Here is a 63786-nt window from a genome sequence, read left to right on the forward strand (position 1 = left end):
AGCTTAGGCGTGTTTAACCTGTCCACTGCGATTGGCACGGATTAGACTTTCACTGGTAGCCTGGAAACATACACTCCCAGGTCTTTCTCTGCCTCTGTGGTGGATAGTGCAGTGTTTCCCATGTGGTATTGGTGTGCTGGATATCCCTTCACTGGTAGCCTGGTTACATACACTCCCAGGTCTTTCTCTGCCTCTGTGGTGGATAGTGGAGTGTTTCCCATGTGGTATTGGTGTGCTGGATATCCCTTCACTGGTAGCCTGGTTACATACACTCCCAGGTCTTTCTCTGCCTCTGTGGTGGATAGTGGAGTGTTTCCCATGTGGTATTGGTGTGCTGGATATCCCTTCACTGGTAGCCTGGAAACATACACTCCCAGGTCTTTCTCTGCCTCTGTGGTGGATAGTGCAGTGTTTCCCATGTGGTATTGGTGTGCTGGATATCCCTTCACTGGTAGCCTGGAAACATACACTCCCAGGTCTTTCTCTGCCTCTGTGGTGGATAGTGCAGTGTTTCCCATGTGGTATTGGTGTGCTGGATATCCCTTCACTGGTAGCCTGGAAACATACACTCCCAGGTCTTTCTCTGCCTCTGTGGTGGGTAGTGCAGTGTGTGTTTCCCATGTGGTCTTGGTGTGCTGGATATCCCTTCACTGGTAGCCTGGTCACATACACTCCCAGGTCTTTCTCTGCCTCTGTGGTGGATAGTGGAGTGTGTGTTTCCCATGTGGTATTGGTGTGCTGGATATCCCCTCCCAAGGTGCATGACTTTACATTTTTCTTCATTGAATTGTGGCTGCCACTTTTTGTTCCATTCCTGTAGCTTGGTGATGTTGTAGGAAATCTGCAGTCAAGGGGTCAACTCTATCTTATGTCCTTAGCAGTAGCCTTCAATAAGCTTCTGGTGCTAATGGCGTTGTGTCCCTCCAGGAGGCCGAGAGGGTGTACTTCAACATGTCCAAGAAGTTCAGTCAGGAGCTGAGTGTGTGGGTGAAGGCGGGACTCTTCTTCTTCAGTCACAACATGGCTGGGGAGGGACGTCGCTTCTTTGGGCTGGCGCTGCGCTCTCTCGACAAGAAGGACCGTGAGTCACTCTTCGTCACTCAAAGCTGTCACTTAGTTTATCCAGCCTTCCAGTGCATTTTGTCACCTCAAAGCCCCATGTAGTGCACTCCTTGGGGCCTTGTCAGCAGCCTTCTTTACACCAAGGCTACAGCTCCTAGGAATACTTTGTTGTCTTCTACACTAGACTTTATGTACCATCAAGACACCTCTCCTGAAACTTACCTTTCTTTTGGCCACTCTTCTAAGCTCTGTTTTATAGGAGCAGTGATTAGCAGGCTTTCCCCCCCCCCCCCCCCCTTTGAGCTGCTTCCCTTACCGTAAAAAAACATTAAAACTCCTGACTGAGGCTTTATCTAAGGGCCTCATTTCTCGTGTTGCAGATGTGGAGCTCATCAACCGGTTTGGCCAGCTTGAGTTTCGCTTTGGGGAGACCGAGCGCGGTCGGACCATGTTTGAGTCCCTCCTCAGCACCTACTGGAAGAGGCTGGACATCTGGAGTGTCTACGTGGACCTGCTCACCAAGGCCAAGGACAATGAGGGGGCAAGGTGAGGCTGGTGTGATGTAACCGTGGGCATCATTCTTGCTCTATAGATTCTGCTGAGGCCAAGGCTAAAGGGGCAACGTTTACATGGAGGCTGTTTGTCAAGGGGCTTTGTTATTCCTCAGTCAAAAGTTTTATGGGGACGATCAACAGGAATATAGTGGGGTAATGACATGGTCTTGTTGGGCAACATTTTTGCTTTATAGACTTGAGGGTCAACTTTTACATGGAGGCTGTTTTTCAGGGGGTGATGTTACTCCTCGGTACTGGATTCATCTCCTTTTGGAATTTGAAAATACCTAGTTGATGTGAAAGGTGGAATCAGCTGTTTATTCACTTTTTTTTTACACACACACGCACCCTCCCTCACTCACTCACTCACGCACCCTCCCTGCCTCACTCACTCACACAGAAACGTGTTGGAGCGCATGACGGGCCTGAAGCTGAGGGTCCGGAAGATGCGGTTCGTCTTCAAGAAGCTTATGGACTTTGAGAAGGAGCACGGAACACCCCAGAGCGTGGAGGCGGTCAAGCGGAGGGTGGAGAAGTTTGTGGCGGCTGCGATCCACTGATGGAGAGAAGGAAGGGAAGGGAAAAGATGGGGAAGAAAAATACACCATGAAAATTATTTTATTGGTAGTGAAATAAATAAATGATTGCTTCATATTTTTTGTTTTGAAAATCCTAAAAATAGATTAAGAGGAGGGGGATGTGTGTGTGTGTGTGTGTGTGTGTGTGTGTGTGTGTGTGTGTGTGTGTGTGTGTGTGTACCTCTCTTCCTTCTCCTCCCTTCCTTCTTTCCTTCCTTCCTTTCTCTCCCCTTCTTCCTCCCTTCCCTTTTACATTTCCTTCCTTTCCTTCATTCTCTTCCTCTTTTCCTTTCCTTCCTTCTTTCCTTCATTCTCTTTCTCCTTTCCTTTCCTTCCTTTCCCTCCCTCCCTTTCTTTCATTATACAATTCCTTCCCTTCCTTCAATCTGTCTTCCTTTTTTTCTTCCTTCCTTCCTTCCTTCCTTCCTTTCCTTCATTATATAATTCTTTCTTCCCTTCCTTCAATCTATTTTCCTTTCCTTTCCCTCCCTCCCTTTCTTTCATTATACAATTCCTTCCTTTCCTTCAATCTATCTTCCTTTTTTTCTTCCTTCCTTTCCTTCATTATATAATTCTTTCTTCTCTTCCTTCAACGTATCTTCCTTTTTCCTTCCTTCTTCCTTTCCCTTCCTTTCCTTCTTCCCCTTCTTTTTCTCATTTCTTCCCTTCCATTATACCTTCCTCTTCCCTTCTTCCCCGTGCCCTCCCTTCCTCCTCCTCCTCCTCCTCCTCTTCCCCCCTCTTTATCTTCTTCGCCCTCCCTCTCTCCTATCCTTCCCTCCATCAAAGCAAAAGTATCATTATTGAAGAAGAAGAAGAAGAAGAAGAGAGAGAGAGAGAGATATCCCACAAAGTCAAAATATATTAGTTCCCCATGTTTAAAGAGAGAGAGATTTACATAGATTTACATAGAAAATCAGACCACACAGACCCCATGGTCCAGACTTGGTGGTCTGTCCTTAAACCTAAGTGATTTTACATTAATCAGAAGACTCCAAAACGTTGCATTTCTACTCTAGTTGATATTAAGTTGAAGGAAGTGACGGTCGAGCTTATTTTTGAAGGAGTCAATCGTGTTACACTGGACCACTGATGATGGGAGCTTATTCCATTCTCGCACTACAACGTTGGTGAAGAAAAATTTGGTGCAGTCTAAATTTACTTGTCTACATCTGAGTTTTACGCCATTGTTCCTCGTGCGCAAAGTGTCATCGATCATAAACAATGTTGATCTGTCTACATTCGTGAAACCATTAAGTATTTTAAAACATTCGATCAGTTTTCCTCGGAGGCGACGTTTCTCAAGAGAGAACATGTTAAGGGTAGAAAGCCTTTCTTCGTAGGATTTGTTGCGCAAGGAGGGGATAATTTTCGTTGCCCGACGCTGAACACCTTCTAATTTAGCAATATCCTTTGCATGGTGGGGAGACCAAAACTGTACCGCATATTCCAAGTGGGGTCTGACTAAACTGTTGTAGAGCGAGTATTACATCTTTATTCTTAAATAAAAGTTTCTTTTAATGAAGCCCAACATTCTGTTCGCTTTATTTGCTGCATCGATGCATTGCTGTGAGAATTTGAGGTTTGACGCGATTTTGACCCCCAAGTCCTTGACGCATTGAACGCTTTTGAGTTTAACGCCGCGCATTTCGTAATCAAACTTCTTATTCCTCGTTCCAACTTGAAGGACCTGGCACTTGTCTACGTTAAAGGGCATCTCCCATCTATCCGACCAAGCTGAAATTTTGTGCAAATCCTCTTGGAGGCTTTGCCTGTCTTCGTCAGTGAGAACCGAGTTACCAATCTTTGTGTCGTCTGCAAATTTACTAATGCGGTTATTGAGTCCAACATCCACGTCGTTGATGTAAATAATGAAGAGCACTGGGCCAAGAACCGAACCCTGAGGGACGCCACTAGTGACCGGTGCCCACTCTGAGTTAAATCCGTCAATCACCACTCTTTGTTGTCTGTTGCTCAACCAATTCGCGATCCATTGGTTTACCTGACCGTCAATACCTATTTGCTTTAATTTGTAAAGTAATTTATGATGCGGGACTTTATCAAACGCTTTCTGAAATCAAGATAGACTACGTCCAGTGATTTGGTTACGTCATAAACAGTGAAGAGGTCGTTATAAAAGGTTAATAGATTTGATAGGCAGGATCTTTTGTTTCGGAAGCCATGTTGTGAGTCCCCAATTAATGAGTGGCTTTCAAGGTAACTCACAATTTTGTCTCTAATTATGCCCTCAAGTAGCTTACCTACAACCGAAGTTAGACTAATGGGCCTGTAAATACCTGGTACTTTTTTGTCTCCTTTCTTAAAAATCGGTGTCACGTTAGCCTTTTTCCAATCTGAAGGGACAATGCCTTGTCGCAAGGACATATTGAATACGGTTGTGAGGGAGGAGAGTATTTCGCTCTTTGTTTCTTTCAGCAGAGTTGGATATACTTTATCAGGTCCAGGACTTTTATTTGTTTTAAGTGATTTAAGGGCTTTAAGGACTTCATCGGGTTTTATTTCAAAGTTAGACAATGCATGCTCGGGATATACATTAGTACTGGTGTTGGTGGTGGTGGTGGGAGGACTGTTATTATTAAACACCGAGGAAAAGTAATTATTTAATTGGTTTGCAACGTGTTGGCTGTCAGTCACTAGTGCACCGTCGCTGTTTGTTAAAGGTCCAATTCCACTTCTGATCGCCTTTCTGTTGTTTATGTAACTGAAGAAGGATTTCGGATTATTTTTACAGTTGGCTGCAATATTTTCTTCATATCTACGCTTTGCCTGATGCACTAATCTTTTTACTCGTCGCCTTGCATCATTGTAAAGTCTAATGTTTTCGGGCGTGCTTTGGTCTTTCTTTAACCTGTAAGACAATTTTCTCTCCTTGACTGAGTGTTTAATTTCGCTATTAAACCACGGTGGACTTTTATTAGTGTTAATTCGCTTCTCGCACAAGGGTACAAATGTGTCCTGCTGAGTGAGTAAGTGATTTTTAAAGTTTAGCCAGGCGTCCTCTGCATTGCCGTCATCTGATAGTTGCATATCTATTAGTTTTCGTCGGATTTCTACGAAGTTGGCTCTTTTGAAATTGGGCACCTTAACTTTATTTTCAATCACCGATGTTTGAGCTCTAATGTCAACGCGCACTAGTTTATGATCGCAGGAACCGAGGTGTTCTCCTACCGTGACATTACTGACTAGGTTATCTTGGGTCGCTATAACAAGGTCAAGTATGTTATTTTGTCGAGTTGGTTCAGAAACCATTTGGCTTAGATAATTTTCCTCTAGAAATTCGATCATTCTATGGGACTCACCTTCTGTACCCGACAGTGTCGCCCAGTCGATATGGGTGAGGTTAAAGTCTCCTAGTATCAGTGAGTCGCTGTTATTAAGTGACTGCCTTAAGACGCTGTACATTTCAAGATCGCCATCAAGTGATTGCCCCGGAGGCCTGTAAGTGACAGATATATTTAAATTGATTTTTGCAATGTTTACTCGCACGCACAAATGTTCAACGTTACTGTTTCTTGGTGTTTTGTCAGTAGGTTGCAAGTAGCTTTTGACAAAAAGGGCGACACCACCCCCTCTACGGTTTACACGATCATTGTTGAAGAATATGTAGCCATCTATGTTGTATTCGGAACTTAAATCAATATTAGTGGTGTCAATAAATGTTTCGGTTATAGCAATTACGTCAAAGTTTTCTGTCAAAGCAAGACATCGCAGTTCATCAAACTTGTTTCTTGGGCTACGCGCATTGAAACTAAGGACTCTTAGGTTATCTTGAAGCTTGGTAATAGAGGTACTGGAGGGTTCAATGTTACGAGTCTGTTGCGGTGTATGGTGTCTATTTACACGGGCGGGATGGAAGGACGTGGCTGAGAGTCGTGTTTTGTTGTTCGGGCGTTACGTACGGCGTTGTTGTGGAGCCTTCCAAATCTGGCTGCCCCGATGGGGGACAGGTGTATGCCGTCCCTTTGGAAAAGTCTACTCTGGCCGTAGAAATCGTTCCAGGCGTTAAAGAATTCGACGTCAAGCTCTCCGCAGAGAGTCTGCAGGCGGTTGTTGAGGCTGAAGGCCTTACTGTAGAAGTCGCCCTCATCCCATGTCCGTGGTAGAATTCCTGAAATCATAATATTAGGGGATTTAGACTTATACTGCTGGATGAGCCTACGGTACTTGTCCAGCAGTTCCTCAGACCGGGTCGTGGTGACGTCGTTTGTACCTGTGTGGAGAACAAAGAGTGAGTCATTAGAGGCCACAGCGGAGACCTCGTCCAGGGCAGCTGTGATGTCGTCAACACCAGCTCCAGGATAACAGTAGTTACGCCTACGACGGGGGACTCTGCCACAGAATTCAACCACCTGATGGCGAATCATAGAGTCACCGACCAAGAAGGTGCTCTGTTCCTCGTCCTCCTCCTCCAGTATGGCAAATCTGTTGTAGCAATGAGTAGGATAAATGGCTCTAGGGGCGGGTCTGGCTCCTCCTCTCACGGGGGTGAAGCATTCAGCGTCAGCTCTACCGGTTCCCTGTGACGTGCCTTCTTCGGAAGGTGGCTGGGCATCGAGTGCAGGTGAGGAGGGTGATGAGGCGTCCGTTGCAGCAGGGGCGACGATGTTGGCCTGGATAAACTCCTGCAAGGTATCAACAGTACTTGTTAGTTCGGTGATCTTCTTCTCGCCAGCCGTCAGCCTTTCGTCCTGTTGAAGGAGTCTCGTTTCCATCTGCTGTGTCAACAGGCAGATCTTGCAGACGGTCGATCGTCCTGAGAAGAAATGACCAGAGAAGTTTCCTGTGCAAGTCGAACATTTCTTTAGCGCCATCTTGGTAAGGAGGAGAAAGCAAGTGAGTAGTGTTTATCTATATATTTGCTTTGCTTTTTCTTTTTTCGTAGGGCAGAGGGACGCGTGCGTGAATAAGCGAGAATAAGTGAGAGAGAGAGAGAGAGAGAGAGAGAGAGAGAGAGAGAGAGAGAGAGAGAGAGAGAGAGAGAGAGAGAGAGAGAGAGAGAGAGAGATATGGGGAGGCGTAGGAGGGAGATAGGGATGGAGGGAGGAAGAGGGCGAAGGAAAGGGGGGGAGAGAGAGAGGGTGGGAACGAGATAGGGAGTGAGGAAGGAGAGACAGAGAGGGGCAAGTGGGGGGTAGTAATGAGAGAGAGAGAGAGAGGGGGGGGGGGCAATGGAGAGGGGAGGCGAGAGAAAAGGAGCGAAACGCGAGGGACGAGAAGGAGTGACGCAGGTGATGAAAAATTTAGAGGATTACTGTCTCTGGGGAATAATCTGGTCAAGTCAGGTCAGGTAAGTCTGAACACCTGCGTATGGAGTGGCGTCGGAGTGGAATCTGAAAATATATAAAGAATGTGGCGGAAAGAGTGTAACACTGTGTTTTGTGTATATGTGTATATATGTTTTACAGGGCGCTACGGCGAGAGGGTAGATACAGGCAGAGAGAGGTAGTAAAAATAAGGGCAACACTTAATCCTGTCCAGCGAAGCACGTGGTCGCACAGCAAACAGCACACCTCTGCAGGCAGCTAACTCGGTTGACAATAAGCAGTACGCAGCACGACGCGAAATAGCACACGGCACACAGCACAGCAAGATCTACAGTACAGTTCAGTACAGCACACGAGGGTGGAATCGCAAGCGAGAGAGGTCACGGAAGTGGGAGCGCGTGCGGTTTGACCTCTCGGAGTGAGGGCAGGGCGCTGAGAGAGAGAGAGAGAGAGAGAGAGAGAGAGAGAGAGAGAGAGAGAGAGAGAGAGAGAGAGAGAGAGAGAGAGAGAGAGAGTGGTGAAAGCAAGTCGCGTCAACATGTGAAAAAGCAGAACAGAGGACGAATAGGAGGAGAAATAAGCTGAGACCAAGAGCGGCGGCCGGATAAATTGGAAGTATAGGGCAATATAGGATGAGTAGGTTATAGGTTTGAATGCAGCGGTGGAAGCATTGAGGGGTACGTGATATGGGGTGGAGTACCTTTAGGGAAACATTTAGGAAGGCTACCCTTAGATACAAAGTCAGATTGGAACGAATGGATATGACGCGTGGAGTGTGCATGAGAACAAATGGATTAAGAACTGCATAAGAATGGTTAATTGGTGACAATGGTATATGCGAGTCAGGTGGGTGAGCAGAGAGGAAGGGAGGCGTTTCTTTGAATGGAAGGTGACTGACAGGAATAGTGAGGGTCTAGAATGGAATGTGAGAAAGTGGAAGAGAGAGATATAGACAGTGCAGTGAAAGGTGACGGTCTGAGGAGGTGGAAGCATGCGATCGATGGAGCGAACGAGTACTTTGGAATGGTACAGGGAAAAGGAAGCCCCGCAGTGTGTCAGTTGGTATGATGGAAGCCTGGGTGGTGGTGATCTTCTCTTCCAAGCTCGAGCGCAGTGTATGAATGTGAATGCAAGAAATTACAGGTGGTCTGAGTCCCGCAGCAAAGTGTGACAGATGTGTGACAGGGGTGTGGATGAAACTGTCGTGCATGTGGTGTGTGGGAGGTACCGGAGAGAAAGGACGGAGATGATGACACTGATGGGCTGCAGGGATGTGAATGGGAGGATTGCAAGGACGGAGATGATGGCACTAATGGGCTGCAGGGATGTGAATGGGAGGATTGCAAGGACGGAGATGATGGCACTGATGGGCTGCAGGGATGTGAATGGGAGGATTGCAAGGACGGAGATGATGGCACTGATGGGCTGCAGGGATGTGAATGGGAGGATTGCAAGGACGGAGATGATGGCACTGATGGGCTGCAGGGATGTGAATGGGAGGATTGCAAGGACGGAGATGATGGCACTGATGGGCTGCAGGGATGTGAATGGGAGGATTGCAAGGACGGAGATGATGGCACTGATGGGCTGCAGGGATGTGAATGGGAGGATTGCAAGGACGGAGATGATGGCACTGATGGGCTGCAGGGATGTAAATGGGAGGATTGCAAGGACGGAGATGATGGCACTGATGGGCTGCAGGGATGTGAATGGGAGGATTGCAAGGACGGAGATGATGGCACTGATGGGCTGCAAAGATGTGAATGGGAGGATTGCAAGGACGGAGAGGGAATTAATGGATCAGAGATGAAGCAAATGATAGAATTATAGAAGCCATGAAGAGGTTTCTGGAAAAGATGTGCTGTGCAAGAAATAGGGAATTGGAAGATTTGATGCTTAATAGTTTATTGTTGCAAGTAAAACAACAAAGGAGAAGGGATCAGGAGCGTGCCGTCCCGGGCAGTACAGAGTGTGATTGTACAACTCAGGATACATGTGGAAGTAGCACCAGGAAACTAAAAAGATACAATGGTGGGGACAATTGCAACAATAAACTATCAATCAATCATTTTTACAGGGTCTGGCCTGGCCTGACTCTCCAACCAGATTATCGTACTTAGCCTCTTATGTTTTCCGATTTCCGACCCAAAAACTGTCTCCTCCACTCCAATAACTACATCTATTTAAAGTTACCGATGAAAGGTTTAATTATTAATGTCTATTTGCGATAGTTAAGTGTCTAAAAACGGTAAATACAATGGTGAATACGATAATCTGACAACGCTGGTCACCTGTACAGCAAGAGCAAGAGCAAGAGAGAGGCCAAAACAGACCCCGCCGCGAGTCCATATTTCTACCTTTTACCCGTGTTTTACGCCGCCAAGATGAGCGAGACGAGTGCCGTGTTGGAGAAGCCACTCCGCGCCGTCTGTGGTGAGTGTAGGAAGCATGTGGAGGCTGTGGGAGAGGAGAAAATAGGGGGAAAACAAGTGCCAGGGCTGGGGAGGGAGAGATGGGAGCTGGGGAGAAAATTTTTCGAGGGGGGACAGCGAAGGGGAGAGGGAGGGAAGGAAGATGTATTTTGACTGGGGAGGAAAGGAAGGCAGGGAGGACAGAATGGGGAGGAGGAAGGAGGGAAGGGAAGATGTATTTTGACTGGGGAGGAAAGGAAGGAAGGGAGAGCATGATTCGGGGGAGGAGGAGGGAAGGGAAGATGTATTTTGACTGGGGAGGAAAGGAAGGCAGGGAGAACATGATTGGAGGGAGGGAGGGAAGGAAGATGTATTTTGGCTGGGAAGGAAAGTAAGGAAGGGAGAACATGATTGGGGGGAGGGAGGTAGGTAAGGAAGATGTATTTTGACTGGGGAGGAAAGGAGGGAAGGGAGAGCATGATTGGGGGAAGGAGGAGGAAGGAAGATGTATTTTGACTGGGGAGGAAAGGAGGGAAGGGAGAGCATGATTGGGGGGAGGAGGAGGGAAGGAAGATGTATTTTGACTGGGGAGGAAAGGAAGGCAGGGAGAGCATGATTGGGGGGAGGAGGAGGAAGGAAGATGTATTTTGACTGGGGAGGAAAGGAAAGCAGGGAGAACATGATTGGGGGGAGGGAGGGAGGGAAGGAAGATGTATTTTGGCTGGGGAGGAAAGGAAGGCAGGGAGAACATGATTGGGGGGAAGGAGGGAGGGAAGGAAGATGTATTTTGACTGGGGAGGAAAGGAGGGAAGGGAGAGCATGATTGGGGGGAGGAGGAGGGAGGGAAGGAAGATGTATTTTGACTGGGGAGGAGGGGAGGGAAGGGAGAGCATGATTGGGGGGAGGAGGAGGGAGGGAAGGAAGATGTATTTTGACTGGGGAGGAAAGGAGGGAAGGGAGAGCATGATTGGGGGGAGGAGGAGGGAGGGAAGGAAGATGTATTTTGACTGGGGAGGAAAGGAGGGAAGGGAGAGCATGATTGGGGGGAGGAGGAGGGAGGGAAGGAAGATGTATTTTGACTGGGGAGGAAAGAACATGAGAACATAGGGAGCCTGCAAGAGGCCTTATGGCTTACACAGGGCAGCTCCAGATTCCCTCCCACTGCCACCTGTCGTCCTCGTCCATGTAGCTATCCAGTCTACCCTTAAAACAAGCTATCGTCCCTGCACTAACTATGTGATTGCTGAGTCTATTCCATTCCCCCACCACCCTATTACTAAACCAATGCTTGCCTATATCTCTCCTAAATCTATACTTTTCTCATTTAAATCCATTACTGCTAGTTCTATCCTGCAGGCTAATTCTCAGTACTTTACTTATATCGCCTTTGTTGTAACCCTTGACCCATTTGAATACTTCTATCAGATCTCCCCGCACTCTTCGTCTTTCTAGTGAATGTAAGTTTAGATGTTTCAGCCTATTTTGATATGGGAGGTTTCTCAGCCCCTGAATCATCCTGGTCATCCTCCTCTGAACTGATTCTAGCAAGTTGATGTCCATTCTGTAGTGTGGGCACCAAAACTGGACAGCATAATCTAAGTGTGGCCTAACTAACGCTAAATAGAGTCTGAGGATGACCTGTGCAGTGTGCACTCCCGTTGGTTACCGTCCTGTTAATAAAGCCTAATACCCTGTTAGCCCTATTCCATGCACTAATACATTGCTTCCTTAGTTGTAGGTCAGAGTTCACTAACAGTCCTAAATCCCTTTCACACTCTGCTCTACCTATCGTGTGCAGTCTAAACTATACCCGTGTAATGGGTTGCATGTTCCTACACTCAGTACGCTACACTTGGTGATGTTAAAATTCATCTGCCATCTCTGACCAAGCTGATCACAGTTTGTTGAGATCCTCCTGCACTGGTCTGGCATCCTCTTCTTACCTGGATTTCTTACCTGGATGACCTTTCCCTATGAGCCATGCTGGAGTGAACCGTCAGGCAAAGAACCGAAAGGTCTCACCAACCAATGCACCAGCCTATCCAAGCTCATCAAAACAACAGTACATAATCCAATAAGACATAGGCTGGAAAGTGCATTGGGAATTCATTTCGTATGGTCAGGGATAACTAAGTAAGCATTCACTAGGTAAGCCTTGGTAGGGCAGTCGATCATCAACCAAAAGGCTCCAGACGTTCCCTCCAACGGTTAGCCGCGACCTGCTCTTTATATTCTGTTTTTGGCAGGTATAGGTTTTTGTGGGGGGAGGGGGTCCAAGCCCCTCCCCCCACTGGCCAAGATCAGGGGCTGGACTAACTGCTCACCAAAGGGCTGGGACGGGGCAGCTCAGGGTGGACTGTCATGAGTGGAGGAAAGGATAGGAAAGGAAGGGAAGGGAAGGAAAGGAAAGGAAAGGAAAGGGAAGGAATGGGAATGAAAGGAAAGGGAAAGAAAGGAGAGGATAGGATAGGAAAAGGAAGGGAAGGGAAAGGAAAGGAAATGATAGGGAAGGGAAGGAAAGGAATAGGAAGGGAAGGGAAGGAAAGGAAAGGAATGGGAATGAAAGGAAAGGGAAAGAAAGGAAAGGATAGGATAGGAAAAGGAAGGGAAGGGAAAGGAAAGGAAATGATAGGGAAGGGAAGGAAAGGAATAGGAAGGGAAGGAAAGGAAAGGAATGGGAATGAAAGGAAAGGGAAAGAAAGGAAAGGATAGGATAGGAAAAGGAAGGGAAGGGAAAGGAAAGGAAATGATAGGGAAGGGAAGGAAAGGAATAGGAAGGGAAGGGAAGGGAAGGAAAGGAAAGGAAAGGAAAGGAATGGGAAGGGAAGGAAAGGAAAGGAATGGGAATGAAAGGAAAGGGAAAGAAAGGAAAGGATAGGATAGGAAAAGGAAGGGAAGGGAAGGGAAAGGAAATGATAGGGAAGGGAAGGAAAGGAATAGGAAGGGAAGGATAGTAAAAGGAAGGGAAGGAAAGGAAAGGAAAGGAATGGGAAGGAAAGGAAAGGAAAGGAAAGGAAAGGAAGGAAAGGATAGTAAAAGGAAGGGAAGGAAAGGAATGGAAAGGGAAGGGAAGGAAAGGAAAGGAAAGGAAAGGAAAGGAAGGAAAGGATAGGATAGGAAGGGAAGGAAAGGAGAGGAAAGGAATGGGAAGGGAAGGGAAGGAAAGGAAAGGAAAGGAAAGGAAAGGAATGGGAAGGGAAGGGAAGGGAAGGAAAGGAAAGGAATGGGAATGAAAGGAAAGGGAAAGAAAGGAAAGGATAGGATAGGAAAAGGAAGGGAAGGGAAAGGAAAGGGAAAGAAAGGAAAGGATAGGATAGGAAAAGGAAGGGAAGGGAAGGGAAAGGAAATGATAGGGAAGGGAAGGAAAGGAATAGGAAGGGAAGGAAAGGAATGGGAAGGGAAGGAAAGGAAAGGAAAGGAATGGGAAGGGAAGGAAAGGAAAGGAAAGGAATGGGAATGAAAGGAAAGCGAAAGAAAGGAAAGGATAGGATAGGAAAAGGAAGGGAAGGGAAGGGAAAAGAAAGGAAAGGAAGGAAAGGATAGGATAGGAAAAGGAAGGGAAGGGAAGGGAAAGGAAATGATAGGGAAGGGAAGGAAAGGAATAGGAAGGGAAGGAAAGGAAAGGGAAGGAAAGGAAAGGAAAGGAAAGGAAGGAAAGGATAGTAAAAGGAAGGGAAGGAAAGGAAAGGAAAGGAATGGGAAGGGAAGGGAAGGAAAGGAAGGAAAGGAAAGGATAGGAAGGGAAGGGAAGGGAAGGAAAGGAAAGGAAAGGAATAGGAAGGAAAGGAAAGGAAAGGAAAGGAAGGAAAGGATAGGATAGGAAAAGGAAGGGAAGGGAAAGGAATGGAGAGGAGAGGAAATGATAGAGAAGGAAAGGAAGAGAGAGAGACAGGACGATAAAGGGAGAAACAGATAAAATTAAAGATATGAAGAAAAGAGGAGATAAGACAAAGAGAGAGAGAGAGAGAGAGAGAGAGAGAGAGAGAGAGAGAGAGAGAGAGAGAGAGAGAGAGAGAGAGAGAGAGAGAGAGAGAGAGAGAGAGATAACAAGGAGAGAGATAAAAGAAGGGTGAGGAGAGAAGGAAGAGGAGAGAGGAATAAGGAGAGAGAGAGAGAGAGAGAGAGAGAGAGAGAGAGAGAGAGAGAGAGAGAGAGAGAGAGAGAGAGAGAGAGAGAGAGAGAATGAAAGAGAATAAGAAAGAATAAAAAATAATAATAATGAAAAAATATACTAATAGCTGTCTTTATCCACAGCTCTAAAGAACAGAAGAAAGGAAGGAAGGCCATCTTGGAAGACTCAAGAACCAGTCACCCCAGTCCAAGGAAAGGTCGCAAGAGGTCAAGGAGGTCACAGTACGAAGGAGCAGTCCAGTCCATTGTAAAGTTATTGGAAAAGGAAGGAAAGGGATAGGAAAGGATAGGGAGGGAAAGGATAGGGAAGGGAAGGAAAGGATAGGAAAGGATAGGGAAGGAAAGGATAGGGAAGGGAAGGGAAGGAAAGGATAGGGAAGGGAAGGGAAGGAAAGGATAGGGAAGGGAAGGGAAGGAAAGGATAGGGAAGGGAAGGGAAGGAAAGGATAGGAAAGGATAGGGAAGGAAAGGAAAGGGAAGGGAAGGGAAGGAACAGAGAAGTGTATATATAGTTAAGCTTAAAGTCACATACAGTTAGATACATACAGTTACACTCACATAGATTTACATACAGCTTTGATGGTGCGTTTGACGAAGGCGGTTGACTCAGTGGGTAGCGGATTGGCCCGGCCCATGGTGTTATGGATGCTCTCAACACAAGTACAGTAAACCCTCGATATAACGGACTAATCTATTTATTTATTTATTTTTTATTTTTTTTTATTTTTTTCACATCAGAGGACACGTCTCAAGGGCAATAAAAAGAGTCCCAAAAAAAGCCCACTACTCGCCGCTCCTGTAAAAGATAAGAGTAAAGAGTAGCCAAAAGAGAGGTCAATTTCAGGTGGAGAGGTGTCTTGATACACACTCAATTTGGGGGGAACTTAGTCCGTTAGGGCCGAAAGTCCGTTATAAGCGGCGAAGATTTAAAAAAAACGTAAAATAATAAAACGACGAAAGAGTAAACGTAGGTATATATATATTTTTTATTGTGTATGTTGTGTGCACGTTGTCTGCATGGCCGCACAGCACACTTGGCGATGCACTCCGAGGCACTGAGGTTGCTAGGTTGTGTGTGGGGTCTTGCGTGGGGGTCATATTGTTACGGGTATGGGTATGATTTTACAAGTGCAGCGAGTAGCAGGTTTTTTTTTATTATTGTTTACTTTTTTTGTGCCCTTGAGCTGTCTCCTCTGTTGTATAAAAAAAAAAAAAAAATTGCGCCAATCTCACACTGGCAGACGAAACTTTTTTTTGTAGTTTCTGGTGTGTTATGAAATAATGTGCTAACTGTTTCTGTCACAAAGAATTAAATTGACTTTTCAATGCTTGGTGTACACAGCACCTGTAAAATAACTTGCAGAGAGAAATGTTCAGCTTGCTTACAGTTTCTATATTTCACACCGGGCTCAATTCCTGGGCGGAGTGGAAAAATTTGGGTGGCTTTTCCGATACCCTACGCCCCTGTCCACCCAGCAGTGTACCAGGTATTAATCGGGGGTTGTGTCCCGTCTCCTGGGGTCTGTTCCCTTCTCCTATAATTCCTTCCCCTTCTGTCTCTCTCCGGCATATGACCACAGATGTTGCGCCCACTGAACAAAACCCTTTATATTTCACTCACCACCCACAAAGATCACAAGTGGATAAACTAGAACGAAACCAGGCTAATTGATGTTTTTCCTGCCGTGTATTCCCCCAGTGCGTGATGGACACCAGAGTGACTTATTTCTGCGAGGAGGTATTTCTCGGAACACACACGCCGCCGCCATGTCCCTTCCCGCGCTGTGTATTCCCGCGCCCCACAACGCGTGCCCAATAAATTTACTAACCAAAAATAACTTAACCTAACCTACCTAAGTGAGGGTCTAGCCCCCTCGACACTCTTAAGCTGTGCCTGTACCAACACTCACAAACATTTGGCTATTTTCCATTACATTTACGTCCTGGATTGATGCATAGGACTTTCCTGTGGTATAAATACGTTCTTCATTTAATTATTTGTGACAGAAACAGTTAGCAGACTATTTCATAACACACCGAAAACTATCCCCCCAAAAAAAGGTTTCGTCTGCCAGTGCGAGATTGGCGCGCTTGTAAAATTTTACCCATACCTGTAACAACCCTGCAAGACCCACTGGCAACCTGGCAACCTCAGTACCTCGGAGTCTGTCGCCAAGTGTGGCCGTACAGACAGCGTGCACACAACATACACGAAAAAAAATATATATATACATACCTGCGTTTACTGGGTTTGTTGTTTGATTATTTTACGTTTTTTTAAAATCTTCGCCGGTTATAATGGACTTTCGGCACTAATGGACTAAGTTCCCCCCAAATTAGTTTGTTATATTGAAGGTTTACTGTACTTGTGTTGAGCGAGTCCATGACACAGTGGGCCGGGCCAATCCACGACGCACTGAGTCAATGGAAGCCACGAGGAGGAATATATTTCATGAGGTGGGCTGAGGCAGACTACTGGAACCCAAGGATGGGGCAGCAGATAAAGGGAGGAGGGCAAGGTGGCTACTTACTGGGCGCAGTTCGTTCAAAAAACATTCTTGATCGCATGGATTTCTGACCCTCTGACCTTCTCGGGGCTTCGTGGTGCAGTGGTTAGCACACTCGGCTCACAACCTTTAGAGCCCGGGTTCGATTCCCGGACGGAGTGGAAAAATTTGGGCGGCTTTTCTGATACCCTACGCCCCTGTCCACTCAGGAGTGAATGGGTACCAGGTATTAATCGGGGGCTGTGTCCCGTCTCCTGGGGTCTGTTGCCTTCTCCTATAATTCCTTCCCATTCTGTCTCTCTCCGGCATATGACCACAGATGTTGCGCCGACTAAACCAAACTTTCCAACTTTTTCTGATCTTCTCCTTTATATCCAAAATCCATTATAAGTGGGTCCATTATATCCAGGGTTTACTGTATATGTATATAGTTAAGCTGTTGTAGTTACCAGAAGCGGGTGGTTCAAAACTATTCTTGGTCGGTCCCGGTGGATTTCTGACCCTCTGACCTTGTCTGTTATATCCGAAATCCATTATAAGCGGGTCCGTTATATCCAGGGTTTACTGTATAGTTGAGGTCAGTTCGCCTACAGTTGAGATACAGTTAGTTTTATACAGTTTAGAGCTAGCTTTCTTTCTCTGTTAAGATAATATTGCCTGTGTTATAGAGTTCAGCTTCCTCTCACTGGGTAGACATATACAGTTTGCTAAATACAGTTTAGAGCGAGCTTTCTTTCTCTCTTTCTTTCTCTCTGCTAAAATAATATTCCCTTTGTTATAGAGTATATATAACACAGTCTCATACGGTTAGCTAGGTACATACAGTTAACAGTTTATTTTGTTTGTATCTTCTTATCTTACCTTACCTTACCTTGCCTTACCTCACCTTGCCTTACCTCTCTCTCTCTCTCTCTCTCTCTCTCTCTCTCTCTCTCTCTCTCTTTTATCGGTAAATTTCTTCTGTTCTTTCTTTCATTATTTATTTTCCTTCTCTCTCCTTCCCTTACCTCCTCTCTCTCTTATTCTTCTCATTACGTTCTCTGTCTCTCCCTCTTTACCTTTTCCTCTCTCATAGGAATAGAACACATAAACATTACAAATTAACTTTTTATTAATAGAAAAACACACATACATACATACACTTAGTAACATTGATAAGGCTATGTTGGCTAGGGGGGGAGGGAGGGAGGAGGGGGTCTTTCATGAGGCTGGGGGGGTATGTGTCTGGGGGGGGTTATCAACATACTGTGGGGGTACATCTGTGGGGTCCTGTGAGCTGTGGTGAGGTGAGAGAGAGAGAGAGAGAGAGAGAGAGAGAGAGAGAGAGAGAGAGAGAGAGAGAGAGAGAGAGGGGGGGGGGGCGCCTCTCTATCTCACCTCTCGAGTCTCTCACTCACTCTATGGTCTAATGTATATAGTTATGCATATGTTGTATTATATGTATATAGCTAATGTATGTTGTATGGACTAATAAAAATGAAAAATATATAAAAAGGTGTTTGTCATGTGTGTGTGTGTTCTTCCATTCTTCCTCCTCCTCCTCCTCTTCTTCTTCTTCTGATCTTCCTGTTGCCTTTATCATCATCTTCCTCCTTTTTCTCCTCTTCTTCTTCTTCTTGGTCCCAGCATCAACACACACCTGAGTAGAATAACTGTATTAATGGATTGGAGAGAGAGAGAGAGAGAGAGAGAGAGAGAGAGAGAGAGAGAGAGAGAGAGAGAGAGAGAGAGAGAGAGAGAGAGAGAGAGAGAGAGAGAGACCTATACCAAATGAAGAAGAGGAAGAAGATGCAATAACAGGAGTAGGAGGAGGAGGAGGAGTAACTATGCTAAATAAGAGAAAGAAGGAAGAGAAAATGTGATGATCAGAGAAAGAGAGAATAAAGGAGGAGGGAGAGAAGGAAGGGAGAGAGAGAGATAGAAGAAAGGGAGAGAGAGAGAGGAAGGAGGAAGGAGGTAAGTGGAGGAAAATGGAGAAGAAATTAGAAGTAGAAGGGAGTGAGAAAGAGAGAGAGAGAGAGAGAGAGAGAGAGAGAGAGAGAGAGAGAGAGAGAGAGAGAGAGAGAGAGAGAGAGAGAGAGAGAGAGAGAGAGAGAGAGAGAATGCTGAAGCTATGGAAGGAAGAGAGAGAGAGAGGGAGAGAGAGAATGCTGAAGCTATGGAAGGGAGAGAGAGAGAGAGAGAGAGAGAGTACTTATAATATTACATAGAAAAACAACACACACATACACACACACACACACACACACACACATGGCCTGCCTACCTAGATATTGACAATGTAATATATTCGTACTGAGCGAGTCCACAACACCATGGTCTGCCAGGCCTGCTGAGACCCACCGCTGTTATGCACTACACTACCAAGGTACAGTAGACCCTGGATGTAATGGGCTAATCGGGTGGGAACTTAGTCCGTTATGAGCGGCGGAAATTTAACCTGGTAGCTGCGGGGATCATGTTTCTTAATGGTCCCTCTAAGCGAGAAAAATTTGAAAAAAATCATCACTCACGCAAACCATTTCATAATATATATCAAAGCATTTGTGATCAGTTTATGGATCATTTATTTTTGGGGGGTTTATATCATGGCAAAAATTTGGCCCGTTGCTGGTTCACGGTAAGGCCACAAATTTGGCCCCTCGCTGCTACATGGTAAGGCCACAAATTTGGCCTGTCGCTGCTACACGGTAAGGCCACAAATTTGGCCCCTCGCTGCTACACGGTAAGGCCACAAATTTGGCCTGTCGCTGCTACACGGTAAAGCCACAAATTTGGCCCGTCGCTGCTACCAGGTTAAAGATACAGTCAGTTTACGAGTTTAATTTGTTGAGTAATTTTTTCCAGCATGACAAAACACTCGTAAACCAAAAGGCACTTCCCCTCCATTGAAATTACTGAGAATCCCATTAATGCGTCCCATGTCCCACCAAAATATTACCAAAAATCATTATAGATGTTATTTTATACAAGTTAAAAGTAATTTTACGGACAAATATCAATGACAAATGACATACAACACGAATCACTGAGTTACGGTTGTTAGGGAGACTCCCTCAACCAGTTATTAAGCTGGAGGTGCAGGCTTCGCACCGGAGTTTAGGAGCCACAGTTTCCCTATTCTTGGGGGGCTCCGTGGTGCTCTTGATTTCACCTTCACTCTACGCCTTGGGTTTTTATTTTTTACGTAACGGTTTGTTCGCTACGTAACTCCACATTTTTTCCCTTTTTTCAGCTTTATGGTTCTGTGATTTTGCCGTTCTCTCCCTCCCTCCTTCCTTACTTCCTTCCTTCCCTTGGGGGCTTCGTGGTGCAGTGGTTAGCACACTCGGCTCACAACCGAAAGAGCCCGGGTTCGATTCCCGAGCGGAGTGGAAAAATTTGGGCGGCTTTTCCGATACCCTACGCCCCTGTCCACCCAGCAGTGTACCAGGTATTAATCGGGGGTTGTGTATATAGGTTAAGAGTGAGCGTATTGGGAAATAGTAAAGTAAAAATCGGCAGCTTTCCACTCGCTAGACGTACTGTAGTGTAGCGGGCCGGTGGGGCGGAAAACTTGTACAAGCTCAAACAAAAAATCACCCCTCACGCAAACCATTTCATAATATATATCAACGCATTTGTGATCAGTTTATGCATCATCTATTTTGGGGGGTTTAAATCATGGCACAAATTTCGCCCGTCGCTGCTACAAGGTAAAGCCACAAATTTGGCCCGTCGCTGCTACCAGGTTAATGATTACTATAAATGAGTTTCGTTATTGGAGCCCAGAAGACAGTTTGGGCGTAGGAAGTCGGGAAATATAAGCGACTGAGTATGACAGTCTGGCAACATTGATCCTCCCCTCCCCTTCATGAGGTGTCACCCGGCAAAGGGACATACGCGCTTGACCCTGACGGCCTCCATATAGCCCGTGGCCCCACCTTAAACAGCCCTAAATCAGCCCCAATCACCCACCACTCTCACTCTCTCTGTCACTCAGCCCCGATAGCAACAGTATAGCCCTATTCCTTTTCTAAACAGTCTTTCAGCCCCCCAAAACAGCCCCAAACACTCACTTCTTGAACCTATAAACCCCTGACAGCCCCACCTCTCTCTCTCTCAGCCCTTCCCTTACAGCCCTATCCCTTTCCTTTATGCTCTTTTTCAGCCCCCCAAAACAGCCCCAAACACTCATTTCTTGAACCCACAAGACCCTGACAGCCCCACCCTCTCTCTCTCTCTCTCTCTCTCTCTCTCTCTCTCTCTCTCTCTCTTTCAGCCCTATCCCTTTTCTAAACAGTCTTTCAGCCCCCAAAACAACCCCAAACACTCATTTCTTAAACCCACAACACCCTGACAGCCCCCTCCCTTCCCTCCCCTCTATTCCCAGCCCGTTTCCTTCCCCTTAACCTCTCTCTCTCAGCCCTAAATCAGCCCCAATCACCCACCACTCTCTCTCTCTCTCTCTGCGTGCCAAGACTACTCACTATAGTGTCCGCCGTGTCAGGTCATACTGGGTCACGAGGAAGGTCACCCCATATACCAAGGCAATGTTCCTCAGGCCAGGCTTGTGAAGGGAACTCTTGGTCTTGCCCACTCCAGAGAGAGAGAGAGAGAGATATGGGGTTAATGTAAGGGGAGAGAGAGAGAGAGAGAGAGAGAGAGAGAGATAGATAGAGAGAGAGAGAGAGAGAGAGAGAGAGAGAGAGAGAGAGAGAGAGAGAGAGAGAGAGAGAAAGGAAGGAAGGAAGGAAGGGAAGGGAAGGGAAGGGAAGAGAGAGAGAGAGAGATAGGGGTAAGGAAAGGGGAGGTGTAGAGAGAGAGAGAGAGAGAGAGAGAGAGAGAGAGAGAGAGAGAGAGAGAGAGAGAGAGAGAGAGAGAGAGAGAGAGAAAGGAAGGAAGGAAGGGAAGGGAAGGGAAGGGAAGAGAGAGAGATAGGGGTAAGGAAAGGAGAGAGAGAGAGAGAGAGAGAGAGAGAGAGAGAGAGAGAGAGAGAGAGAGAGAGAGAGAGAGAGAGAGAGAGAGAGAGAGAGAGAGAGAAAGGAAGGAAGGAAGGAAGGAAAGAAGGAAGGAAGGGAAGAGAGAGAGAGAGAGAGAGAGAGAGAGAGAGAGAGAGAGAGAGAGAGAGAGAGAGAGAGAGAGAGAGAGAGAGAGAGAGAGAGAGAGAGAGAGAGAGAGAGAGAGAGAGATACATTAAGGTCTAACACTTGGTACATTTAGCCCGCCAGAAAGGAAGGATGAACATCACATAACCTTACTCACCTACATACATATGACAAAATTAACTCTTACTTAAATGCTCTGGGGGAAAATTCATAAGTGGGCTACAATCAAATGACTGTCCAGGGAGGGGGATTCCAACCTGGCCGGCATATTCATAGGTAGGCATGCTAACCACTACACCACGGAGCCAGAAGAATTAGCCACACTATACCAGGACAAATAATTCTTAATGTGTGCCCTGGTAAGATTCATATGTGCAGCCCTGGTAGTGGTTCTTATTATGTAACATAGTGAGTCAGTATAAGGGTATTGGTGAGTAAGTTTATGGCCCCAAGTGACTCAGTGTTGGTTTAACCCGTCCGCTGTGACTGGCACGGATTTGGCCTTCCCTGGTAGCCTGGTAACATACACTCCCAGGTCTTTATCTGCCTCTGTGGTGGATAGTGGAGTGTTTCCCATGTGGTATTGGTATGCTGGATATCCCTTCACTGGTAACCTGGTAACATACACTCCCAGGTCTTTCTCTGCCTCTGTGGTGGATAGTGGAGTGTTTCCCATGTGGTGGTATTGGTGTGCTGGATATCCCTTCACTGGTAGCCTGGTAACATACACTCCCAGGTCTTTCTCTGCCTTTGTGGTGGATAGTGGAGTGTTTCCCATGTGGTATTGGTGTGCTGGATATCCCTTCACTGGTAGCCTGGTAACATACAGTCCCAGGTCTTTCTCTGGCTCTATGGTGGATAGTGGAGTGTTTCCCATGTGGTATTGATGTGCTGGATATCCCTTCACTGGTAGCCTGGTAACATACACTCCCAGGTCTTTCTCTGCCTCTGTGGTGGATAGTGGAGTGTTTTCCCATGTGGTGGTATTGGTGTGCTGGATATCCCTTCACTGGTAGCCTGGTAACATACACTCCCAGGTCTTTCTCTGCCTCTGTGGTGGATAGTGGAGTGTTTCCCATGTGGTATTGGTGTGCTGGATATCCCCTCCCAAGGTGCAGGACTTTACATTTTTCTTCATTGAATTGTAGCAGTCACTTTTTGCTCCATTTCAGTAGCTTGGTGATGTCTAACTGTAGGAAATCCGCATTCAAGGGGTTAATTAACCTAGTAGCACATTTAGCACGTGCTACAGGCCCCGCGGGAACGTAAAAAATTAGTAACTAAAGTTTTTGCCCTTAGGCACAGAAGGCCAAGACAAAATAATTACTCATTTTCCTAATTTTTTGTAATATTATTATAAATGATATTACAATATATAACCCGGTAGCTGTGGGGATCATGTTTCTTAATGGTCCCTCTAAGCGAGAAAAATGAAAAAAAATCACCCCTCACACAAACCATTTCATAATATATATCAAAGCATTTGTGATCAGATTATGTATCATCTATTTTTGGGGGTTTACATCACGGCACAAATCTGGCCCGTCACTGCTTCCGGGATAAGAAACTATAGAAAACTTCACTAGGGCATAGTATAATAAGCCTGGCATTGTAGTACACCGTATACGGCATATAGTCCAGGGCTTCCTAACTCAACTGGCGGCCCGCGGTCCAGATCCGAACTTGTGGGTGTTGCAGCTGGACCCAAGGCTCCAGCAGACATAAACATGTGTAAATTGAATAGCATGAAGGTCCTGGCGATGGATTCTCTTAACCCTTTGACTACGGATTTCCTACAAGAAGACCTCACCAAGCTACAGGAGTGGAGCAAAAAGTGGCTGCTACAATTCAATGAAGAAAAATGTAGTCCTGCACCATGGGAGGGGATATCCAGCACACCAATACCACATGGGAAACACTCCACTATCCACCACAGAGGCAGAGAAAGACCTGGGAGTATAAGTTTACCAGGCTACCAGTGAAGGGATATCCAGCACACCAATATCATATGGGAAACACTCCACTATCCACCACAGAGGCAGAGAAAGACCTGGGAGTGTATGTTACCAGGCTACCAGTGAAGGGATATCCAGCACACCAATACCATATGGGAAACACTCCACTATCCACCACAGAGGCAGAGAAAGACCTGGGAGTGTATGTTACCAGGCTACCAGTGAAGGGATATCCAGCACACCAATACCACATGGGAAACACTCCACTATCCACCACAGAGGCAGAGAAAGACCTGGGAGTATAAGTTTACCAGGCTACCAGTGAAGAGATATCCAGCACACCAATACCACCATATGGGAAACACTCCACTATCCACCACAGAAGCAGAGAAAGACCTGGGAGTATAAGTTCACCAGGCTACCAGTGAAAGCCAAATCCGTGCCAATTGCAGCGGACGGGTTGAAATGTGTATTTCCTTGACTGTCTGTAGGGTAAGCTAGGGGTGTGTTCTACATAATATACTTAACCTATTGATGCAGATAAAAGTTTAGTAGTATAGATTATATTAAATATCAATAACAGAAAAAAGGTTTAATGGCGGTCGAGGCACAAAGGCACAGCTGAATCTAAGTGTGAGTTTTGGTCTCTCATCAATAGTATCTGTACTCATGAGTAAGCCAGTAGTACGTTGGCAGGGTGTTGAGTATAATAATATATCGTGATGACAAAGGGGTATGAAATAGTTTTTTTTATTTTCAGAAGCGACCGCTCTGCTGGTGTGTATTCAATAGGTGTACGTTAAGTTGCCGGCACATTTACAGACCAACATTCGAGGGGTTATCATAACATTGAGTAAAGACAAATCTGCAGCGAATGTTGGCCTGTCAATATACTGCAAACTTGACGTACCTTATATATTTTGGGAAATATTGGATCAGTGCTGTTGCGGTCTGACCCGGCTGTACTGTTGCTGGACCTCAACAAGACCTTTACGAGATGACATTGTATCGTCTGAGAGTTGATCATTCTTTTGGGTCTTGTTCTCCTAATGTCGAGATCGCGTTGAAGATTTATTGAACTCTAATTGTCACCAACTGCAGTGGTGAACGCTCCTTTCCAAAATTACCTAGACTCAAGAAGTAAGAGTCAGTATGGTTCAAACAAGATTGAACCACCTCTCTCTAATGAGTATTGAGCAGCACGAGTTACTGAGGGAAATTAGCACGTCAAGGATACAACTGAGGAGTTTTCTGTTGCCAAGTCTCATAAGTGCTTCATGTGAGCCACGTTGGTCTGCACTCAGTTCAGCAAATGGTTCCAAGATTCTCCGAGGCAGCACAAATAGTCTACTGGCTAAGCTACTGCCTGCTATGTACTTATTTAAAAAGGAGTAAAAAGTGTACAAAATAAAGCCATCTTTTATCACTTGAGTCCTCCCTTCCCCTTTTCAAAAATACGGCTTTATATGAATTTTATCTCATTCCTCTATCTCATTATGTGGCCATTGACTGTGAGGCAAATGGTATCTCATATTGTCCACCACTTGCATTACAGAGGTGACAGCACAGGACACAGGGAAGGCTTAACCCCTACAACACGAGGACGCGTATACTGTGTCCCTGCGTGCCCCGTACCACATCCCAGGACGCGCATACTGGCTCGCTTTAACCAATACACAAGTTATTTTATCTCTATATTTACGCTTACATCTCAAAATGATCAATTAATTTATGTTTCTTTATGTGCACCATTTAATTCTGCATGTTTTCTTATATAATACATGATGATTGTGTTGAGTTTATGGCTGAAAACTTGTTATATTCAATAGCGACATTTGAAATTTGGCGCGCGTGGCGATCCCGGATATGGCACGGGGCACTGTTTTGGCATGGCCGTAGTGAAGGGGTTAAGAGTGAAGATACAGGCCAATTCTTGGATTAATAAGTTGGACAGCACAAGACAGCTGATAGGTCCAGGCACTCAACAGGAACAAAAAACACCATTACTCTTGCATTAATAAGTTGGACAGCACAAGACAGCTGATAGGTCCGATCACAATCTTATTTCTGCATCCTGTCCTATCGCTCCTGTACATCCTCTGGACCCACCGAAGAGGCGATGCTTCTGGCATTTTGCTTCAGCTCGGTGGGACGACCTGAGGATGTACTTTTCCGATTTCCCGTGGAATGATTATTGCTTCCAGGATAGAGACCCCTCTGTGTGTGCTCAGCGCATCACAGAGGTGATTGTCTCTGGAATGGAGGCATACATTCCTCGTTCTTTCTCTACTCCTCACGCTAAAAAGCCTTGGTTTAATCACGCTTGTTCTCGTGCTGTCAATGATAGAGAGGTAGCTCACAAAAGATACCAGAGCCTTCAAACTAATGCTAATTATGAACTTTACATTTCTGCCCGAAATCGTGCCAAATCTATTCTCCAACTAACCAAAAATTCTTTCATTAATAGAAAATGTCAAAACCTTGCTTTCTCTAACTCTTCCCGTGACTTCTGGCATCTAGCCAAAAACATCTCCTCCAACTTCACTTCTTCATCTTTCCCTCCACTCCTCAGTCCTGACGGCAACACTGCCGTCTCATCTATCTCTAAGGCTGAACTCTTCTCTCAAACTTTTTCTACAAACTCCACTCTGGACGATTCTGGGCATATTCCTCCTACTCATCCCCCCTCTGACTCCTTTATGCCTGTTATAAAGATTCTTCAAAATGATGTTTTCTATGCCCTCTCTGGCCTCAATCCTCAGAAGGCTTATGGACCTGATGGAGTGCCTCCTATTGTCCTTAAAACTGTGCCTCCGTGCTGTCACCCTGCCTGGTCAAACTCTTTCGCCTCTGCCTGTCAACATCTACCTTTCCTTCTTGCTGGAAGTATGCCTTCACACAGCCTGTACCTAAGAAGGGTGACCGCTCCAATCCCTCAGACTACCGTCCTATTGCTTTACTTTCTTGTCTATCTAAAGCTTTTGAATCAATCCTTAACCGTAAGATTCAAAAGCACCTTTCCACTTCTGACCTTCTATCTGATCGCCAGTATGGGTTCCGCAACGGGCGTTCTACTGGTGATCTCCTAGCCTTCTTAACTGACTCTTGGTCATCCTCTCTTAGCCGTTTCGGTGAAACTTTTGCTATTGCGCTGGACATATCAAAAGCTTTTGATAGGGTCTGGCACAAATCTGCTTTCTAAACTACCCTCCTACGGTTTCTATCCTTCTCTGTACCTTTATCTCCAGTTTCCTTTCTGACCGTTCTATTTCTGCCGTGGTAGACGGTCACTGTTCTTCCCTAAATCTATTAACAGTGGTGTCCCACAGGTTCTGTCCTATCTCCCACTCTTTTCTGTTGTTCATTGATGATCTTCTTTCCAAAACGAACTGTCCTATCCATTCCTACGCCGATGATTCCACTCTGCATTATTCAACTTCTTTTAATAGAAGACCCACCCTTCAGGAACTTAACGACTCAAGGCTGGAGGCTGCAGAACGCTTAGCCTCAGACCTTACTAGTATTTCCGATTGGGGCAAGAAGAACCTGGTGTCCTTCAACGCCTCAAAACACAGTTTCTCCACCTATCCACTCGACACAATCTTCCAAACAACTATCCCCTATTCTTTGACAACACCCAGCTATCACCTTCCTCAACACTAAACATCCTCGGTCTATCCTTAACTCAAAATCTCAACTGGAAACTTCATATCTCATCTCTTACTAAATCAGCTTCCTCGAGGCTGGGCGTTCTGTACCGTCTCCGCCAGTTCTTCTCCCCTGCACAGTTGCTGTCCATATACAGGGGCCTAGTCCGCCCTCGTATGGAGTATGCATCTCATGTGTGGGGGGGCTCCACTCACAGCTCTTCTGGACAGAGTGGAGGCAAAGGCTCTTCGTCTCATCAGCTCTCCTCCTCATACTGATAGTCTTCTACCTCTTAAATTCCGCCGCAATGTTGCCTCTCTTTCTATCTTCTATCGATATTTCCACGCTGACTGCTCTTCTGAACTTGCTAACTGCATGCCTCCCCCCCTCCCGCGGCCCCGCTGCACTCGACTTTCTACTCATGCTCATCCCTATACTGTCCAAACCCCTTATGCAAGAGTTAACCAGCATCTTCACTCTTTCATCCCTCACGCTGGTAAACTCTGGAACAATCTTCCTTCATCTGTATTTCCTCCTGCCTACGACTTGAACTCTTTCAAGAGGAGGGTATCAGGACACCTCTCCTCCCGAAACTGACTTATCTTTCGGCCACCTCTTTGGATTCTTTTTAGGAGCAGCGAGTAGCGGGCTTTTTTTTTATTAATGTTTACTTTTTTGTGCCCTTGAGCTGTCTCCTTTGCTGTAAAAAAAAAAAAAAAAAAGGTCCAGGCACTCAACAGGAACAAAAAACACCATTACTCTTGCATTAATAAGTTGGACAGCACAAGACAGCTGATAGGTCCAGGCACTCAACAGGAACAAAAAACACCATTACTCTTGCATTAATAAGTTGGACAGCACAAGACAGCTGATAGGTCCAGGCACTCAACAGGAACAAAAAACACCATTACTCTTGCATTAATAAATTGGACAGCACAAGACAGCTGATAGGTCCAGGCACTCAACAGGAACAAAAAACACCATTACTCTTGCATTAATAAGTTGGATAGCACAAGACAGCTGATAGGTCCAGGCACTCAACAGGAACAAAAAACACCACGACTCTTGCATTAGTTTTTTTAATCAGACACTCTAAAAAGATGATAGTGAAAACACCAGTTAACTCTCACATCATTAAGCTGGACAGCACAGGACATAGGAAAAGCATGAGAGAGTGAAGGTATACCGGATAACTCTTGCAACATTAAGTGGGACAGACTCACCGTGGAGGGTTGGGTCAGATGGGCATCCATTACAGGGGTGGTGAGGGTGCAGGTCTTGGCCCTCAGGAGTAGCTCACAGCAGGAGTTTCAGTACACTCTCTGCTTGGCTGCCACGACCTTCACTGTAGCCAGTCTGAGGGGGTGTTAGTACATCAGTCGGGAACTTGAAATGGCTGAGAGTAAAGCTACAGGTTGTCAAGTCAATCATCCACTCCATCAGGAAGTTATTTACTTAATCTCACAGTTATTCATTCATCAGTCAGTCAATCTTACACACACACACACACACACACACACACACACACACACACACACACACACACACACACATGCGGAGGCAGTGTGGTCTCCCCATAAGAAGAAACACATAAAGAAACTAGAAAGAATACAAAGAATGGCAACAAAAATGGTTCCAGTTATTGACATACGAGGAGAGACTACAGGAAATGGACTTACCAACACTAGAACAAAGAAGAGAGAGGGTAGACCTAATACAAATCTACAAATTACTGAGCAAAATGGAAGTAGACAATGAGGAGTTACCACTAAAAGAAGAAATTACCACCAAGAGGAACACACAAGAGGACACAGTAAAAAATTGAGGAAGGGAAGATGCTTGAGAGACATAAAGAAATATAGCTTCCCACAAAGAAGTATAGAGGTTTGGAACAGACTAGGTGAGGATGTAGTATCAGAAAGGAGTGTGCAAAGCTTCAAGGAAAAGTTGGATAAATGTAGATACGGAGACGGGACCACACCAGCGTAAAGCCCAGGCCCTGTAAAACTACAACTAGGTAAACACAAACACACACACACACACACACACACACACCTGATGTGATAATCTGTTGATGCAGTGGGTTAAAGGAGAAACAAGGCTAAGAGGGGATGACCAGCCATCAAGACTTGACCTAATTTTCACAAAAAATGTTGAGTTAGATGAAGGAGTCAGTCACGAGTGCCCCTTAGGAAAGAATGGCCATCAACTATGACAGATGAAAACTATGGAAGGATTTGAATACCAAGATGAGGCATATAGGGGAAAAATGAAAAACTATGCAAAGGAAGATTATTATGTTGGACTCAAGACAGAGAATTGCAACAAAATGGTCCCAGAACTCTCGAATATGACGTATGAAGACACTGAGGGAGATGGACTTGACGACACTGGAACAAAGAAGAGAGAGAGGAGATCTGATTGCACTGAACAGGTTGGTAAATAAGTTTGATGAGGAAAAAGTTGGAAAGTTTTGTTTGGTGGGCGCAACATCTGTGGTCATATGCTGGAGAGAGACAGAAGGGGAAGGAATTATAGGAGAAGGGAACAGACCCCAGGAGACGGGACACAACCCCCGATTAATACCTGGTACCCATTCACTGCTGGGAGGACAGGGGCGTAGGGTGTCAGAAAAGCCGCCCAAATTTTTCCACTCCGCCCGGGAATCCAACCCGGGCTCTCTCGGTTGTGAGCCGAGTGTGCTAACCACTGCACCACGAAGCCCCCTGTTTGATGAGGTAGATAGAAATGATCTCTTCTTAGCGGCAGTAACGCAGGGGCTGAGAGGACACGGAAAGAAACTTAATAAAGGAACCTGTTTGAGTGACTGGAAAAAATAAAGTTTTTCACATAGAAGTGTTAACACATGGAACAGCTTGCAGGAAGAAGTGCTGGAGTATGTGGAGTTGAAAAGGATACAGAGAATTGCAACTAAAATGGTCCCAGAATAGATTGAGGGAGATGGACTTGACGACATGACACTATAAACCCTTCACAGAGCACCCTGGTGGTGGTGGTGGTGTGATATGGCTTCAATGGTGGTGGTGAATGGTGTTGATGTCCTCGCTGGTGGTGGTGGTGGTGGTGTTGAGCCTTGGGAATGGTGCGTGTGGTCAACTCCACCACCTGGTTGGCGTTCTGGAAGGTGCGCCGATGGACCAACGCGTCGCGACCTGACATCTTCACGCTGAAATAATAATAATAATAATAATAATAATAATAATAATAATAATAATAATAATAATAATAATAATAATAATAATAATAATAATAATAGCAAATATGATAAAGGTAATTTCCTATACCAGTGTAAGCTATGAAGAAATAAAAATTGTAGTAGAAATAATAATAATAATAATAATAATAATAATAATAATAATAATAATAATAATAATAATAATAATAATAATAATAACAACAATAATAATAATAATAATAATAATGTGTATTGTTGAGGAAGGGGTAGCCTATTATTTTTGAGACCCTGACTATTTATTTCTGTGCAAGACATGATGATATTCACTATGGAGGCAATGTTACTTTCTATGTACCATTAAAGCTGGAAAGTTTGGTTTAGTGACATCTGTGGTCATATGCCGGAGAGAGACAGAAGGGGAAAGAATTATAGGAGAAGGGAACAGTTGGAAAGTTTGGTTTAGTGGGCACAACATCTGTGGTCATATGCCAGAGAGAGACAGAAGGGGAAGGAATTATAGGAGAAGGGAACAGTTGGAAGGTTTTGTTTAGTGGGCGCAGCATCTGTGGTCATATGACAGAGAGAGACAGAAGGGGAAGGAATTATAGGAGAAGGGAACAGTTGGAAAGCTTTGTTTAGTGGGCGCAACATCTGTGGTCATATGCCGGAGAGAGACAGAAGGGGAAGGAATTATAGGAGAAGGGAACAGTTGGAAAGTTTCGTTTAGTCGGCGCAACATCTGTGGTCATATGCCAGAGACAGACAGAAGGGGAAGGAATTATAGGAGAAGGGAACAGTTGGAAAGTTTGGTTTAGTGGGCGCAACATCTGTGGTCATGTGCCGGAGACAGAAAGGGAAGGAATTATAGGAGAAGGGAACAGTTGGAAAGTTTTGTTTAGTGGGCGCAACATCTGTGGTCATATGCCAGAGAGAGACAGAAGGGGAAGGAATTATAGGAGAAGGGAACAGTTGGAAAGTTTTGTTTAGTGGGCGCAACATCTGTGGTCATATGCCGGAGAGAGACAGAAGGGGAAGGAATTATAGGAGAAGGGAACAGTTGGAAAGTTTGGTTTAGTGGGCGCAACATCTGTGGTCATATGCCGGAGACAGACAGAAGGGGAAGGAATTATAGGAGAAGGGAACAGTTGGAAAGTTTGGTTTAGTGGGCGCAACATCTGTGGTCATGTGCTGGAGAGAGATAGAAGGGGAAGGAATTATAGGAGAAGGGAACAGTTGGAAAGTTTGGTTTAGTTGGCGCAACATCTGTGGTCATGTGCCGGAGAGAGACAGAAGGGGAAGGAATTATAGGAGAACGGAACAGTTTGAAAATTTGGTTTAGTTGGCGCAACATCTGTGGTCATGTGCTGGAGAGAGATAGAAGGGGAAGGAATTATAGGAGAAGGGAACAGTTGGAAAATTTGGTTTAGTTGGCGCAACATCTGTGGTCATGTGCTGGAGAGAGATAGAAGGGGAAGGAATTATAGGAGAAGGGAACAGACCCCAGGAGATGGGACACAACATCTGTGGTCATATGCCGGAGAGAGACAGAAGGGGAAGGAATTATAGGAGAAGGGAACAGACCCCAGGAGATGGGACACAACATCTGTGGTCATATGCCGGAGAGAGACAGAAGGGGAAGGAATTATAGGAGAAGGGAACAGACCCCAGGAGATGGGACACAACATCTGTGGTCATATGCCGGAGAGAGACAGAAGGGGAAGGAATTATAGGAGAAGGGAACAGTTGGAAAGTTTTGTTTAGTCAGCGCAACATCTGTGGTCATGTGCCACAGAGAGACAGAAGGGGAAGGAATTATAGGAGAAGGGAACAGTTGGAAAGTTTGGTTTAGTGGGCAGCATAACATCTGTGGTCATGTGCTGGAGAGAGACAGAAGGGGAAGGAGTTATAGGAGAAGGGAACAGTTGGAAAGTTTTGTTTAGTTGGCGCAACATCTGTGGTCATATGCCGGAGAGAGACAGAAGGGGAAGGAATTATAGGAGAAGGGAACAGACCCCAGGAGACGGGACACAACATCTGTGGTCATATGCCGGAGAGAGACAGAAGGGAAAGGAATTATAGGAGAAGGGAACAGACCCCAGGAGACGGGACTCAACATCTGTGGTCATATGCCAGAGAGAGACAGGAGGGGAAGGAATTATAGGAGAAGGGAACAGACCCCAGGAGACGGGACACATGATGATTGCGTGGAGTTTATGGCTAAAAACCTATTATATACAATAGTGACATTTGAATAGTCACGGCCGTAGATTTCAGTAAAGCCTTTGATTCAATAAAAAGAGAAGAGCTGCAAGAGGCAATGATGTTTTTTAAAATCCACCCAAAAGTGATTGACTTTGTGGCAAACGTCTATTCAGAAGATAAAACAAAACTAATACTCAACAATGAAGATTATGGGGAAGTAAACCTAACCAGTGGCATTAGACAGAGATCCACTACACTGTTGAAATTAGTAACATAATAAAATTATATGATCACACTAAAATTAAATGATACCAATATAGGATTTAACCCGGTAGCAGCGAGGGGCCAAATTTGTGGCTTTACCGTGTAGCAGTGACGGGACAGATTTGTGGCTTTACCGTGTAGCAGTGACGGGACAAGTTTGTGGCTTTACCGTGTAGTAGCGACGGGCCAAATTTGTGGCTTTACCGTGTAGTAGCGACGGGCCAAATTTGTGGCTTTACCGTGTAGCAGCGACGGGCCAAATTTGTGGCTTTACCGTGATAATAGAGAGGTAGCTCACAAAAGGTACCAGAGCCTTCAAACTAATGCTAATTATGAACTTTACATTTCTGCCCGAAATCGTGCCAAATCTATTCTCCGACTAACCAAAAATTCTTTCATTAATAGAAAATGTCAAAACCTTGCTTTCTCTAACTCTTCCCATGACTTCTGGCATCTAGCCAAAAACATCTCCTCCAACTTCACTTCTTCATCTTTCCCTCCACTCCTCAGTCCTGACGGCAACACTGCCGTCTCATCTATCTCTAAGGCTGAACTCTTCTCTCAAACTTTTTCTAAAAACTCCACTCTGGACGATTCTGGGCATATTCCTCCTACTCATCCCCCCTCTGACTCCTTTATGCCTGTTATAAAGATTCTTCAAAATGATGTTTTCTATGCCCTCTCTGGCCTCAATCCTCAGAAGGCTTATGGACCTGATGGAGTGCCTCCTATTGTCCTTAAAAACTGTGCCTCCGTGCTCTCACCCTGCCTGGTCAAACTCTTTCGCCTCTTTCGGTCAGTTTCGGGAGGAGAGGTGTCCTGATACCCTCCTCTTGAAAGAGTTCAAGTCGTAGGCAGGAGGAAATACAGATGAAGGAAGATTGTTCCAGAGTTTACCAGCATGAGGGATGAAAGAGTGAAGATGCTGGTTAACTCTTGCATAAGGGGTTTGGACAGTATAGGGATGAGCATGAGTAGAAAGTCGAGTGCAGCGGGGCCGCGGGAGGGGGGGAGGCATGCAGTTAGCAAGCTCAGAAGAGCAGTCAGCGTGGAAATATCGATAGAAGATAGAAAGAGAGGCAACATTGCGGCGGAATTTAAGAGGTAGAAGACTATCAGTATGAGGAGGAGAGCTGATGAGACGAAGACCCTTAGCCTCCACTCTGTCCAGAAGAGATGTGTGAGTGGAGCCCCCCCACACGAGATGCATACTCCATACGAGGGTGGACAAGGCCCCTGCATATGGACAGCAACTGTGCAGGGGAGAAGAACTGTCGGAGACGATACAGAACGCCCAGCCTCGAGGAAGCTGATTTAGTAAGAGATGAGATATGAAGTTTCCAGTTGAGATTTTGAGTTAAGGATAGACCGAGGATGTTTAGTGTTGAGGAAGGTGATAGCTGGGTGTTGTCAAAGAATAGGAGATAGTTGTTTGGAAGATTGTGTCGAGTGGATAGGTGGAGAAACTGTGTTTTTGAGGCGTTGAAGGACACCAGGTTCTTCTTGCCCCAATCGGAAATAATAGTAAGGTCTGAGGCTAAGCGTTCTGCAGCCTCCAGCCTTGAGTCGTTAAGTTCCTGAAGGGTGGGTCTTCTATTAAAAGAAGTTGAGTAATGCAGAGTGGAATCATCGGCGTAGGAATGGATAGGACAGTTCGTTTTGGAAAGAAGATCATCAATGAACAACAGAAAAAGAGTGGGAGATAGGACAGAACCCTGTGGGACACCACTGTTAATAGATTTAGGGGAAGAACAGTGACCGTCTACCACGGCAGAAATAGAACGGTCAGAAAGGAAACTGGAGATAAAGGTACAGAGAGAAGGATAGAAACCGTAGGAGGGTAGTTTGGAAAGCAAAGATTTGTGCCAGACCCTATCAAAAACTTTTGATATGTCCAGCGCAATAGCAAAAGTTTCACCGAAACGGCTAAGAGAGGATGACCAAGAGTCAGTTAAGAAGGCTAGGAGATCACCAGTAGAACGCCCCTTGCGGAACCCATACTGGCAATCAGATAGAAGGTCAGAAGTGGAAAGGTGCTTTTTTACCGTGTAGCAGCGACGGGCCAAATTTGTGCCATGATATAAACCCCCCAAATTAAATGATATATAATCTGATCACAAATGCTTTGATATCTATTACGAAATGGTTTGTGTGAGGGGCGATTTTTTCTCATTTTTCTCGCTTAGAGGGGCCATTAAGGAACACGATCCCCGCTGCTACCACCACCGGGTTAATGGACTAAAGTCTCCCCCAATTAGTCTGTTATATCGAGGGTTCACTGTATTTTGGTGCGGACGCTTTGAAAGAGTTGAAATAGGCGGAGCAGAGCATCCATGGCTTGACAGAAGTATATATGGAAAATGCCCAATATGAAATGACCTCAAATCCAGTACAGCAGGCAGTATCCATTATATGTGAGGGTTACGTTCTGCAAAAAGCTCGCATCATGTGAATTCGCATATATGGAAGTTATCATCCCAATAAGGGGTTATGTTCCACGACCCTTTTTGGAACCCTCTTAACTATTTATTCCGGCACCGTTTCACAATAACAAAGCACTTAAGCAACAATAAAGCACATTGATTGCTTCCGGGGAGACACACCCAGAGTCTATGGTTTAGGCTGATAATTAGCTAGTACCTGAGGATTAACTTTAGGATCAGAGGGAGGAAAAGGTTAATTATAGGCGAGGAAAGTGCAGGAAACATTTGCGCCCTCTAGTGTGTCACCAAACCTCACCAGCACCAGCGCCGATACTCCCATAATAGTGACTTTTTCTCGCATAAAACCAATACTTGGCACATTTAGGTTAGTCGCATAGGAGCGGATTTGCACGTATGGAATACCCGGTGTATATTTGGGAGCAGCGAGTAGTGGGCTTTTTTTTATTATTGTTTCCTTTTTTGTGTGCCCTTGAGCTGTCTCCTTTGTTGTAAAATAAATAAATAAATATGTAAAATGTTCAATATTAAATGAAGTCAAATACTACAAGTTGGTGAATGCAAGAAACAATAAGCACTGTACCTTTCCTGGCCTGCTCAGAGCCAAGCGAGGGAAAGTCTTCCTCCTCCTCCCATGGTTTTGTCGTCCAGGCCTGCACGACCTTTCCCGTCCATCGTCACCCCCCCAAGAGCCAACAGGCTTTGTCCGAGGCCTGTAAGAAAGGTGCCGGGTTATGTACTCATAAATCTTTAACCAACAACCACAACATGGAAAAATCTTTCAACAAACTTCCAAACATACAGAGGAGGCGGTGGCTGAGTCAACAGAGTGACGGTGCTGCGTTCAGGAGGACGCGAGTTCAATTCCTGCCCGGTGCCATCAAGCTGGGATTTTTCAGCCGCCGCCGAGTGGCTTAAAACTACCCACATGCTGTCCAGAAGACCACCTATCAACCCGGACTCTAGATTCTAGGATTAACGATGAGCTCCGGGAGAGCAGCATGAGCCAATGCAAGATGGAGCCACTATAAACACTCGCCTGCACCACGACGGGCTGAGCCATACCATCAGGCCTCTCCAAAAAACAAGCCTGCCGGCACCAGCGAAGATGTAAAAAAAAAAATAATAATAAATAAATAAATAAAATTAAATAAATCTAAAAAAAAATCTTTTGAGCTCTAAAAAAAATCTAGACAAATTTCTAAACTATCTTGCTTCTGAACAAACTACTTTTGAACCTTAATAAATAATCTAAACGTGAAAAAAAGCTTCCAAACTTCAACAAGAATTTTGCTTGTAAACAGTGAACAGGCTTTCCTTTCTGATTCTTATGACAAGCCTTTACAAGGGGAGCATCAAAGCTCTTCTGAAGGTAACTCCGATGATTCTTAAACATCTACAAGCACGGTAAAAGTTGGAAAATTTTGTTTAATGGGCAGCGCAACATCTGTGGTCATATGCCGGAGAGAGACAGGAGGGGAAGGAATTCTAGGAGAAGGGAACAGTTGGAAAGTTTTGTTTAGTGGGCAGCGCAACATCTGTGGTCATATGCCGGAGAGAGACAGAAGGGGAAGGAATTCTAGGAGAAGGGAACAGTTGGAAAGTTTTGTTTAGTGGGCAGCGCAACATCTGTGGTCATATGCCGGAGAGAGACAGAAGGGGAAGGAATTCTAGGAGAAGGGAACAGTTGGAAAGTTTTGTTTAGTGGGCAGCGCAACATCTGTGGTCATATGCCGGAGAGAGACAGGAGGGGAAGGAATTATAGGAGAAGGAAACAGTTGGAAAATTTGGTTTAGTGGGCAGCGCAACATCTGTGGTCATATGCCGGAGAGAGACAGAAGGGGAAGGAATTCTAGGAGAAGGGAACAGTTGGAAAGTTTTGTTTAGTGGGCAGCGCAACATCTGTGGTCATATGCCGGAGAGAGACAGAAGGGGAAGGAATTCTAGGAGAAGGGAACAGTTGGAAAGTTTTGTTTAGTGGGCAGCGCAACATCTGTGGTCATATGCCGGATAGAGACAGGAGGGGAAGGAATTATAGGAGAAGGAAACAGTTGGAAAATTTGGTTTAGTGGGCAGCGCAACATCTGTGGTCATATGCCGCCGGAGAGAGACAGAAGGGGAAGGAATTCTAGGAGAAGGGAACAGTTGGAAAGTTTTGTTTAGTGGGTAGCGCAACATCTGTGGTCATATGCCGGAGAGAGACAGAAGGGGAAGGAATTCTAGGAGAAGGGAACAGTTGGAAAGTTTTGTTTAGTGGGCAGCGCAACATCTGTGGTCATATGCCGGAGAGAGACAGAAGGGGAAGGAATTCTAGGAGAAGGGAACAGTTGGAAAGTTTTGTTTAGTGGGCAGTGCAACATCTGTGGTCATATGCCAGAGAGAGACAGAAGGGGAAGGAATTCTAGGAGAAGGGAACAGTTGGAAAGTTTTGTTTAGTGGGCAGCGCAACATCTGTGGTCATATGCCGGAGAGAGACAGAAGGGGAAGGAATTTTAGGAGAAGGGAACAGTTGGAAAGTTTTGTCTAGTGGGCAGCGCAACATCTGTGGTCATATGCCGGAGAGAGACAGGAGGGGAAGGAATTCTAGGAGAAGGGAACAGTTGGAAAGTTTTGTTTAGTGGGCAGCGCAACATCTGTGGTCATATGCCGGAGAGAGACAGAAGGGGAAGGAATTCTAGGAGAAGGGAACAGTTGGAAAGTTTTGTTTAGTGGGCAGCGCAACATCTGTGGTCATATGCCGGAGAGAGACAGAAGGGGAAGGAATTCTAGGAGAAGGGAACAGTTGGAAAGTTTTGTTTAGTGGGCAGCGCAACATCTGTGGTCATATGCCGGAGAGAGAGAAGGGGAAGGAATTCTAGGTGAAGGGAACAGTTGGAAAGTTTTGTTTAGTGGGCAGCGCAACATCTGTGGTCATATGCCGGAGAGAGACAGGAGGGGAAGGAATTATAGGAGAAGGGAACAGTTGGAAGGTTTTTAGTGGGCAGCGCAATATCTGTGGTCATATGCCGGAGAGAGACAGAGGGGGAAGGAATTATAGGAGAAGGGAACAGACCCCAGGAGATGGGACACAACCCCTGATTAATACCTGGTACACTGCTGGGTGGACAGGGGCGTAGGGTATCGGAAAAGCCGCCCAAATTTTTCCACTTCGCCCGGGAATCGAACCTGGGCTCTTTCGGTTGTGAGCCGAGTGTGCTAACCACTCCACCACGAAGCCCCCAAGATTTGTTGGAGCATAGCATCAACCCCATATCTTGAGGGCCCAGGCTCATATCCCAGGCAGGTAGTTGGGAAAAGAACTATCTGGAATAAGGTAATTTCTCATGTGCTTTGAGGAATGTCATTACCTCAAGGCTCAGGCTGGAGAGACCCACAGCTCCTAGTGCTTCCCCATCTGAGGCTCCACAGCTTCCTGAGGTCCAGGTTCTGACACATGAAGTAGGCCGCCGCACACACGACAGGGTGCAGAAGCGTCCTTCAGCGCGGTGTTGTGCAGCTGTGGGCACCAAGCAAGGGTATCACAACACTACTTCACAGCCTAACGTCCCTTTTATCCCTTAACCCGGCACCAGCAGCAGCAGGCATCATGTTTCTTAATGGTCCCTCCAAGCGAGAAAAATGAGAAAAAATCACCCCTCACACAAACCATTGCATAATATATATCAAAGCATTTGTGATCAGGTTATGTATCATCTATTTTGGGGGGTTTATATCATGGCACAAATTTGGCCCGTTGCTGCTACACGGTAAAGCCACAGTGAGTCTCGGAGAGTCATATTATAAGACATTTCATCGCCCAAGAACACATATTTGACAAAGCTTTCGTAGGAGTTGTGGGCATTTCCAGGAGTAGTTCTATGACCCTGGTGGTAGTGTGACCCTTCCTCTGTACTGTGAACCTAGAAACACATATTTGACAAGGCTTTCGTAGAAGTTGTGGGCATTTCCAGGAGTAGTTTTATGACCCTGGTGGTAGTGTGACCCTTCTTCTATACTGTGAACCTAGAAACACATATTTGACAAGGCTTTCGTAGAAGTTGTGGGCATTTCCAGGAGTAGTTTCATGACCCTGGTGGTAGTGTGACTCTTCTTCTGTACTGTGAACCTAGAAACACATATTTGACAAGGCTTTCGTAGAAGTTGTGGGCATTTCCAGGAGTAGTTTTATGACCCTGGTGGTAGCGTGACCCTTCTTCTGTACCTTGAACCTAGAAACACATATTTGACAAAACTTTTGTAGGAGTTGTGGGCATTTCCAGGAGTAGTTTTATGACCCTGGTGGTAATGTGTGACCCTTCCTCTGTACCGTGAACCTAAATAAACACTCATTAGAACCTGACTGACCTCTCTCTTTGACCTTAAGTAGTAGAACACATATTTGACAAGGCTTTCGTATGAGTTGTGGGCATTTCCAGGAGTAGTTTTATGACCTTGGTGGTAGTGTGACCCTTCCTCTGTACCCTGAACCTAAAGAAACACTCATTAGAACCCGACTGACCCCCTCTTTGAGCTTATCCCCTTCAACACGAGTATACTGCATCCTTGCGTGCCCCGTACCATATCCGAGGACTTGCATACTTCGTCCAGGCTCGCTTTAACTAATATACGAGTTATTTTGTATCTATATTTATGCTTACATCTCAAAACTATCAATTAATTTAAGTTTCTTTATGTGCACCATTTAATTCTGCATGTTTTCATATATAATACATGATGATTGTTTTGAGTTTGTGGCTGAAAACTTGTTACATTCAATAGCGACATTTGAAATTTGGCGCACGCGGCGATCCCGGTTACGGCGCGGGGCGCTGTTTTGGCCCGGCCGTAGTGAAGGGGTTAACCCACTGCCCTTTGCAGGCTTTCCTCACAATGCACCCTGGAGCCGACTCCCTCACACACACACACACACACACACACACACACACACACACACACACACACACAAAGTCCCGCCACTCCCAGAGCGATAAATCTCACAGAAGTAACGCCTCCATATTGCCTGAATTTCTTCAGTACCTGTCTTATGTTAGGGGGACCCTATGCCTTGTACTCCTCAACGCAACCTTTTTTGGGTTCCTCAAACCGTTTCTCTGCACTGGGAACTATGGGAGACCTGCACCCCGTCACTAACACCTCACCTTGGAGAAGAGCTGCTTCAGATTCTTGGCAGTTTCCTCAAGGCTGTTCCCCAAGCCCTCCGAGTCACCCAGCAGCGTGTGAGTCTCCAGCGAGTGCTTCCTGGCCGAGGCAGCACGATGGCTGCAGGGAAGGGAACAAATTAAGGACTGGTGTGAGTTGCATTGTGCTTGTTGCTGGTGTTTCCATGTGAGGATGAGGAGCAGTGATCACAGGGATTATATACTTTTTTTTTTTTTACAGCTGAGGAAGCAGCTCAAGGGCAAAAAAAGGAAACCATAATGAAAAAGCCTGCTATTTGCTGCTCCCACAAAAAGGGCTCAGAGGAGTGTCCAAAAGAGAGGTTAATTTAACCCCGTAGCAGCGACGGGCCAAATTTGTGGCTTTACCGTGTAGTAGCAACGGGACAAATTTGTGCCATGATATAAACCCCCAAAAATAGATGATATATCAATTGATCACAAATGCTTTGATATATATCATAATACGGTTTGTGTGAGTGCCATTAAGAAACATGATCCGCAATGCCGCCGGGTTAATCTAACCTAACCTGAGGAAAAGATGATGATGATGATGATGATAAAACTGGAATCAACAGAGTACAGGAAAAAGTTGGAAAGTTTGGTTAAGTCGGCGCAACATCTGTGGTCATATGCCGGAGAGAGACAGAAGGGGAAGGATTTATAGGAGAAGAGAACAGACCCCAGGAGACGGGACACAGCCCCCGATTAATACCTGGTACCCATTCACTGCTGGATGATGGACAGGGGCGTAGGGTATCGGAAAAACCGCCCAAATTTTTACACTCCGCCCGGGAATCGAACCCGGACTCTCTCGGTCGTGAGCCGAGTGTGCTAACCACTGCACCACGAAGCCCCCATTTTCACAGGACTGAGTCGAGGCCACAACTTACGCGCAACAACACAGTGAAACAACTTCATGATTCCGTTCCTTTGGCTGAAGCGCAGCAGACTCAGCTCAGCGGTGACATAGTGGCCGTGGTCAGTGTGGGCATAATAGCTTGTGCTGACTAGGATGAAGCTGGCCTGGTGCAGCGCTGAGGAAAGGAAGAGAAGTAGGAGAGGACTGTATCAATGACTACAAAAACTAACATATCTTTACTACTATCAAAACACGCTCTGCTCATTACTTTTCATTTTCCTTCCATTCCTTTAATCTATATTTTATTTATTTATCTTTATTCACAGAAGCGTAAGCAGCTTAAGGGCAACAAAAAAACAGGAAATAAGAAAGCCTACTAAGCACACACAAATCCAAAGTTTTATCTCACACTTATCAAAAAGCAAATATGGGAGTGACCGTCTCAGAGAACATGTCACCGGACAAACACATCAACAGGATAACGGGACAAACTCTGAATTTGCTGAGGAACACAAGGACGGCATTTGTGTACTTGGATGAGGAGATGATGAAGAAAATAATAGTTACAATGATAAGGCCAAGGTTGGAGTATGCAGCAGTGGTCTGGTCTCCTCACGAAAAGAAGAACATAAGGGAGCTGGAAAGAGTGCAGAGAGTGGCAAATAAGATGGTACCGGAACTTAGAGATTGGACTTATGAGGAGAGACTCAATAGCATGGGGCTCACAACCCTTGAGAGAAGAAGATAAAGAAGAGACCTGATAGCGGTGTACAGGGTGGCGAGCGGGGTGGAGAATCTGAACAGAGTGGACCTGTGTGTGTGGAACGAGAGAGAAACGAGAGGACATGGAAAGAAGTTGAGGGCGACCACGTGTAGGCGAGATGTGAAAAAGTTTAGCTTCCCAAACAGAAGCATTGAGCTGTGGAATGGACTGGAGGAGGAGGTGGTTTGTGCAAGAAACATTCATGATTTTAAGGAAAAATTGGATAAGAGTGGATATGGAGACGGGACAGCGCAAGCGTAACTCTTTTCCCGTATGTCACAACTAGGTAACTAGGTAAATACACACACATACACACATGCACCCACACACACGCACGCACACACCACACACCATTGCACATCCGGGACATGTCCACCAAGTCAGCATTGTCCCTCTTCATCTCCTCGGCCTGGTGCTTTTTCTCCTGGGCCGCCTCGTCCAGGCACCGCAGCGGCACCCCTCGGCAGTCCAGCCTCTCCCTGCTTTCTCCGGTCATCAGCTGGTACTTCTTCCACTGTTCCTCCGGGAGTGCCTGTGGGAGGAGGGGATACAGAGGGTACATTCATCACCCCATACAGGTTATAACTATCTGCATTGGAAAAAATGCCTGGAAAATTGTGCTTAGCCCCTTGACTGTGGATTTCCTACAAGAAGACATAACCAAGCTACAGGAATGGATCAAAAAGTGGTTGTTGCAATTCAATGAAGAAAAATGTAAAGTCTTGCATCTTGGGAAGGGATATCCAGCATATCAATACCAGATGGGAAATGCTCCACTATCCACCACAGAGGCAGAGAAAGACTTGGGACTATATGTTACCAGGCTACCAGTGAAGGGATATCCAACACACCAATACCACATGGGAAACACTCCACTATCCACCACAGAGGCAGAGAAAGACCTGGGACTATATGCTACCACGCTACCAGTGAAAGGATATCCAGCACACCAATACCACATGGGAAACACTCCACTATCCACCACAGAGGCAGAGAAAGACCTGGGACTATACGTTACCAGGTTACCAGTGAAGGGATATCCAGCACACTAATACCACATGGGAAACACTCCACTATTCACCACAGAGGCAGAGAAAGACCTGGGAGTGTATGTTACCAGGCTACCAGTGAAGGGATATCCAGCACACCAATACCACATGGGAAACACTCTATTATCCACCACAGAGACAGAGAAAGACATGAAACTATACGTTACCAGGCTACCAGTGAAGGGATATCCAGCACACCAATACCACATGGGAAACACTTCACTATCCACCACAGAGGAAGAGAAAGACCTGGGACTATATTTTACCAGGCTACCAGTGAAGGGATATCCAGCACACCAATACCACATGGGAAACACTCCACTATCCACCACAGAGGCAGAGAAAGACCTAGGACTATATGTGACCAGGCTACCAGTGAAGGGATATCCAACACACCAATACCACATGGGAAACACTCCACTATCCACCACAGAGGCAGAGAAAGACCTGGGACTATACGTTACCAGGTTACCAGTGAAGGGATATCCAGCACACTAATACCACATGGGAAACACTCCACTATTCACCACAGAGGCAGAGAAAGACCTTGGACTATATATGACCAGGCTACCAGTGAAGGGATATCCAGCAAACCAATACCACATGGGAAACACTCTACTATCCACCACAGAGACAGAGAAAGACATGGGACTATACGTTACCAGGCTACCAATGAAGGGATATCCAGCACACCAATACCACATGGGAAACATTCCACTATCCACCACAGAGGCAGAGAAAGACATGGGACTATATGTTACCAGGCTACCAGTGAAGGGATATCCAGCACACCAATACCACATGGGAAACACTCCACTATCCACCACAGAGGCAGAGAAAGACCTAGGACTATATATGACCAGGCTATCAGTGAAGGGATATCCAACACACCAATACCACATGGGAAACACTCCACTATCCACCACAGAGGCAGAGAAAGACCTAGGACTATATATGACCAGGCTACCAGTGAAGGGATATCCAACACACCAATACCACATGGGAAACACTCCACTATCCACCACAGAGGCAGAGAAAGACCTGGGACTATATGTTACCAGGCTACCAGTGAAGGGATATCCAGCACACCAATACCACATGGGAAACACTCCACTATCCACCACAGAGGCAGATAAAGACCTGGGACTATACGTTACCAGGCTACCAGTGAAGGGATATCCAACACACCAATACCACATGGGAAACACTCCACTATCCACCACAGAGGCAGAGAAAGACCTGGGACTATATGTTACCAGGCTACCAGTGAAAGGATATCCAGCACACCAATACCACATGGGAAATACTCCACTATCTACCACAGAGGCAGAGAAAGACCTGGGACTATAGTTTACCAGGCTACCAGTAAAAGCCAAATCCGTGCCAATCGCAGCGGACGGGTTAAAAACTAAGTAAAAAACTGACTCAGGGCAAAGTTGGAATATGAGAAACTGATTAAAAACATACAATTCATCAAATATCCTAGTTCAGGGCTTTAGTGTTGGAGCTCATTCTCTACGAGTTATGGACCTGGAGTAGTGAGCACATCCCACATGATCTTGAACCCCTGAAGGGCGGGTGTTTTGACCACAAGGGTTCACTCAGAGGGGGGGGGGGGGGAAATTGGGCCACAAATAGCTGTTCTTCAAGCACTCATAACCCTTGAAATAAACATCTTATGGATATACATGTAATACCATGATGTGCAGCATACAATGAACTCAATGGTGAAAGCAGCCTGATGTGTGATGCCTGAGCGGGTCAAGCGGGTCAAGCGGGCCAAGGCTGGGCTGAGCCTGGTGGACGGGACAATGTACTGGATGGGGGACTCACGCAAGCTAAATTATTATATAACACATGAAAGTTTACTTTTTAGGTGTGCATATGTTGTACATATCATGTGCTCTGTCTGGCTGGCTATCTTGGTTAGACACTCTCTCTCTCTCTCTCTCTCTCTCTCTCTCTCTCTCTCTCTCTCTCTCTCTCTCTCTCTCTCTCATATACAGGATATAAAAAATCTATACATTTCAAGACAACCTATTTCCCTCTTGAAAACATGTATGTGTAGAAAAACATCATAATTTTCAATGAGAGTGTAACATATGAAATGCATTCATTTTTTTCTAATGTTTACCAATATTCTGATACAATAATAATGGCAGGTGTTGGTTGGTGCCACTGGGAGTCGGGGGTGCAAGCAAGCATTTTGTGTAGTGTATGTTTTCTGACTTGTGCTGCCCACCTGTGCCTGTGAGTTCCCTGCCTGGCTGGCTGTTTTTTTTTTTTTTTTGGGGGGGGGGATTTTTTTAATGCCAACCCTGAGGATTACTAACAAGTGGAACAGCCTCACTGAACATGTAATAACCAGCACTAGTGTGAATATGTTTAACCCGGTAGCAGCGACAGGCCAAATTTATGGCTTTACTGTGTACCAGCAACGGACCAAATTTTTGCCATGACATAACCCCCCAAAATAGATGAAGCATAAACTGATCACAAATGCGTTGATATATATTATGAAATCGTTTGCGCGAGGTATGATTTTTCTCATTAATTCGCTTAGAGGGGCCTTTAAGAAACATGATCCCCGCTGCTACCGGGTTAAGAAAAGATATGACCAGTTTGAGGCTGAACAGAAACAGAGAAGAGGCACCAGGCCCTTATGACTCTCTTGCCTCTTATACTTTCACTGGGTAAGCATCTTCACTCAGGGTTGGACTGGCCTGTGTGCCCGTGTGCCAATGTACTTATTCGTGTTTCTTATTTATCTGCTCCCACTTCCGCCGAAGCGCTCTGCAGGACCGACATATTTTAATTCATTAAATTTTCAATATTGATCACAACTTATATGCTATGTTAATTGTCAATGGCACATGGGCCCCCCAAGGTACATGTGTAGTGCGGCAACTATACCTGATGAACGAGCCTCCCATAACCCACTTAGCCAGGGGGGTACCTCTTTGGCCGACTCGGTAAGGAGTGGCTATCCTGTCATGCTGGTCGCGGGTTCAATCCCAGGCAGCCGGCGAATACCCTAACCTTGTCTAGATTAATTTCTCGCGTGTTTCGATACACGCAGAGGACGTGTTGGGAAATAGAGAAAATAGAAAAAGAATATCCCGGGGCATGACACATGGGCCCCTGGACTTAACCCATGCCAGTGTGTATTATTTTAATATTTTGATATTTTAGCTTATATGGGCCCGGGCCCCCTCCAGCCACTAGATGGCACGGCCCCCTTCAGCACCCCAGTCCGACTCTGTCTTCGCTAGGTAAGCACGTCAGTGCTGCCACGAACCCGCGCCATGAACCCTTGAAGCTCGATTGCAAGTCTTACGTAACAGTGCCACACCTCGCCTAATCGCCCTTACCGGAGCACCCGGCAGCCCACACAACCCTGATGACAATGAGAGTGTGGTAACTGCCCCAACAATAGCCACTTTTAAAGCGCGTTATGACAGACACCTTGATTTGATTAACTAAGATACTGGCTAACTAGTCCTAAGAGGTGGGGGACATCATAAGAAGTCTTCTTAATTCCCCACTATTTATTCCTAGATAAGCATTCCTAGATAAGACAGGCACGGGGGAAGGAAGGAGGGAGGGAAGAATAAAGGAGGAACCAGTGAGTGCCATGCGGTACCTCACCTGCCACTCCGCCGTCACCAGCTTGGCCATCTCCATCTTTCTCTTGAGCCGCTTCTCCACCTCGGGTTTCTTGGCCATCATAAAGTAGAAGAAGGCGTTGCGTCTCTTCTGCTTGCCCATCGCTGCCCGCCAGGAATACTCAGGAGGAGGAGGAGGAGGGAGAGCACCGCCGTACATCCTGCCTCGATGGTGGTGGACGGAGCACTGACTCGCAACTTCGCTCGCAAGTTCACAACCAGCGTTACCATATTGTCGTACTAGGCATAACTTTTTCTTCTGCTTGAGGCCCAAAACTGTCGAGCCTACACTGATAACGATATACATTCACAATTAGAGTTCAGATGGTTAATTATCGATGCTTATCTGCAATTGTTATGGGTCAGAAACAGGAAAATGCGATGTTCTGAGTACGACAATATGCCAACGCTACTCGCAACGTTGCCAAAGTGTCGTATTCAGCTGCTTATTTTTCCCGATTTCAGGCTAAAAAATGTCCCACCCACAAAACTAACGATAATTAGATTTCCCAACAAAAACTCCTAATGTATTCAGATGCAAACCTTTCCCTGAGTTGTGCTATAGCAGTGTCCGAAAATGGGAGAAAATTAGCTCTTCGATAGTACTCCTATGATTGATGATTGATTGATAGTTTATTGTTGCAAGTAAAACAACAAAGGAGAAGGGAGGAGCATGCCATTTGCTGTTGGAGGGTTAGCCTTAATTATGTTTCTGATGACCACTGACTGCTCAAGGCTTCTGGCTTCCGTACCTTTATTCAGCTTGGGCAAAAAGTTGGTTGAACTTATTTCCATCACGATGGGACTGAAATGCATCTATGCAGCTCTGTACACTTCCAAGAGCATTATCAGTTCTTGTTGTGACCCCTGCATCTTTTCTGGCAAGGGTTTAGTGACACTTAGAACTGAGGTGAGCACTTCCAAACTCATGAGAAAACCTGGGTCACTTATTCCTTTAGATTATGCTTGGCTGCTGATTCTTCACCTAACGTGTTCTGCAGTAATTATTCTTAATCATTATTTCATTATTTACCTACCTGATTAACTGAACTATCCGGGGCATCAGCCGAGTCAGTGGTGACTTTCCTACACCAGATAGAGTACGTACGTGAAGCGTTTTGTGACCAAGGAGGAAATATGTAAAGAATGGAAAGGCACAAATCCCAAGCCTGCGGGAATTCAAGGAATGACACACGCTATAGTAAAAAAGTACTACATAAACAGAAAATGAAATCTATCAATCATAATTTTCAGAAATTTGAAATTTGTGGTCAGAAAATATTATACGGATAACATGAATAGGTTATGTGGGCCTACGTCGTCAATGAATGTTTCTCAAAATAGATCACCTGCTCTTATTCAACTCAGCAGCTCCATTGTTCAGGTGCTGAACATACAATAGTCACTCAGCCACTCTACACTGTCCACTGTCAAGCACAAAACGGTCATTAAAGGTGGTAATATAGCGGCAAAGGTTGACCTTACAGGTCCCATACGCTTCTCGCGTCGCCTGCCACTCTCCCCGTCATAATACAGAAGCACATTACATACTCCCCACTGTCACCAGATAAGTTCACTTGGTGCCTCTACAGTATAATTATATAGTCCTCCAATCACTTTGACTGCACCTTACACCTAAAATCAAGCAAATTTGAGAGGCAAGAAGGAGAGAAGGCACACTTACGACTTTCGTGCTCTCTCAATCTCTCTCTGCCAGAGCCATCCCAATCTCGCATTCCTCTTCTTCCTGTCTCCCGCTACAAACACCCGTCCGCCAGTTGACAGCTTGACATCGCACTCTACACACAATTTTATGAGCCCATCATTTAACGCCTTACTTTTTTTTCACTCAGAGCAAACCTTATATCCTACCATTAACTCAAAACCAAACCAAAGGGGAAATAACTCGGTCACTCGGTGCCACTGAGCTCTCAACTCCACACACACACACACACACACACACACACACACACACACACACACACACACACACACACACACACACATTCGTAATCGTAATACTAATATACATATTCCTATTATTTTCCCGTAACATGTATTTATTCATTATTATTTTTCTTTGCAAAAGGGGGGGGGGGGCATGTCCCTCCCCCTCACTCGGTACGCCACTGCTTAGAAGGCTTACGGTGCGTCCTTTACCTTTACCGAGGTGCCAGTCTTGTGACGTCGGCGATCACGGACCTGCATCTCTCCCTATCATCAGCCATTCTCATAACTTCTGCCACACTGTGTCTTCCATCCATGTCTTGTAGCAGGCTATCCATAAATTTAATTCTTTGACGTCCTCTTGCTCCTCTTCCTTCCACTCTTCCAAGCAAGCAGTCACTTTCTAGTCCTCTCCTTCTTAGCACATGACCCAGAAACTTTAGTTGTCGCCTTCTTATACTTTTCATTAATTGCCTATCTACTGCTGCTCTTCGCAGAACTTCCTGGTTTGTCACACTGTCTGTCGAGGGAATTCTCAACATTCTCCTTAAAAACACATTTCCGCCGCGTCTATCTTTTTCTTTGTATTTGCTATAACTGTCCATGTTTCGCAACCATATAGTAACGTTGACCACACAAAACATTTTAATAATCTCAATCGCATTTCCATATTCATACTCAAATTATTCAGCAGTTTCCTCATATTTCCGAATGCCGTCTTTGCTATACATATTCCCCTGCCTATTTCCTTCTCACTTCCTCCGTCTTCACTAATCATGCTCCCAAGGTAATTAAATTTTTATACTTGCTCAATAAGCCTTTCACCAATCCGTATCCCCACTCGAAATTTGCTTTTTCTTTGTAACCACCATAACCACTGTTTTACTGGCATTGATTTTTAGCCCTTTTCTCTCACAACTCTCCTGTATCCTGTTCACCAGTGCTTGTAGTTTCTCCTCTGAGTCAGCCAAAAGAAGTGTCGTCTTCATACTTTATATTGTTAACATTTCTACCTCCAATTAAAATTCCATCCATATCTTCCAATTCTTCTATCACTCGTTGATCGTATAGAGAAAAGAAGTCTGGCGACAGGACACACCCCTGTCTGACTCCTCTTGTAATCTGTACCCAGTCTGTCTTCTCCTATCTCCTCATCCCTAGTCTGTCAAATTCCCATCTTTGTTTTTTCATCTCTTCCGCTGGTAATCTCTGGAACAGCCTTCCCTCGCCTGTATTTCCTCCTGCCTACAACTTTAGCTCTTTGAAGAGGAGAGTATCGAGACATCTCTCCTTTCGAAGTTGACCTCTCTCCTGGCCTCTCATTATTTTCCCTCTGAATCTCAAGTTGTTGTTGTCCTTATCTTTTTTCTCCGTTCTTGTTTTTTGTTCTTCTTTATCCGTTGTTCTTCGTATCCTTTATTTACCGTTCTTGTTGTTCCTCATCTTCTCCACCATATAGATGGTTCTTGTTCTTGTTTTTTTTTGTTTGTTTTTAGTTTTTTTGCTTTTGTTTCTATTTTTTTTTGTTCTTTGTCTTCCATTTCCTCTTTTTCTTCTTTTTCCTCGTTTATTTTTTTTTCATGTTCGTCTTCTGGTTGTAGCGTTATTGTTGTTGTTATTGTTGTTGTTGTTGTTGTTGTTGTTGTTGTTGTTGTCATTTGAGCAGGTTCTAGCGGGCTTTTTTTTCTTGAGCTTCCTCCCTTGCTAAAAAACAAACTTTGCAGACAATACGGAAAAAACGACGTAGCCGGCACTCACGTGATCAGTAAATTTCTGTGCATAACACTAGCATGTCTGCAATGACACGGGGAGAGAGAGAGAGAGAGAGAGAGAGAGAGAGAGAGAGAGAGAGAGAGAGAGAGAGAGAGAGAGAGAGAGGGGGGGTAGGAATGATACATGAAGCTGCTGCATATATTTATTTTCTTGGGGCGGTTATTGTAGAACACTATAAGGATGCTACTATATCTGTTCCTCGTTTAAGTTATATCAGCTGACTTGGCTTACCAGTGATATGATTTTAAACAAAGAAACATCGTGGGCAAGAGGCAAACTGAAAGGGTTGCAGGTGTAATAATGAATTCGTGCCCGTACAGATACATTGGAGTAGTGATTGCATCGTCCACGGAGTGAGCGAGAAAATCAAGGAACGTTTGACTTAGATGACGGTATACTTGATAGTGACACCGCGGCTTCTCCTCCTGGTGCCTTGATAAGCTGCGTACATCTCATTGGTCTCGGATGTCAGAGGTGAAGACACTACCCTCTTGCCGCAGATAATTAAGCTGGTGTCTGGCGGGTACATCCTCTCACTCCTCCCGTTCAGCAGAAGCCAGTCAATTGCACAGTTCCTTGTCCCTCGAATCCTAGATGTAACTTCGTCGACCTGCACGCGACTTCCAGAAGGAGCCTTTGGACAAAAAAAAAGAAAAAAAAAAGAAAAAAGAAAAAAAGAAAAAAGAGCTGCGTTAGCTTAGAGGCAGATATGGAACGGGCCTCTGATGTTTCACTGGCGACCTGCTCGAAGAAAAATGGGTGTTTGAAGGGGGGATGAGCAAGTGATAATGTTATAAATCACTGGAGTGTTGGAGGAGGCAAGCACATAGTACGTGTGGAGGACTCAAGTTTAATGTAACCTTTTGTGGAGTTGGTGGTGATTGTTTTAACCCCTTGAATGCGGATTTCCTACCAGAAGACCTCACCAAGCTACAGGAATGGAACAAAAACTGGCTGCTACAATTCAATGAAGAAAAATGTAAGGTCCTGCATCTTGGGAGGGGATATTCAGCACACCAATACCACATGGGAAACACTCCACTATCCACCACAGAGGCAGCGAAAGACCTGGGAGTGTATGTAACCAGGCTACCAGTGAAGGGATATCCAGCACACCAATACCACATGGGAAACACTCCACTATCCAACACAGAGGCAGAGAAAGACCTGGGAGTGTATGTTACCAGGCTACCAGTGAAGGGATATCCAGCACACCAATGCCACATGGGAAACACTCCACTATCCAACACAGAGGCAGAGAAAGACCTGGGACTATATGTTACCAGGCTACCAGTGAAGGATATCCAGCACACCAATACCACATGGGAAACACTCCACTATCCACCACAGAGGCAGAGATGGACCTGGGAGTGTATGTCACCAGGCTACCAGTGAAGGGATATCCAGCACACCAATGCCACATGGGAAACACTCCACTATCCAACACAGAGGCAGAGAAAGACCTGGGACTATATGTTACCAGGCTACCAGTGAAGGGATATCCAGCACACCAATACCACATGGGAAACACTCCACTATCCACCACAGAGGCAGAGAAGGACCTGGGAGTGTATTTACCAGGCTACCAGTGAAGGGATATCCAGCACACCAATACCACATGGGAAACACTTCACTATCCACCACAGAGGCAGAGAAAGACCTGGGACTATATATATATATATATATATATATATATATATATATATATATATATATATATATATATATATATATATATATATATATTCTTTTTTTTTTTTTTTTTTTTTTTACGTCGCGGCCTATAGCGCCGGTAGGCTTTTTCCCGGTGGGGCCTGATGGTCGGCCCAAGGCTTCTTCCCGGTGGGTCCTGATGGTCGGCCCAGCCCGTTCTGGCGCAGGCGAGTATTTATAGTGGCGCCATCTTGCATTGGCTCATGCTGCCCTCCCGGAGCTCATCTTTAATCCTAGAACCTAGAGTCCGGGTTGATAGGTGGTCTTTTGGACAGCATGTGGGTAGTTTTAAGCCACTCGGCGGCGGCTGAAAAATCCCAGCTTGGTGGCACCGGGCGGGGATTAATCTCGCGTCCTCCTGAACGCGGTGGTGTTACTCTGTCGATTCAGCCACCGCCTCCCCAAATATGTTACCAGGCTACCAGTGAAGGGATATCCAGCATACCAATACCACATGGGAAACACTCCATTATCCACCACAGAGGCAGAGAACGACCTGGGACTATATGTTACCAGGCTACCAGTGAAGGGATATCCAGCACACCAATACCACATGGGAAACACTCCACTATCCACCACAGAAGCAGAGAAAGACCTGGGAGTATGTTTTACCAGGCTACCAGTGAAGGCCAAATTCGTGCCAATCGCAGCGGACGGGATAAGGTTTGATGAAAATAGAAGACATGACCAAACAAATCTCTTGTAGACACCCCCGCAGGAGTGGCAGTGTTGTGGAGAGAGACACACACTAATACCTTTCTTTTGTTACATCAGTTTTTACCTGGATTCGGTATTCGCAGTATTTTTCTGCTGGAGGGGAAGTTATTGTGCCAGTCTGACCAACAGCTGCCGTGATTATCTGTGGATGGATACCATTGTGATTTTGATACCAGGCTTAATGGTGCATCGAGCAGGGATTATAAGCAGCTCTCGTATGTGCTTCTACGATGGGTCGAATTCAAATACAAACTATGTTCCAGAATTTATCTTACTATTATTAAACACAAAAAAATATATACAATGGATAATATTATACATCTACTGTCAGTATGTCCATCTGGCGAGAATCTCAACTTAGCAAGCAGCACAGTTGTGTATTGCCGGAGAAGTTCAGATAAATCCACAACGTTCCTTACCTGGTGACAACTCGTGGTTGCAGGCGTGAAGGAGATGTTGTAGCCCTGATAGGTCCTCTTGGGGTCGGTGAAGAATCTCGCGTTGAAATTGAAAGATGGCGATGTAAAAACTCTCCCTGATCGAGATCCACACAACCTGGTGATTAAATTAAGAACAAGGTTATACATATATTTTTTTTTACGTCTACGCTTATAGCGCCGGTAGGCTCGCTTGAGGGGCCTGGATGGTGTTCGGCCCCAGCCCGTTATGGCGCAGGCAAGTGTTTATAGTGGCGCCATCTTCTCTTGGCTCATGCTGCCCCCGGAACTCGTTCTTGATTCAGTTGGGCGGTTTCCTCTAGAGTCCGGGTTGATGGGTGGTCTTCAGGACAGCATGTGGGTAGTTTTAAGCCACTCGGCGGTGACTGAAAAATCCGAGGTGGTAGCGTGGGGATGCGAACTCGCGTCGTCCATCCCGCGGTGAATGTGGGCCCACACGCTACCACTCTGCCACCGCCTACCCAACGTCGTCTGTAGTGGCATCGTCAACGTTACCAGATTGTCGTACTTGGCGTATTATTTTTGCCGATTTCTGACCAAAAACTATCGTACCCACAAAGATAACGATATGCATTTATAATTATCGTTAAAATCGGTAATTATTGATGCTCTTTTTTTTGCAATATTTATGGGCCAGAAACAGGAAAATACAATGCTATGCGTACGGTAATCTGGTAACGTTGGGCATCGTTCCCATCTACTCGTTGCCAACCAAACATGTGAATTAAGTATGGAAACCCACTTCGCTCTTCCTCCTTAATATAAGAACATAAGAACGTAGGAGTCTGCAAGAGCCGGTAGGCCTGTACAAGGCAGCTCCTTTGAACCTAAGCTCCCGTGAATCTAACCCCACCTAATATCGATGTCCATTAATTTATCTAATCTATTTTTGAATGTGACAATTGTATTGGCACTCACCACATGACTGCTAAGCCTATTCCACTCATCCACCACCTTGTTAGTAAACCAATTTTTGCCTATGTCCCTGTTGAATCTGAATTTATAAAGTTTAAACCTATTACTTCGGGTCCTACCCGGTTCTCTTACCAACTAAACCTTATGAAGGTCTCCCTTATTAAAGCCCTTCATCCATTTATAAACCTCGCCATAACTACCCGTGTCGAGGTACAAAACGCCCAACCATTCTATTAACACACTAATGCAACAACTACCCATTAAACAAGCGAACCATCCCTTGACACCTACCCTTACCTGCCGCTGTATAAGGGGGGCTTCGTGGTGCAGTGGTTAGCACACTCGGGTCAAAACCGAGAGAGCCCGGGTTCGATTCCCGAGCGGAGTGGAAAAATTTGGGCGGCTTTTCCGATACCCTACGCCCCTGTCCACCCAGCAGTGAATGGGTACCAGGTATTAATCGGGGGTTGTGTTCCGTCTCCTGGGGTATATTCCCTTCTCCTATAACTCCTTCCCCCTCCTGTCTCTATCCGGCATATGACCACAGATGTTCCCTTCTCCTATAATTCCTTCCCCCTCCTGTCTCTCTCCGGCATATGACCACAGATGTTCCCTTCTATAACTCCTTCCCCCTCCTGTCTCTCTCCAGCATATGACCACAGATGTTCCCTTCTCCTATAATTCCTTCCCCTCCTGTCTCTCTCCGGCATATGACCACAGATGTTCCCTTCTCCTATAATTCCTTCCCCTCCTGTCTCTCTCCGGCATATGACCACAGATGTTCCCTTCTATAATTCCTTCCCCTCCTGTCTCTCTCCAGCATATGACCACAGATGTTCCCTTCTATAATTCCTTCCCCCTCCTGTCTCTCTCCGGCATATGACCACAGATGTTCCCTTCTATAACTCCTTCCCCCTCCTGTCTCTCTCCAGCATATGACCACAGATGTTCCCTTCGATAACTCCTTCCCCCTCCTGTCTCTCTCCAGCATATGACCACAGATGTTCCCTTCTATAATTCCTTCCCCCTCCTGTCTCTCTCCGGCATATGACCACAGATGTTTCCTTCTCCTATAACTCCTTCCCCCTCCTGTCTCTCTCCGGCATATGACCACAGATGTTCCCTTCTATAACTCCTTCCCCCTCCTGTCTCTCTCCAGCATATGACCACAGATGTTCCCTTCTATAATTCCTTCCCCCTCCTGTCTCTCTCCGGCATATGACCACAGATGTTTCCTTCTCCTATAACTCCTTCCCCCTCCTGTCTCTCTCCGGCATATGACCACAGATGTTCCCTTCTCCTATAACTCCTTCCCCCTCCTGTCTCTCTCAGGCATATGACCACAGATGTTCCCTTCTCCTATAACTCCTTCCCCCTCCTGTCTCTCTCCGGCATATGACCACAGATGTTCCCTTCTATAACTCCTTCCCCCTCCTGTCTTTCTCCGGCATATGACCACAGATGTTCCCTTCTATAATTCCTTCCCCCTCCTGTCTCTCTCCGGCATATGACCACAGATGTTCCCTTCTCCTATAATTCCTTCCCACTCCTGTCTCTCTCCGGCATATGACCACAGATGTTGCCTTCTCCTAATATTCCTTCACCCTCTGTCTCTCTCCGGTATATGACCACAGATGTTGCCTTTTATAATTCCTTCCCCCTCCTGTCTGTCTCCGGTATATGACCACAGATGTTGCCTTCTCCTAATAATCCTTCCCCCTCCTGTCTCTCCGGCATATGACCACAGATGTTCCCTTCTCCTATAATTCCTTCCCCCTCCTGTCTCTCTCCGGCATATGACCACAGATGCTGCCTTTTATAATTCCTTCCCCCTCCTGTCTCTCTCCGGTATATGACCACAGATGTTTCCTTCTCCTATAACTCCTTCCCCCTCCTGTCTCTCTCCGGTATATGAATACAGATGTTGCGTTCTCCTATAACTCCTTCCCCCTCCTGTCTCTCTCCGGTATATGAATACAGATGTTGCCTTCTCCTATAACTCCTTCCCCCTCCTGTCTCTCTCCGTCATATGACCACAGATGTTGCGCCGACTAAACGAAACTTTCCAACATTTCCGCTGTATAAGGCATCACCTGTTACTGTACATCCTAAACATACACACTCACACCTTTAGTCACTCAAGCAACAAACCACACACGCTACTCACGTTCTCGTTCGATTGTACAAGATTGTTAACTCGACGCCATCCACACATCTCCTTCTCCTGGCTCTCTGCAGCGTGAACGTTTCCAGTTTCAGCGTCAACATGGATCTCGTCTGAACATGCAAAGGAACACTTCAATAAGCCCTGACTCGTTTGCCTTTATGCGGGTTTGCTACAAAAATAACGTGGCACCTTTTATCACTCCACTACTACGTCGAGTGGAATTATTATTGTGGACACTTTGTGAACTGCCTGAGTCATATTGTTAGTGGCGTGTTTCGAGGATATATAACTAGCTGTGTGTGTGTGTGTGTGTGTGTGTGTGTGTGTGTGTGTGTGTGTGTGTGTGTGTTTACAGGAAAGGAGACAGCACAAGGGCACACATAAAAGGAAACAATAAAAAAAAATTAGCCCGCTACTCGCTGCTCCTGTAAAGAGTCCGAAGAGGTGGCCGGAAGAGCAGTCAATTACGTGAGAAGAGGTGTCCTGATACCCTCCTCTTGATTGTGTGTGTGTGTGTAAAATGCACCTTCTTATTTGAAAGTCTTTTCATTTATTTATTTATTTATTTATTTTTTTTACGTGTACGCCTATAGCGCCGGTAGGCTTGCTCGAGGGGCCTGGATGGTAGTCGACCCCATCCCGTCATGGGGCAGGCAAGTGTTTATAGTGGCGCCATCTTTTCAGCTTCCAGGAAATGCGAGAGATATATAGTGTATGCCCTGACTACTTAGATATGATCAGCGTCAAGGCGTTTTATAACAGTAATTCTTGATTTGAACAATAAAATGGAAACGCAAGCGAATAGGAATTGCAGACAGAACAATGATCTTAGGCAGTGCACTAAGGGCCGCTTTCACAGTCACTTTGTTTGTTTTGATCGTTACCAATGGCGGCGATCGCGGTATAATATTTCCACGTAAAACTGGCCGATGGGGTAGTGGCGGCTGCGGGGTTAGCCTAGCCCCGCAACTTGCCACCCACTCTTAACACCTCTTGCTTCCTCTGCAGCCGCCACTACCCCATAGGATAGTTTCACGTGGAAAACTATAGCGTCGATCTCTGCCATTGGTAACGATAAAAACAAACAAAGTGACTGTGAAAGCGGCCCTAACTCGGCTTTCTTCTCCTCTGGTATAGAATATCATGTCTCGTAATATCATGGACGCCTTGTGACGCTGGAATGAGCTATTACTTGCCTCGCCCACCACGGCCAGAAAAGTAAGGCACATACCGAAAATCCTCGCACTGCGCAGTTGAAGTTATTCGGGTAGTTGGTGATGCCGAGGCCGGGGGAGGACCAGTAGAACACTCCGTTGACAGCCTGAATTAAACATCTAGGTGGTGGTGGGCTGGTGGTGGTGGTGGTTGTTGTTGCTGTGGTGGTGGTGGGTTCTGTAGTGGTGGTGGTGGGTTCTGTAGTGGTGGTTGTTGCTGTGGTGGTGGTGGTGGTGGGTTCTGTAGTGGTGGTTGTTGCTGTGGTGGTGGTGGTGGTGGGTTCTGTAGTGGTGGTTGTTGCTGTGGTGGTGGTGGTGGTGGGTTCTGTAGTGGTGGTTGTTGTTGCTGTGGTGGTGGTGGTGGTGGAGGTTTCTGCAGTGGTGGTTCTGAAGAGATACAAAAAAATAAAGGAATCGTTAGGACGTAAAATATTTGCGATCTACGAATAAACACAGGCTGATGAAGGTACAACGCAGAAGGGTGATTCTACTCCTCACTGGTCCTGAGACTCTCCCATCCCTCTTTTTTTTGTCACTTACGTGCATCCCGGTTGCGGCACAAAGGTGAGTTGGGCAGACCATCCCCTGCGAATATTATTACTTATCGCCCTGAAGTATAAAACCATCTCTTGACCGGTTCCAGTGAAGGTCTGGCCTGCAGTGATGTCCGTGCCACAATACCTGCCGAGGATTGGAAGAGCTTGAGTGGTCACGGTGTCGGGACCCAGAAAACGAACAAACAGAAGAATGACCATAACAGCACAGGCGTAAACATCTGACAGGACAAACACTAGCAAGGAGGGTAACATATATACAAAAGTGTAAACATCTGACAGGACAAACACTAACAAGGAGGGTAACAGATATACAACGGTGTAAACATCTGACAGGACAAACACTAACAAGGAGGGTAACAGATATACAACGGTGTAAACATCTGACAGGACAAACACTAACAAGGAGGGTAACAGATATACAACAGTGTAACCATCTGACAGGACAAACACTAACAAGGAGGGCAACAGATATACAACAGTGTAAACATCTGACAGGACAAACACTAACAAGGAGGGTAACAGATATACAACAGTGTAAACATCTGACAGGACAAACACTAACAAGGAGGGTAACAGATATACAACAGTGTAAACATCTGATAGGACAAACACTAACAAGGAGGGTAACTAGAAGGGTAACGGAAAACAGATACCCAGACCCAGATACAGAAAAAAAATACCCAGACCCAGACACAGAAAACAGATATCCAGTAGGCGTGGTCAGAATGTGTGGATGACCATTCAAAAGACTGAACATGTGACGTCAGTCGTGACGACATGCTATAAGCGAATAACTGAACAGAGAAGTCACTGTGGGAGTGTCCTAAGAGTGAATCATGAATAGCAGGAGAAGTAAACAATACAACATAATGAGCGAGCCAATGGTTGTTGACAGGAAGTATTGGCTACTGGTTATGTAGAAAATTAAGGCGTGTCAAGGATGTAGGTTCGCCTCAAGCAAAGAAAAATGTGACCTAGAAGTCGGTGGTATAAGCAGACTGAGCCTTTTTCTCGCTTCAAGCAGAGCTGCTCTACTCACTCAGCTGAGAATGGCTGTTGTGATCTTAATCGTGAGTAGAAATTCAAGAATCTAAGGGAAACCGACTGTATTGTCCTGGAGATTATAATGTAGGAGGTGTGTAGTAGGATTGTGAGTGGGACAGGATTGTGATTATTTTATTGCGATGTAAAGCAAAGGTAAAACCACTGGGTGTGGTATAATTTGGTGCTTCCGTGACTTGTAGTAGATTATACTATAGGAATGTGTTTTAGGAATTGTGAGGGGAGTATTCATTATTGTGATGTAAGCAGAGATAAAACAAACCACTGTTTGTGAAATGACGAGTGTTATTATTATTGGCAACAACTGAGCACATAGTGTAGTATTATGTTTAAGGCATGTCGTTTGTCATATGTTGCATCCATTGCTGAATATGCCAGTGTTATGATCGTCTGAGCATAGAATATTGCGTAAGGCAATTACTTTCATTTAATTTTAAATAAATGTATATTTTCTTTTCCCCTTATTTATCCCCAAACACCAGTCTGCAATAACAACTTTAAGCTGGATCACGCTACCAGGGATACGAGATGGTGAGATCATTTATGGAGTAATTAATGAGTGATAAAAGAGTTATTTTAATACACGTTGATGCAAATAAAATAAAATCTAAAGATACAAATACTAGAAAAGGAGGGTCCAAAAACGGTCACCATCGTGCAAGTTTAGTGGCACAAAGGAATATCACAAACTAAACTTGTTACGTAATAATTAGAAGTAAATACGCCTTGTAACAGTAACAGTGGCAGCCTTGCTCGCCGTCACGGGGCAGGTAGGCGGTGGCTGAGTGGTAGCGTGCTGGGCCCACATTCACCGCGTGATGGACGACGCGGGTTCGAATCCCCACGCTACCACCTGGAATTTTTCAGTCACCGCCGAGTGGCTTAAAACTACCCACATGCTGTCCTGAAGACCACTCATCAACCCGGACTCTAGAGGAAACCGTCCAAGTGAATCAAGAACGAGTTCCGGGGGACAGCATGAGCCAAGAGAAGATGGCGCCACTATAAACACCTGTCTGCGCCATGACGAGCTAGGGTCGACTTCCATCCAGGCCCCTCAAGAGAGCCTACCGGCGCTACAGGCGTACACGTAAAAAAAAAAAAAATGGCAGAACGAGCAGGGTCTCTGTATACTCACACTTCACCGTCGTACAAGTTGTCGGTTCTGATCTCCAGGCCATCAAAGTAGCAGCACGTCTCTGTAGTCGGGCCGCAGTAGGGAATCTCTCCGTACAGGTAAAAGTCTGAGAAGGTCACTCTGGGCACGTGGCATGCGGGAGCTACAATCCACTTGACGCACTGGACTGGCGGGGCAGGGAGAACGGAACAGAGGGTGAACACACCACACAAAGGGAGCCCGCTCACACACACTGTGTCTGGCTTCTGTACAAGACACACACACACACACACACACACACACACACAAAAACCTCTCTCTCTCTCTCTCTCTCTCTCTCTCTCTCTCTCTCTCTCTCTCTCTCTCTCCTCTTCTTTTCTTCACCAACGTTGTAGTGCGAGAATGGAATAAGCTCCCACCTTCAGTGGTCCAGTGTAACACGATTGACTCCTTTAAAAACAAGCTCGATCGTCACTTCCTTCAACTTAATATCAACTAGAGATGAAATGCAAAGTTTTGGAGCCATCTGATTAATGTAGAAGCACTTAGGTTTAAGGACAGGCCACCTAGTCTGGACCATGGGGTCTGTGTGGTCTGATTTTCTATGTAAATCTATGTAAATCTCTCTCACTCACTCTTTGGGTAGTTGCCTGGATAGCCCGGCGAGGTGAGGGTGCCTTCCTGAGTTACTTTCTCAGTGCAGGGATTCGTCAACTCGTCTGTGGAAGACGAGGTTTGGTGTCATCAGTTATGCCGAAACAGCCTGATTTTGCATAATCCACTTGAAAAAGAACGATTATATAGTCACTGGATCATTCCAAGTTTTCAAAAAGGTTCGCTGAACTATAGATATGATTTAATGAGGAATTCTTGGACTACACTGTAATTGAAGGTTGAACTGTTATCCTCTTTTATCCCAAGAGCCAAGCTATCGTAAGGTGCTTCCTCACTACAGAGGAACAAAGAGAACAAGTATTCTGAGAGCTCCAGAAACAAGGTGTGCAAAGGGGCGGCCAATCACCGTAATAGTCTCCCGTCACCGTCTCACAGTTGGCCCCTGAGGTGCCCGAGGGACACACACAAACGCAGCCTTCTCCATAAAACCCGCCGTTCTGGCAGGGGTCGGCGTCCACTCCGCAAGCAGCAAGCCACTTATCTAAAAAAAAATGAAAATTGTTGATCATTGTAGTTGGTGTCGACGGTCAGATTATTTAATACTAGTACCTTACCATATGCATACATGTTTGTTACCTATCGCGATGGGATTTTTTCATCATGTAATTCAAAGTGCATGGTAAGTGCATGGATACTTCGCCGATGGAAACGATTCGAAAAAGTAATGGTGCTTGAAGCCTGGCGAGTGTTAAAATAGGAGCGATATGAACATTATTTGTAAAAAGATAAATTCCTACAATAAGTCCGAGTAAGCAAACGTGCTCATTTTTCAGTATAGGAAAGTTGGAAAGTTTCGTTTAGTCGGCGCAACATCTGTGGTCATATGCCGGAGAGAGACAGAAGGGGGAGGAATTATAGAAGGGAACAGATCCCAGGAGACGGGACACAACACCCGATTAATACCTGGTACCCATTCACTGCTGGGTGGACAGGAGCGTAGAGTATCGGAAAAGCCGCCCGAGTTTTTCCACTCCGCCCGTGGAATCGAGCCCGGGCTCTCTCGGTTGTGAGCCGAGTGTGCTAACCACTGCACCACGAAGCCCCCCTTCAGTATAGGAAGGAGTTCAAGTCACAGACAGGAGGAAATACAGACCAAGGAAGGCTGTGCCAGACATTATCAAAGAGAGGGACGAAGGAATGAAAATGCTGGTTAACACTTGCATAAGAGCTTTGGCTAGGATAGGGGTGAGCAAGAGTTCAAAGTCGTGTGAGGCCGCGGAGGGGAGGAGGCATGCAGTTATAGTCTGTTCAGAGCATGAAGTCGGTTCAGGGTGGAGCTGTTATCGTCGTTTACCTCTAGCCATGCTGCCAAATCAACCTTCGTACATGCGTCTCTCTCTTATTTCACATTCATGTGCTAGTTGAAAGAGATATTTTATATATTATGTATATAGTAAAGGAAGCTACATAGAACAATGAGTGTCGATGTTTAGGATTATAAAAGCGATTTGTATAAATTCTATGACATGTGGCAACGATTTTTTCCCATGGTGCCACGTTTTGGTGGTGGTGGTGGTGGTGGTAGTGGTGGTGGTGGTGGTGGTCGGGGTGTCCCCTTAGGTCCCTCCGCCGGGTCGAGAGGGAGAGAGAGAGATATACAGGTGGGTTGTGGGTGGGTAGGTAGGGAGACGGTGCTAATCTGATAAATGGCGGTCGAACTGGCAGTGCCGCACTCATGGGAAATTAGGAATCTGCCACACCTTGAACCGACTTCATGCTCTGAACAGACATTTTTTTTTATAGCATGCCTCCTCCCCTCGCAGTCAGGATGAAAATATCGGTTGGAAACAGAGAGGCAACACTGCTGCGGAATGTAAATGATTGGAGACCAGGGGCGTATTTAGGACCTTGAAACATTGGGGCTTAGGGTCGTATTTTAAAACATTTCGTCGCCCAAATTCACATATTTGACATGTCTTTCGTAGGAGCTGTAGGCCTTTCCAGGGGTAGTTTTATGGCCCTGATGGTAGTTTGACCCTTCTTCTGTGCCATGAACCTTAAAAACACTTATGAAAACCAGATTGATCCCCTCTTTGACCTTTAGAAATAGTTGATGTGAGAAGCGATGGTGTCTTAGCCCAGCTCAAAATGCTGGGTGGTTGGAGCGAGAGAAGCGCAGAGTTTTTAGGGTAATTCTGAGGCCTTCTGACAAACATTAGGGACAATTTGTGTTATTGTATTTAGCAGTAACACAGAAAATATGGCAAGTGTGTCATAAAAAGACTTTCAAGGTAATGATCAAATTATGGTAAAGCATAACCACATTTAAGTGGTTAAGATTGATGTATCATACATATAAACCTCAAATTAAAATTTATTCTTTCAGATACGTTTACTGCAGAGAACAGGGCACTAAAAACTGATGAAAAGCAATTGGCCGTGTTTACAATATACCATAGAAAAATAACGAACATTAAGTGAGCATCAAGTATTAAGTAATCAGAAACTACCATTTTTCACCAATTTATATAGTATTTTATTAAATTTATTATGTTACCAAGGAGATTGAAAACTACAACTCAGCACTCTTACACTTAACTCTCTTGTTTTTTTGCCCGGAAAAAAAAAATGTACGTGGAAATTAGAACTCCAACACGTTCAATATAACACCCCTTTTTTTTTATCAATAGGAAGATTAAGCAGTTCATTTTGTAA

General features: G+C 45.5%; 2 protein-coding genes, 3 long non-coding RNA genes and 1 other non-coding gene across 8 annotated transcripts in view; 3 read left to right on the forward strand and 3 right to left on the reverse strand.

Moving 5' to 3' along the window:
- Positions 1–2231, forward strand: part of LOC126991127 (protein RRP5 homolog) — a 13783-nt gene extending 11552 nt beyond the window's left edge. The window contains 3 exon segments of the mRNA XM_050849881.1: positions 928–1081; positions 1443–1608; positions 2017–2231. Of these exon segments, the coding sequence (XP_050705838.1) occupies positions 928–1081; positions 1443–1608; positions 2017–2176 (480 nt within the window). The 3' untranslated portion in view covers positions 2177–2231.
- A 14935-nt stretch (positions 2232–17166) lies between these two features.
- Positions 17167–46975, reverse strand: LOC126989655 (protein maelstrom homolog). Of its 3 annotated transcripts, XM_050848251.1 has the most exons (8): positions 46800–46975; positions 42454–42634; positions 41371–41514; positions 35905–36034; positions 30222–30405; positions 29805–29998; positions 28442–28574; positions 17167–18167 (listed from the first exon to the last, which is right to left on the reverse strand). In XM_050848251.1, exons 1-4 carry the CDS (start codon positions 46917–46919, stop codon positions 35919–35921), a joined length of 561 nt encoding a protein of 186 aa, XP_050704208.1. In that variant the 5' UTR covers positions 46920–46975; the 3' UTR covers positions 17167–18167; positions 28442–28574; positions 29805–29998; positions 30222–30405; positions 35905–35918. The 3 variants fall into 3 exon arrangements, with proteins under 3 accessions (XP_050704208.1, XP_050704211.1, XP_050704222.1); XM_050848254.1 differs by lacking the exons at positions 17167–18167; positions 28442–28574; positions 29805–29998 and adding exons at positions 38669–38817; positions 40460–40580 and having other exon boundaries at positions 30392–30405; XM_050848265.1 differs by lacking the exons at positions 17167–18167; positions 28442–28574; positions 29805–29998; positions 30222–30405 and adding an exon at positions 40460–40580 and having other exon boundaries at positions 35911–36034.
- Positions 21742–23016, forward strand: LOC126989684 (uncharacterized). Its single transcript, XR_007743590.1, has 2 exons — positions 21742–22549; positions 22653–23016. It is a non-coding gene; the product is annotated as an uncharacterized LOC126989684 (long non-coding RNA).
- On the reverse strand, positions 23573–52831 carry LOC126989673 (uncharacterized). Its single transcript, XR_007743585.1, has 3 exons — positions 52746–52831; positions 52000–52098; positions 23573–23764 (listed from the first exon to the last, which is right to left on the reverse strand). It is a non-coding gene; the product is annotated as an uncharacterized LOC126989673 (long non-coding RNA).
- A 1823-nt stretch (positions 52832–54654) lies between these two features.
- Trnal-caa (transfer RNA leucine (anticodon CAA)) lies at positions 54655–54728 on the forward strand. Its single transcript has one exon. It is a non-coding gene; the product is annotated as a tRNA-Leu (tRNA).
- A 1823-nt stretch (positions 54729–56551) lies between these two features.
- On the reverse strand, positions 56552–60558 carry LOC126989676 (uncharacterized). Its single transcript, XR_007743586.1, has 4 exons — positions 60478–60558; positions 58261–58401; positions 57738–58107; positions 56552–56616 (listed from the first exon to the last, which is right to left on the reverse strand). It is a non-coding gene; the product is annotated as an uncharacterized LOC126989676 (long non-coding RNA).
- Positions 60559–63786: the final 3228 nt, after the last annotated feature.

Source organism: Eriocheir sinensis, chromosome 6 (assembly GCF_024679095.1).
Source record: "Eriocheir sinensis breed Jianghai 21 chromosome 6, ASM2467909v1, whole genome shotgun sequence".
Taxonomy (NCBI): Eukaryota; Metazoa; Arthropoda; class Malacostraca; order Decapoda; family Varunidae; genus Eriocheir; species Eriocheir sinensis.

Excerpts from the sequence above, each read along its gene's own strand:
- LOC126989655 (XM_050848251.1), bottom strand. The coding sequence starts at position 46,919 with ATGGGCAAGCAGAAGAGACGCAACGCCTTCTTCTACTTTATGATGGCC. Across the intron at positions 42,635-46,799 it reads TGGTGACGGCGGAGTGGCAG|GCACTCCCGGAGGAACAGTG; the intron begins GTGAGGTACCGC and ends CTCCTCCCACAG. Across the intron at positions 36,035-41,370 it reads GTTTCACTGTGTTGTTGCGC|GCCTCGGACAAAGCCTGTTG; the intron begins GTAAGTTGTGGC and ends CCTTTCTTACAG.